This window comes from Trematomus bernacchii, unplaced genomic scaffold (genome assembly GCF_902827165.1).
Source record: "Trematomus bernacchii unplaced genomic scaffold, fTreBer1.1, whole genome shotgun sequence".
Classification (NCBI taxonomy): domain Eukaryota; kingdom Metazoa; phylum Chordata; class Actinopteri; order Perciformes; family Nototheniidae; genus Trematomus; species Trematomus bernacchii.
The window spans coordinates 267,390-339,478 of record NW_022987662.1 but is presented as its reverse complement, the minus strand read 5'-3'; the positions used below and the strand labels follow the sequence as shown (position 1 = coordinate 339,478).

Here is a 72,089-nt window from a genome sequence, read left to right as displayed (position 1 = left end):
CCTCAGAGTTTGATGCATAGAAAATGAAATCTACAGACGACCAGACTGAGGAACAAAGAATGAGCTGGCTTTTTTAAAGTGAAAAAGGTCCAGCCCCTCCTTTTCATCTCATAAATATGGGTAGTACCCCTGTGGCTTGACTTCAGACTGTGTGTTGTCAAGCATGATTCACATGTGACACATGTGTAGCCAAAAGACAAAATGAAGTCTGATGCATGTAGTCAGAACGCGGTCAAACTGAAGTCTAACTTGTACTTGTTTACCCCTAGGACAGGGATTTGTCATAAAGTGTTTTCGACTTCGGCATCTTTTATATTCACATATTTTTGCAAGTGTGTGTTTGTGTGTGTGTGTGTGTGTGTGTGTGTGTGTGTGTGTGTGTGTGTGTGTGTGAATAAAAACACGGTGTTCTGAAAAGCCGACATCTCTGCTCAAACGCCACCTGGTCGCTCATTCTGCGGCGGGAAAAGGTCAGCGAGAGGAGAAGCATCATTAGCCGAGCAGCGACTTCCCTCAGTTGAGACGTGAATAAACCCAGAGACACTGACGGAGGACAGGTGGAGAAGTGATGGATACAGGAAGAGGAGAATATAATGACGGCGGTGTGACATTAGAGCCACGCTCAGCTGTTTTATTCTCTCTGGCTTTCAGACGTGCACATATTCCCCCGTCTGCATTGATTTTCTGGCTATTAGAATGGCCATTTTGACAGTGAGAGGTTATCAAAAACACCCAAATGGCCCCCCTGGAGACCCCTGCTGTGTCCCTGTTGCATATTAAAATCAACTATGAATTATTTTTGGGTGCTTCAGTTTCAGGTACATAGAAAATAGAATAGGGAGGGATGAAACCCTCTTTGATGGTCACACATGCAGAGCACACAGCACACAGCACGCAGTGACATGTGTTCTCTGCTTTTAACCCATCCTAGTACCAGGAGTCTAGTACTAGGAGCAGTGGTGTTGTTGTCTCTCTCTCTTGCTTTTCATAGCATACCTATGTCAAGTCAAAACCTTTGCAGTGAAAAAGGCACGTGATCCTCCACCGCCTCAATGGATGTGCAAAAATAAAAAATTCTAGAGATTCTCATTTCTAAAAAGCTGGTTTTTAATGATATATTGAATCACTAGGTTTTTGTAATCTCAACAAAGTAGCCAAACCCAATAACAAAGGATCTTTAACTATTAAACACAATTTGAAGCCGCACATGACACATTTTTCTTTTAAAAAGCAGACTTGATATGTTTAAATTCAGGTAAATATTTGTATTTTATCATCTCGAACACGTTTTAATGTTGAGGAAACTGAATAATGTCCTCATGCTGTCTGTCTGAATAAAACAGTTTAACCATTTCACTGAAACACTTTGTTTTAGCACCTGTCTTTTTAACAACTCTTTTGAAATAAGCCCAATTTTCTCAACAAAAATGGCAGAAAAAGTGAGATCTTCACGACATTTCCTCAACAATTGATACGAGTAATTATTTCTATATCGACTTTGCAGTTTCTCTTAGAGTTTTAGATAATTTCAGCTAATTGTTTTGTTTGTGTTTTAATGGCCTAAAACGTTGCTGTTATGGGTCACTCTTATCAACCTTGGGACAGAAGGCAACCACAAACAAAGTGAGCAACAAGCTGGTGAACATATCGGACCATTTAGCAGCTAAAGAGCCGGATATTTCCCTCAGGAGTTTGTAGAAACTGCAACAGGGCGATAATATACAGTATATCAGAGCATTGGAGGAAAAACACAACTCCAGATGAATGCTAATGTTGTCTCTGTGTGTAAAATAGAAAAAAGTGTGTGCATTTCCTGTGAAATGGAAATATGTCAATGTTTTGTTTACAGCTTGTTTCACCGCACACAAGAGGCCCACATATGTATTGACGCAGCTTAAAGCGACGTGCAGAGAAAGAGCAATGGAAGAAGCTAAAATGGGTTCAAATAGGACTGAGAAAAAGCAAACATACAAATATAGAAAAAATAAAATGCTAAGAAGTGATTCTTAAAAGCCACTTGTCATCAAGATCGTAGGAGATCTTTGATACATTTTATCAGGCGTACATCACTAATCCAAGTTTAATGAAAAGGAGACAGACACTAGACGCGGATCAACAGATCAGTTAAAGCAAACGTCTCTCATTGTTTTATGCTAATGTTGAATTATCCGGCTTAAATATTAGCTTGTGTGGTATTAGCCCGCTAACAGCAGCGCATTTCATTTTGATCCTTACAATTCAACCCCTCTTAAATCTCAGCACTGATTAACCTGACATTTGTCTACACTGCTATTCAAACACTACCCTAAAAACAGGATTTACAATTAATTAATATCGCAATTAGCAACAATACGCTGATGGGATGGCTGACCTTTAGCGCTTAAGGCGGGAAAAGGTCCTGTACACTGAGTCAAAATTGCAATTAGAACATTTATTGAAGAGATCAAGCCAGAATCTGCCATGAATCTCTATAATATTCATAGTTTTAAGCCTTTAATATGGTGTTTTTCACAACTTTTATATCACTTTTGTAGACCTTTACATTACATTACATGTCATTTGCTTTTATCCAAAGCGACTTACATACATTCAGTACTGTGGACAATCCCCACAGGAGCAATTTGGAGTGAAGTGTCTTGCCCAGGGACACAACGACATGCTGACTGCAGTGGGATTTGAACTTGCTACCCCCTGATTCCAAGTCCAGCACAGTATCCACTGAGCCACAGCCTCCCTTTAACACTTCAAAACTACACACACAAAAGAATATCAGCAAACACCACCACAATGTACATCAATTCTGCTGCAGAGAACAGAGCAAAGTCAGCAACCTGCACACAGTTTTTCAAAGGTTGATATGGACTCTCAGCATTGTTAACACTAACCTTCTCAACACCAGTACGAAGTGTTGACTGTTACACGAATCCTCCTGCAGTTGCCCCCACTGAAACACCATAAATGTACTTATGCATAATTGACGATGGAGAGGTTTAAATAATTCAATCATCTTGGAGTGAAAGTGATTTGTTGCAGAGCCAGTGAGGTGAGCAGGCATGTGGTGATAAAGTATGAAACTATTCTCTAACTATTTCATGATGTTTTTCTTCCTGTTAGGTCAGGGTATAACTGCACCAAATCTGATTTTCTACTGTTGACAACATGCTTTCCCCCATGCCCTGCAGCAGAAATGTATTCACTAAGGAACCACTCAGTTTGCCATCTCTAGAAACTAGAGATGGCAAATCCGGATCCTTTTACGGACTCAAGCTCTTCTGAGTGAGTCATTGAATAAATAAATTCAAATTTTAGAGCCACTAGTGAGGGCGGCAGTCCACTGTTTGTGTATTTTGAATTTTGAATTTGTCACTTGAGATTTGCATTTCACAAGCATATTACATTTTTATAAATGTTTACATGGACTGCCCCCCCCCCCCCCCCCTCCCTTAGGGGAATTCATCCACAAAAAACACACTGGACGCTGCACTAGGTCAGAAACCAGAGGAGACTGTGAAGTCCACCACAGACTGACCACTTTCGGTCAAAATGTACTATCAATTAAGGGCAGCTCTTTGTGGAATAGCCTCCCAACTGAGATACGGGATTGTCCCACTTTGAACAGTTTTAAAGGTCAACTCAAAGAATGGTTGAGAAACAAACAGACGTGCAATCACCGCTAAATGCACTTTAATACAGGGGTATCTCATCTCAGCATAACGTTAGGTAAAATGCTAACTCACTTCCGGGTCTTAGGACTCGTTCCTGCACCACTCTATCCCTCAACTGAAATCCCAGCCTCCCTGAGTCAACTACTTCCGGACGTGTTAAGGGTTTACCGAGACTCTCCAACCCTGGCTGCCTGCTCAGTGTATCTAAGCCTCTTCCGTCCATCTACCCCATCATTTCCCCCACGGCACGGAGAGTTACAGAGTACTGGACCACCAAGTGGAGTCCATTGAAACTGAGAGACTGTCATGACTGCTCCAAGTCTTAAAGTCAATCCCTACAGCTGCTCGACTGTGATCGGATCATTTCGTTTCCTGGCAGAACATTTAAACCAGTGTGTCAGAACAAGTGTTGGGCTCTTTCTAGACTTCATGTCTCATTTGAATCACTAATCGGTTCTGATGAGTTGCTTTATCTTACATACACAGAGTGATGGAATGGATGCTTAATGTACAGATGGACATTGTCCCTCAATACTAATACAATTTTAGAAGCAGTGATACCAATACTTTAGTAACAGCAGTGATTGTACACTGTTAAGATGGTGATTTTAAAGGCCCCTTAACTCTTGATTTTTTGCTTATTTTTAAGGTTTTCATATCATTTCGTAGTGTTTGTTATGTCTTTGATTTTAAACATTCAGATTGTGTTGATGTATGCATGTTCAAGCACTAAAATGCTCTTATATCTCTATCATTTGTCAGTGTAATACCTCCAATAGATGGCAACTAGCATGCTTCCAGTTGTGAAGCGAAAACTTGTAAAAAAACACTATTTTTAAGCTCAGCAGTCTAAATATGGTTAGCAAAAGGAAACGTGTGTAGAATCTCCTGATAAAAACCTTCAAAACTGAGCTTGATTACTAAATGAGAGACACTAAAATGATAAAGGGTTGGATGATTATATGTGTTTGCTTTCAGAAATAAATGGCACTGATGTTTATTCGAATACATTAACTTGAACTGAGATCTTGCAGATATCGGCATTTCTTTTGATTCTATTTATTTGAAAGAAAAACCTCTATGTCGCAGCTTTGAAAATATGCATTAGTTTGTAAAGTGTAAAAGTTGCTGCCATGGCACACACATTAACACACACACAGATATTCTATACATGTACAGTTTGAACACACACATTCTTGCTGCAGTGAATGACTCCACGCTTTTTCTTTCCAGACCCCATTAGTGAACTGCTGAGCCCTCTCCTTTGAATCTATGAGGCTGGCAGCGAGTTTAAAATCTCTCACACACACACACACACACACACACACACACACACACACACACACACACTTACACACTCACTAACTCATGACACACACGCACAGAGGCTAAGCGGGCAGGCGAGTGGGAGCCAGCAGGAGGGAAATGTCAGGACAATGTCAGGGTGTTAGCTCGGCATGGCACGGCTCGCCTTCCAATGTCTCTGAATGTCACCACTCTGGAGACCTTGAGCCCACACACACACACACACGCACACACACACACACACACACAACACACACACACACACAACACACACACACACACACACACACACACACACACACACACACGCACACACACACACACACACACACACGCACACACACACACACACACACACACACACACACACACACACACACACACACACACACACACGGATATGTGTTGCACTCAAGCAAGCAGCACAGGGAAAAAATGTTGAAAAAACACCTCTCACTCCTTTGATAAGGTCGTATCTGAAAGTCACTCATTGGTAATTAAAAATAACACCGAAACTCAGGTGATTTGTAGATGTGAGGAGTATTCGAGCACTAGCAGATTGAATGATATAATTCATTGTACTGCACACTTAACTAGAAATGATTTTACACAATTTCATGTAACAAAATATGTAATGTTGTCGTCTAAGAACAACATTGGAGTTTGCTAGTTTTGCGTTTTATTAGTTTAGTTTTGTATGGCTGCATTGGCTTTTACTGAATGTAATACTATTGATTTTGTCCCTACTCTGTTGTCTGCTCACCACAAGAAGCAACAGAGAGAAATCAAATCACTGAAACATTTTCTTGGCTAAAAACAATATATTCATCACGGAAATTGGCACAGCTGAAAGCATATTGTATTGGATTACATAAACGTTCATCTTTTACGTCTAAACAAACAATAACTCTTGAAGGAACAAAGTACAGATCATTCAATTTAGTTCATTGCTGAAATATTGGAAGCAACTTAGCAGAATAAAACGGTGAAAGATATGATTGAGGTGATTACGTAAGTGTCATCCGCTAAAGTAGACTAATGGCGCATTTCCACTACAGCGCGGAGCGCGGTTTAAGCGTGCCGTGCCGTGCCCGGCCCGTTTTTGGTTGAGTTTCCACTTGGCGTAGTACCGGCTAGCGGGTACTATTTTTCTGGCCCCATAAAATCGAGGTTCTTTCCGGGCCAACAACCAGGCTGAGTCTGGCTGAGTATGCTAAACTAGAGAGAGAGAGAATCGCTGGCAAGGGGGCTACAACTACAACAAGATGGACATATTTGACCGTGATTTAATTGTAATACACGTTTCAAAATGATGCCGAAGTAACAACATACTGATACCGGTTAGTAAAAACCATGAATTAATGCTTTGTCAAGTCTGCAGACAGACGGCAGGCGAAAAACCTTTTAAAATGCGTGTTGTCTAAATGGAGATTGGCTAAGCTAACGCAGTATATGCTCCGACCGTCCACACTCACAACAACGGCCTACAGACATAAATAAAGCAGCGACTGTATTCGCCATGACACAGACAGTCTGTGGTGTGTACTTGTTTAACTTGTGTCTAGTTTCTGAACATATATGAGGAGCTGTGAGCTCTGAGTGCTAACAGCTAACGGCTGATGTTGGTTTTGTGTTTCGCATTGAAGATGACGTCACGGCTCTGCCTACACTGCGTTACTATAGTTACTGCCCCAGCTACTAAACTGTAATGGAAACACAGCATAAAGTGAGCCAGTCCTAACAAGGCCTAACGAGGCCTAACTATACCGTACTAAGCTGAGCGAGGCCCTGCAGTGGAAATGTGCCATAACTCACTTCATGTCACAAGAAAATATATTTGAAAAGGTTTGCTGTAATTAATGTGCTTATGATCATGCTTTTATCAAAAAAACATTATTTGACAATATATCCCTAAAAAGCCACCAGGATTTATTTTAAAAGTATAGTTTTCATAAGAATAAAATAGATGAGTATACATCAACGACCCTACTGCCAATAAAACAAACACACTCATTGAGAAGAAGTCAAAATGAGGTTATAAATATGCATAACTCAACATTTGAGATGTTTTAAGGCGAGACACGGCAGGCAAAAACATCGTTTTTCCTGCACTGGTCAATTTTGAGATTTTGTGCTATTTTGATTCCATAACATGTTTTCTTTCAGGCTTTTGGAAGGAAAACATACAAAATACACATTTAAGTGTTTATTTTACTATAGTTTGTCTATTTGTGTCTGTAGATTTCTCCTAAATTCACCAAAAGTTAGCATTCTAACGTAACATAAAGTACCGCGACCGCTGTTTGCACCATGTCATCAGAGGTATCGTTGGAAAGCTCCGTGTCTCCTGCACAATCTCATCGGATCCAAATATGGTCATTTCCTTTGTATCAGCAACCAATCGTGAAAGTGCAAAGGGGTCTAAACCAAGAAACGAAATCTCATTGGCTGGTGTCAATTTCTGACAACGTGATTCGTTCAGATGCGTCACGTGGTGTGCTAAAGCACTTCCTGGTTAGCTTTCCGCTAGAAACTTAAATCTGAAAATGGCAAAATAACGGCGAAAAAAACGTTCACAGAGAAGACGACAACAATTGTCACTTGCACAAAGCAAGGTTATACAAAAAACAAATGACCCCGAACATGAAATACCTTCAGGGAGTGCGTCGATGCGCAAGCTGTCATCCAGATAACAGGAGGGTTTAGCTAGCGTCACACTGCAAATCTTTAAAGGTCGTTTTCTCAAAATGAGTTTTTTCTCTTACTCTGAGTTCGAAATTTCCACTTCAGTAGCAGTTACATACACCAAACCTTCCAGTTATATTCCTATCAATATTATGAAGGCTTTTTACAGAAGGGTTTGGTCATATATAATTCATAGCCTGAATTATATAACATTTTATACCTAAAAACATGGTGAAAATTGATATTTTAGGGCTGTTGACAGTATTTTCTGATTTATGGAGTGATACAAAGAGATATCCAAAATCCCTTCTGTAAAAGCCTTAGATACTAATATGACTACAAAATGAAACAATAATTTTGATCCTGGCTTTATCCAAAGTTCAGATTTCGGTTCCTGAAATGTGTTAAAATATGCCCATATTTCAAGAGATAATGGCTCATTTGCATATTTAAACATGCTATTTCAGAAAACTTGTAATACAAAAAACAATTGCCTTATTGTAAGTAATTAACTGGAGAAATATCTAGCTGATATCTTTAAGTTAAAAAAATTACCTTATTCACCTGGGTGTCTCGCCTTAAGGACATCACACACACAGACTGAACCCTCAAACCTGTGTGTGTGTGATATCCTTAAAACTGTTTGTATGATTCACCACCAGTCCCTACAAATGTTATTCGTGGATGAAAAACTAATATTTTGCATCGTATCAATCTCCCCAGTGTTAAGAAAAACATAAAGTATTGAAGAGGTGCCGCGCTGCTGTTGTTGCTGTTGTTGCTGTTCTTTATTCAATGTCTGCCACCTGAATCATTCATGAAAACAAAAAACATGTCACTGAGACTTATGACCTATCTGTCTCACACACACACACACACACACACACACACACACACACACACACACACACACACACACACACACACACACACACACACACACACACACGGATATGTGTTGCACTCAAGCAAGCAGCACAGGGAACATTTTTTGAAAAAACACCTCTCACTCCTTTGATAAGGCCGTATCTGAAAGTCACTCATTGGTAATTAAAAATAACACCAGAACTCAGGTGATTTGTAGATGTGAGGAGTATTCGAGCACTAGCAGATTGAATGATATAATGTCTTATAATTCATTGTACTGCACACTTAACTAGAAATGATTTTACACAATTTCATGTAACAAAATATGAAATGTTGTCGTCTAAGAACAACATTGGAGTTTGCTAGTTTTGCGTTTTATTAGTTTAGTTTTGTATGGTTGCATTGGCTTTTACTGAATGTAATACTATTGATTGTGTCCCTACTCTGCTCACCACAAGAAGCAACAGAGAGAAATCAAAATCAATGAAACATTTTCTTGGCTAAAAACAATATATTCATCACGGAAATTGGCACAGCTGAAAGCATATTGTATTGGATTACATAAACGTTCATCTTTTACGTCTAAACAAACAATAACTCTTGAAGGAACAAAGTACAGATCATTCAATTTAGTTCATTGCTGAAATATTGGAAGCAACTTAGCAGAATAAAACGGTAAAAGATATGATTGAGGTGATTACGTAAGTGTCATCCGCTAAAGTAGACTAATGGCGCATTTCCACTACAGCGCGGAGCGCGGTTTAAGCGTGCCGTGCCGTGCCCGGCCCGTTTTTGGTTGAGTTTCCACTTGGCGTAGTACCGGCTAGCGGGTACTATTTTTCTGGCCCCATAAAATCGAGGTTCTTTCCGGGCCAACAACCAGGCTGAGTCTGGCTGAGTATGCTAAACTAGAGAGAGAGAATCGCTGGCAAGGGGGCTACAACTACAACAAAATCAACATATTTGACCGTGATTTAATTGTAATACACGTTTCAAAATGATGCCGAAGTAACAACATACTGATACCGGTTAGTAAAAACCATGAATTAATGCTTTGACAAGTCTGCAGACAGACGGCAGGCGAAAAACCTTTTAAAATGCATGTTGTCTAAATGGAGATCGGCTAAGCTAACGTTGTATACAGTATGCTCCGACCGTCCACACTCACAACAACGGCCTACAGACATAAATAAAGCAGCGACTGTATTCGCCATGACACAGGCAGTCTGTGGTTTGTACTTGTTTAACTTGTGTCTAGTTTCTGAACAGATATGAGGAGCTGTGAGCTCTGAGTGCTAACAGCTAACGGCTGATGTTGGTGTTGTGTTTCGCATTGAAGATGACGTCACGGCTCCGCCTACACTGCGTTACTATAGTTACTGCCCCAGTTCCTAAACTGTAATGGGAACGCAGCATAAAGTGAGCCTGGCTTAACAAGGCCTAACGAGGCCTAACTATACCGTACTAAGCTGAGCGAGGCCCTGCAGTGGAAATGCGCCATAACTCACTTCATGTCACAAGAAAATATATTTGAAAAGGTTTGCTGTAATGAATGTGCTTATGATCATGCTTTTATCAAAAAAACAAATATATCCCTAAAAATCCACCAGGATTTATTTTAAAAGTATAGTTTTCATAAGAATAAAATAGATGAGTATACATCAACGACCCTACTGCCAATAAAACAAACACACTCATTGAGATGAAGTCAAACTGAGGTTATAAATATGCACAACTCAACATTTGAGATGCTTTAAGGACATCACACACACAGGCTGCACCCTCAAACCTGTGTGTGTTATGTCCTTAAAACTGTTTGTATGATTCACCACCAGTCCCTACAAATGTTATTCGTGGATGAAAAACAAATATTTTGCATCGTATCAATCTCCCCAGTGTTAAGAAAAACATAAAGTATTGAAGAGGTGCTGCGCTGCTGTTGTTGCTGTTCTTTATTCAATGTCTGCCACCTGAATCATTCATGAAAACAAAGAAAATGTCACTGAGACTTATGACCTATCTGTCTCACACACACACACACACACACACACACACACACACACACACACACACACACACACACACACACACACACACACACACACACACACACACACACACACACACACACACACACACACACACACACACACACACACACACATGCAGACACACCATGTATACATTACTTCAGGGGACATTACATTGACTTACATGCATGAGAAGAAGATTGGAAGGTTGCGAGTTCAAATCCCGCCTGGAACACCACCACTAGTGTGCCCTTGAGTAAGGCACTTAGCCCTCAGTTAGAATGTCCCTGTAATTGGTAATTGTAAGACGCTTTGGATAAAGGCGTCAGCTAAATGTAATGTAATGTAATGTAGGTCCCCACAAGGATAGTAATGCTAGGCCACACACACCTACACAAGAGGCCTTTACGACGAAGCCGGTTCAACATAACCTCGATATGTTTGAGTTACCCGGCCCGGTTTACCTAATCCAAAACAAACGCGCTCTCGCTAAGCGGTCCTACGACGCTGGTTATCAACTCGTTAACTCAAGCCAGCTTTGCCCTATCTAGTTATGTGCGCGTTCACATAAAAGGGGCGGGGTTAGCAACATTTGACCAATCACAAACATGGAGAAGCGCCCTGACAGCGCAGCGTCATACTTCCTGAATGAAAAGTCAACTATAATTAGACAAATATGAAGACTTTAAACTTTAAACATCCATGACTTAAACACTTTATCCAGGATAAAAGCCACATAGCTGCACCTGCAAGGTGAATACAGCTGGTAAAAGAAAAAGTGTTTGAATGCGTACATTAACAGGTTTATGATATCACTGCCCCGTATAAGACACGAGTGGATCTGACTTTAATTACATTTGACTCGAGTGTTTCGTCAACTTAATGTGTTGCTTAAAATAATACTTCTGCATACAGTATGTGACACTGTGAGTGTTGCACGGCCAGATACGGCTCAGCTGACTCAGATAAGGAAATATATGATACATTATGATGTGATATGATATGAATGATAATGGGACACATCGACGTCTGCACTCACAGTGCCGCGGACTGTACGTAATGTTACTCTGATCCGGTTACTTATGTTGTGGCAGATATTTAAGTAAGCTTTCTTAACGCTAATGTTATAATAGTCAGATTGCTCTGAAGATGGGAGGGGATATTCTATTAATTTTCACGTTCACACAGTCAGTTGATTTTTGCCGGCCGTCTTTCCTGCAACGGCTGTTTTTCTGTATTTCCTTTCTCTTGTAATACGACTTGATCGCTTTAAACTCCGCACACGGAGCTCTGATTGGTCAGCAGGCGGTGCTTTCACTGAGTTGATCTCTTATCCTGGAACCTAACCTGCTCCGGACCAGGCTAGCCGTTCAGCATAAGTTACCATGGAAATCTAGCCTGCTAAAAAGAGAACCAGCGTCGTAGGACCGGAAACCCAGAGTTTTCCCTGAAGTTAGCTCGTTAAGAGAAAATCCGGCTTCGTAGTACAGGCCTCTGGCCTCTGGTGCTGTGGGACGCACAACAAATGCTGTGAAAGATAAATGAGGAAGATAAACTGGTGTTTGCCTCTCTGTCGCTTTCAAAGCAATTCAAAAGGGCTAAACTATGGGGGCTTCATTGATCACAATGACCCCCCAGAGACTAAACAGACTCCAACACACACACACACACACACACACACACACACACACACACACACACACACACACACACACACACACACACACACACACACACACACACACACACACACACACACACACACACACACACACTTACTGAGGTGATAACAAACAATGATTCAGGGTTTCACACAACGAGCAAATGAAGATAACTTATCCTTACAATCTACACCCACACACATTTGTGCTGCATTACCTGTGGATACGTCTATAGGGATACTGGGCATTGCATTTGTATTTAAAACAACATTGTATTTGTATTTAAAACAACATTTTAAACAGGACTTGTATTTGTAATTGAGTATTTGTATACTGTTGTGTTATTACTTTTACTGAAATACAACAACAGAATACTTCTAAGGGTACTTCTTGAGCTACTGAATACACAATAGGATAAGATATAATACGACACGATACAAAACAATAATAATAGGTAAGATAACGTAATCCAAAGTCATTACAAAGTCCGATATGCTTGGAAATTGGCATTTGTGTTACAGAAGCAAAGGAGACCATTCAATAACGTGACGCATCAGTGAAACTAAAAAAGCAAGATATTATTGATACGTAAAAAGTAAAAATATAGTAAGTAGATAATGTGCTCTAACATTGTAATAGGGGTCCTCACAAAGATGAAAGTAAAGGAGTACACACACACACTGTCACACACTTCTCCAGCAAAGACAACCCCACACTATTTAGTGCAACAATTATGACACATACTGTTCACACACTCATTCAGATGTACACATTTGCCCCAGAAAGTAATGTAAAACACACACACGCAACAGAATGGGTCACAATATATCTTTCTCTGACACACACACACACACACACACCACACACACACACACACACGCACGCACGCACGCACGCACGCACACACACACAACACACACACACACACACACACACACACACACACACACACACACACACACACACACACACACACACACACACACACACACACACACACACACACACACACACACACACACACACACACACTGTGGCCATTGAAGCAGTCTTCCATGCAGATTGGTCAGGTAATGGAGCGAGGCTGTTAAGTCCGGGGATGAGATGATGATTGCAGGCAGCCCAAAAACAAATTAAAGCATTAAAGCCTCGGGCTCATTTCTATATTAATGCGGCCGTGATGAGTTTCTACATGAATAGAAGACAGATGATAATCTCTGCAGGGTTTCTTAAAGTTCAACCAAACCTGACCGGAATAGAGATTTCAAGGCTGTTAGATCCACAGACATACGTTTGATACGGTGCTTCAACACATTGTGGGGAAGTTAATGCAGCTTTAACTAAAAGCATCTGATGCACAACATGCGAGGCACGATAATGAGGTTACACACTAAGAGAGGTTAGACTGAGTACCAATGTAACGATACCGACTATAAAACTATCTTTGCGGTAAGTTTAATTTCCTTAATTCCTTTAATTGCAACTTATGAATTACAAGATAGACTTTAGTTAAATTGTCCTCTTCGACCTATACTTTTTCACTGAGTTAACAGGTAATGTTAACAATCACATACAGGAAGTCAGTTTTAGATTTTAAGTACTGTAAAAGCCTGCGGACATATACGAGGAATCAAATACAATCAAACTATTTATTTTCCACAAAAAACACTAAATTCTAGACAAATTGAGTCAAGCATTCCTGAGAAAAACATTTACACAGTCAATATGCTTTCATTTATTCTCTAAATGTGCATGTTTCTTTAAATAAAAAAAAGGCAGCTATCATAAGCATACTAACATTATTTATGTATCTTATACACACTACTCTGCTTTCATGCTATCATTTGCTACAGCGCCTTTAAGCACACAGAGCAATTAAGTATATAGTGGAATTAGCAGCACGATCGTTTAATTATTGAAGAATAGTTTTGAATCCAATCCTGAATTACAGAAAGACTCACAGCCCTAATATTACAAATTGAATAACTTTAAAGGGTTGGCACATACCCCCGTGTCTTTCAGCACCTCCTGCTATTTTGCTGAAATCATCAAACCACCATTTAATTAATGTCTGTGCAGGATGATGAGGCGGACAATTGTAGCCTACAGTATATTAAAGGTCCCATGTCATGCTTTTCCGGTTATTACCCGTCCCCTTGTGTGTTATGAAGGTTTTTATGCATGTAAACGGTCTGCAGAGTCAAAAACCCTTAAAGTACACCCTGTAGGGAGTAAAACTCTAACACAGTCTATGCTGCTCCAAAACGCCTCGTTGGAGATTTCTCATTTTCCATTGTTTGCTTCCTGGGTTTTGTGACGTGGGAATACCCAGAGGCCACACCCTCTGCCAGCATTTCACGAAACAAAGCTTCACAAACCTTTCAGCGATTCATGCCGGATATGTACAGCGTAGGGCACTGAAGAACGATGCTGTTCCTACTTTGTTTGGACCAGCGGGAGATTCGGGTACACAACCTGTAAGTATTCATTGTTGTTTGTGTATTTATGATGTTTAAAACAAACAAGGTATCTACCACGACTGTTTAAATGGGTAAACGTTTTTCGGGCTGCTAAGTTGGGATCGCGGAGAAATGCTCTCCGCGGACCCATTCTCACAGCGCTATAAACCTTTTTCTTACTCAATATCAAGCCACACTTATTGTTTTTACTTCGGCTGTGAGTGTTTGTGTGTGCTCAGGATGAGTTTCGCTTGTTCTCGCTGTATCGCCGACCCGGAAGCCTGTCCGCTCCTCGCAGCAGATCGCAGCAACGAGCCTCTCAACGTCCCAACCAATCAGAGCACACTGGGCTCACAGGGAGGGGGGGGGGCAGGAGCTCCAACAAGCCGTTTAGGACAGAGAGTGAATACCCGGTGAATACACATACTTTACAGAGATGCTGTATGAGAAACCAATGTGAGTTTGGAAAATTGCACAATTTAAATCTATTTTAGTATACCTCAACAATGGAATTATGATCAGTAGAAATGGCCATGACATGGGACCTTTAAATAATAAGAAAAAGCAACAGCAACATTGCAATTACAGTCTGTACAGAATGACATTTGTATGCATAATACATTCTCAGTATCAGGACAGCGGAGGTGATCCTACGATGCAAATCACATTTCAATACAGGCTGTAAATGAGGTCTTGGTCAGTATGTATAATAAAGTATTCTGCTTGTGTCTGCAAATTGGTGTTGTGCTGGTTGTGATTGTGTATTTTTAGCAGGTAAACACAGGAGTCAATTCCTTAAACTGTAACAGTGTCCTTGCATTTAATGCCATCATTACTGCCTGCACTCATGTACCTGCTTATGCAGAATGTATTCACTAGGAATATATATTTACATCTGTCAGCACACCACCAGCTTACAATATGTGTTTTTTTAGCACTGTTACTTTAGATGTACACCATTAAACCCAGGGTCACGCTTATGCAAACATGAACAATTGCATGTAGGAGTGGTTTGCTTTCTGCTGGTCTGTCGCTCTACTTTGGCATGAATACTAAAAGGTTATGCATGGGTATGTGCTGGGTTATAATTTAGTCCAGACAACCATACACACATTCACACACTCTCCCAGTTCTCGTGATTTACATTAAAAACAGTCTCCACTCCAATTAACCACCTCTGGAAAGTTCAGCCTCCTCCTGCTGCTATTGATTGAACAGTCAGTTAACTAGCAGCGTGGGGAGGAAGAAAGGGAGGTGGGCGTCCCTTCTTCTCTCGCTGTAAGTGCCTTAAGAAGAAATAGTAAGTGATTGCAGAATTCATTAGCAGTGCAAGCTGAGAAAAACCCTTTACAGTAGCTTTCATTTCATCTCAAATATTGACCGCTCGGTGAGTGCATTTGTGAGCGAGAAGGCCATGTTGTTTTTCCCTTAATGAAAGACTAAGATACAGAAAAGGTGTATAACAAATCAAAATGGTGAGAAAATAAGGTTGTATTGTAACTTTGTTTCATGGCTTTCATACATTTCACTACGCAATTATCGTGGCTTGAAGAATTCATAGTAGGCTAACCGTTTTAAGCAGATATTAACACAGTAAAAGCAAAACCTGTGCTTGTTCGTGTTTCCGTATCTTGATATTTAAAGGTTCTCAGGACACATTTTTTAGCATATTTAGGGATTGCTGTCACATAGCTCTCAACATAACAACAGGAAAGCAGTCGGCTAGCAGGAAATGGTGTTCAAAGATAACGTTGCTAACAGTGGACGGTACCAACAGCTAACGTTGCTAACAGCTAACAGGTCTTACAGCTAAAGTTGCTAACAGCTGGCGGTAAGTTACAACTGACAAAAAATGGGAAAATCGTGTTGGTGAACACGAATCAATAGATTAAATGTTGTGAATATAACACGAAATGCCGTGAGACTGGGTTGGTGGAGCCTCGCAGCCGCGAAACCGTGCCGCGCCACACTAATTGCGCACACACACACACACACACACACACACACACACACACACACACACACACACACACACACACACACACACACACACACACACACACACACACACACACACACAATGTAATATATATTTACAAAGTAAGGTGAGGTGTTATTAATAAGTAACAAAGAATGAAATACCTTAAAGAAATATCAAAATCAACTAAAATCAACCTGAACAATATTTACATTGTCTGCATGAACATACGCACAACAACGTATACATTTAAAAGCCTAATATCTAAATGTGACTGCTTCAAAATTGTACATTTAAATGAGTTTCTTCTCCTTTTTACAGTGATGCAAAGGTATTAATAATATTGAAGGTGCTGTGTTTATGAAGCGTGTTTTCCTAAAGACTGCTTGAATATGCAGCAGCAGCTCCAAAGTAGAAAGCCCCTCATTTTGCACTCCAAGATACGGACACAACCAGTAATTTGGCCGCATTAATTAGATACAGAGGGGACGAGGAGCTGTGTGTGTGCATGTTTTGTGTTACAGAAGATAGAAAGAAAGGGTATAGCAGCTGCAGAGGCTGGACGTTTAGTGTGAGTCAGAGATTTATCTGGCTTTAATTACTAATATTGGCCTGGAGCTGTCAACATCAGACATCACTCGGCGAGAGAAGAAGTAAAACATAAAAAATGTGGAAAAATATGAAGGAAACGGAAAAAAATCAAGGAAAGAAGACTTATTTTAAAGGGGACCTATCACGCAAAATGCACTTTTGTACGTCTTTTATACATGAATATGTGTCCCCGGTGTTCCAGGGAACTCACCAAGTGTCAGAAAACACAACCCTCTCTATTTTCCTCCATACCCAAATCTCTAAAAAAGGGGCTGCAACGGATCTGATAAAAACTGATCCAGATTTGAACACTGTCCTGACGTCAGGACAGTGGCGCTACGGCTATTGGACCAACTCCACCAATCAGGAGGAGACAGCCACGGCCATTGCCGTTCGAAAGCGCTGGAGACGTTGTAGTACATATGCCAGGCCTCTAGATGGTGCTGTTGCTCACAGAATGTCAAATTGAGCAAAATGAGGCATGGCTAAAATGCATGATCTGTTTGGTATTTTGAAAAAAAAAAAGTATAAATATGCCTTATATAGGTATGGTCCTACACTATATTATTCAAATATAGCATGATAGGTCCACTTTAAGCTTTATTTTGCTTCATCAAGCGAAATAATTTAGATTGAATGTAGAGAAACGTATCTTTACATTATAAATAACAATAAAAGGCAAGTGTTATTTGGCAGTTGTGGTGCAAAACAGTAAAAGATAAAAAAAAGGGGTTTCCAGGGTTAGTTTGAAACAACTAAATATGTTTCCCATCCTCTTTCCCCTCTTCTTATCCTCCATCTTCTCTGTCTCCGAGTGTAATTGAAGTCAGGCTTTAAGAGGGGTTTATTTCTCTACCCACATCCAATCGACCGCAACACAATTTCCTTCCCCTCCTTTTTCCTGAAACCTCCTTTTATAAGGAGGGAAGACAAGTCACAAATAAATCACTCATCAAGTCAAGAACTACACACACATGCTCTCTGACGCTATATCAGATTCAGATTTCACATCCTTCAGTCTGCCTCTGATTGGCATGCAGCACTGCGTCAGTAATTACTGTCTGAGAGACGGAATAAATGGAGGGATGTCAGCGAGAGAGAGGCTTTGAGGCAGCTATCCGTCTCGACTAAGGAGTTTGTTAAGAGGGCGAACAGATGGAGAGAGATGAGGGACAATATCCATGTACCATGCACACACACTTGTCTCACATCAGAAATCAGACATCATTTATTCCTCCCTCAGTGGGGAAATGTGCAATCTTACAGCAAAGCCACAGAGCAGACGAAAGGCAAATACAATGAGTACAGGAGCTTATCAAAGAGGCTCTATTATGCTTTTCCTATAGTGTGTTATATAGGTTTGTGTGCATGTAAATGGTTTGCAAAGGCTAAAATCCCAAAGTGCCTGAAACGCCTCAATTGGACTTTTTTATTTACTTTCATAACATAGTGACATCACTATATAACTCTTGCTCTTCTATTGGCTAGTGCTCCCACACTTTGTACATGATAAGGGACTAAGGGGCGGGACATCTCTAAGCGGTTGACCAATCACAACAGAGCCGGCCAGCTAACCAATCAGTGCAGACTGGGCTCTGGTTTCAGACAGAGGGTGAAATCATATGATGAATCATAACTCAAAATGGCCTTACGATAACTTTAAAATTCCACCTAGTTCAGTGGTTTTGGTTCAAGAAACCAGTGAACTATTTATCCCCCCCACCCGTTCCCTAATTTATTTCCTGATGGCTTGACAGGATGTCTGTGTTATATTATTTTAGAGGCTGCAGAGTCTCCACAGTCATTTGTTTTACGCACAGATGCAGACACACTCCCACAGAGTTTTATTAGGAGGCTCAGCAGAGCATCTCCTCCACACACATTCATCCAAGTGACAGTAATGTCGCAATAAAAAAAATACAGGACGAGGGCACAGACCACCGGATGACCACCACACACACACACACACACACACACACACACACACACACACACACACACACACACACACACACACACACACACACACACACACACACACACACCACACACACACACACACACACACACACACACACACACACACACACACACACACACCTCTGAGATTAATATAGTTAAGTTATGTTTGCTGTACATCAGGAAATATTTTGTGATGAAGTGTTGTAATAAAGCTTTTTGCTACTCTTCCCTCTCCCCCCTGATTCAGTTAGTGATTTCTTACATTTCCCATGATGCCTTTGTCCCCCCCCCCCCCCCCCCCCCCCCCCACCCCCCGCACAAGGGTTATGAAGCTCTGGTTAACATTATGTTTATGATCATGATTTCCACCACAACCAAACAAGTTATACAGACATGCTAGCTGCTCTGGGAGGCTGTGCTTTGACACTTTCTGCAGCATGCTAACTCAAAAGTGACATGCAGGTTTTAAAGTTAGATGATAAGTTAGTTTATGTGTTTATTGAACAAGAACCATGAATAAAAGCACTTAAAGAGTACAGAGGGTGAAAACAGGTGCTGCAGCACAGGCAGTATGAGCAAAATAAAGAGCTTTTTGAACATTGAAGCATGGAGACATTACATTACATGTCATTTGTTAGACGCTTTTATCCAAAGCGACTTACATACATTCAGTACTGTGGACAATCCCCACAGGAGCAATTTGGGCTGAAGTGTCTTGCCCAGGGACACAACGACATGCTGACTGCAGTGGGACTCAAATTTGCTACCCCCTGATTCGAAGTCCAGCAATCTATCCACTGAGCCACAGCCGCCCAGACATGTCACAGTAGAGACACTAAATACAAATATGAACCTGAAAATGAGCAGAATACGTCCTCTTACCGGACCTGATGATAGCCCTTAAAAAAAAGCTAAAACAGAATTACCAACGTTTTTACAATTGATCCTGATGAATGCCTGAATGCAATGTAATAAAAATCCAATAGCTTTCAAAACATTTCATCCAAAAAGCACAAATGTCCACCTCGGCATTTAAAAAAGAAATGATGGGATCACTCCGGCGGCCATATTTACAAAATTGCATCCATATTTCTACTGTGAACGTTCAATTATGAGTGTTTAATATCATTGCAAAATGTCAGCTGTTGAAACAAGCTCTTACAGCTGGATGTTTATTGGTTATTTGTCTCCGCAGGGCTGTTAATGTTAAACTCATTACATGTGTCTGTTTTTACAATGCGATTTACACGCCAAAACTGACCTTTTAGAAGCAATGCTGGCGGCGTTATAATTTACACTTCATGGATTCACTTTATGTCCCATATCTCTCTGCTCCATCTCTCTTTCAGGCATGGCTGTCTTGTTTGGGATGATTATTGATGGGAAACTGTTGAGTGAGCACAAAAACAAACTCTGCAATCAACCTGAAAGTGAGGATGTGAGAGCGAACACAGACATAACACAAACCCTGATTTTACTTTTGCTTCAGTTGTGATTGTGATTGCATGCGATACAAACTTCAATAATCACAAATGTGCTTTGAATCATTAACAAGCAGAAATAAACCCTGAACCCAAAGCTGTGAAGTTTCAACTTGAGCGGACTTTAATGGTGTTTTCACAACATAACCTAAAACGAACTCTGGTTCATTTGCTCAATTAGTTTGGACGAGTGTGAAAGCTGTCATTTGAACTCCAATGCGGACTAAAAAAACACTTCAAAGCATACTTTATGATTGTTTATATGTGATATTAGTATGATTTTGAAAGCTATACTACAGTACATTCAATCCATCTGTCATCGGTAGGGATCTGTCATTAAGCGATGTATGTGAAAAACAATTTAAAGGTCCCATGTCATGATTTTCTGGTTATTACCCGTCCCCTTGTGTGTTATGAAGGTTTTTCTGCATGTAAACGGTCTGCAGAGTCAAAAACCCTCAAAGTACACCCTGTAGGGAGTAAAACTCTAACACAGTCTATGCTGCCTCAAAACGCCTCGTTGGAGATTTCTCATTTTCTTCCTGGGTACTGTGACGTGTGAATACCCAGAGGCCACACCCTCTACCAGCATTTCACGAAACAAAGCTTCACAAACCTTTCAGCGATTCATGCCGGATATGTACAGCGTAGGGCACTGAAGAACGATGCTGTTCCTACTTTGTTTGGACCAGCGGGAGATTCGGGTACACAACCTGTAAGTATTCATTGTTGTTTGTGTATTTATGATGTTTAAAACAAACAAGGTATACCACGACTGTTTAAATTATTAAACGTTTTTCGGGCTACTAAGTTGGGATCGCGGTGAAATGCTCCTCCCAGACCCATGCTCACAGCGTTATAAACCTTTTTCTTACTCAATATCAAGCCACACTTATTGTTTTTACTTCGGCTGTGAGTGTTTGTGTGTGCTCAGGATGAGTTCCGCTTGTTCTCGCTGTATCGCCGAGAGGCTCGTTGCTGCGAGGAGCGGCGATCGCAGCAACGAGCCTCTCAACGTCCCGACCAATCAGAGCACACTGGGCTCACAGGGAGGGGGGGGCAGGAGCTCCAACAAGCCATTTAGGACAGAGAGTGAATACCTGGTGAATACACATACTATAGAGAGATGCTGTATGAGAAACCAATGTGAGTTTGGAAAATTGCACAATCTATTTTAGTAGACCTCAACAATGGAATTATGATCAGTAGAAATAGCCATGACATGGGACCTTTAAATAATTTGGTAATCATGAATGTGCATCAGCTTTTAAAAGCAGTTGTTTCACTAAGTTGAAAATTCTATTCTGATTGGTCACTTTTTACATTTAAGAGGTTGTTAATTCTCACTAACAGACCATTGCTGAGTCATATCGTTCATCAGATATAAGACGGGTCAATGTAACGTCAGCTGTGGACAACAACCATTCGTTTTCTCCATAAACTTTGCAGAAAGGTTTGGATTCATAGAGGCTAAACGGTCTCCATAAGAAAAGGAAAAGAGCACGAGACAAGGAAAGAGGTTTAAAGACAGAGCGCTTGACGTCAGGGAATTTAACAGTACAGAAGACAAACAGGAAGTAAACACTAACAGGAACCACAGAAGAAGACAGACAGGAAGTAAACACTAACAGGAACACAGTGGGTGTTTCTCAATCGCGAGTAAAGCTGCTTCAGAGCCACTATTTCAAGCATACTACGTCATCGAGTGCCGCCGAAGTACTGTTCCAATCTCCAGTATACTTGGAAATCTACCGAGCCCGGCATACTCCGTTTGGAGAAATATCGAGGCTGCACATGAGTAGACTCCGCGGTCTTAAAATCCCCACAATGCTTTGCGCACGGACCAATTTCCCAAAATCTGTGGCGGAAGATGTAAGGCGGGGCCTCTCATATGACGCACACCTGCACACTTGCTAGCGTGTTCTACTCTTTGTTTTCCGAATGCCAGGAAGTATTCTTGACTCGCTTCTGAAGCAAGATGCTCGGCAGACATGTGCTACCAAGCAAGCGTACTCGACATTGAGAAACACCCAGTATGGGCTCTGGCATGGATGTATATATGTGTACAGACGTCTCTTTCCCCATGTTAGTCAATGGGAAAAAGTCTTTCTGGGCCCAGTGACGTCACGGACTGATACGGAAATTGTAGTACCGCCGTTTGGACACTACGAATATTTTCCTCAGAGTCCGGCGCACTTCCTGGGGGCTTGGGCTCTGGCTGTGTTTTAAGACTGGTTAATGGACAGGAAAATGCAAACACACTTGGACAGTTACAGAAATCTTCGATAAGCGGTGCCGTAATTTTTTGTTACGTACAGTTTTGGCAGCGGGTCAGACTATTTCTTTCTTAGCAGAAGCAATACTACCAAGTTTTTTTTAAATAGCAATTAAAAAAAATGATTGTTGGTTTATTTAGTAGGTAGCTGCGTCCGAATCCTGATTGCTATGTTGGTGTTCTTTCTTCATTATTGACCGCCTCGATGCACATTATCCCTTATTTAAAACTGTGGGGTGTTGTGCTTGTTTCCTACTCCGTGCACTTTAGCAGCTCATTAGGTCCATTAAGAACCCACAGTAATCTTCACTTTATTACTGCTTTGCAATATTTTCAGTTTTATCGCCCTCTCTCTACCTATTGGTCATAATTCATAACATGGAGTTCGATAAGAGCAATAATTGGTTATTCCAGAGAGAAAATAAATAGACTCATGAGAAACAAATTTGCTTTCAGTTCAGCAAATTAAATGTTCCCCACGTGTGATCATGTTTTGCTGATGATACTGGAAGTCAAAACTGTCCAAACAACATGCTCTCTGTCTTCAGGGTTTGGATGATTACTTAAAAAATATATCAACCTACCTGTAAAAAAATGTAATCTCTCACGAACTGCATAATATGAGTTTTTGCTTTGCTGATTTTAATCAAAGATGATCAATATTTCGATCCCAGGAGTGTTTCTCTGTGTGTGGTAGGAACAACGGGGACACTCATCAATGAGTGTTGAGTGTAAAGTGCTAAATGAAAATAGCTGAAGTCGCTTGATGAATGATAAGGTTTCTAAAGCAACCGCCATTACAGCTTCATCTATCATGGTGTACTGGTGTGCTCTTGGAGGGTTCATTAGTCCCTATAACACACACACACACACACACACACACACACACACACACACACACACACACACACACACACACACACACACACACACACACACACACACACACACACACACACACTGAAGAAATGGTTGATAGCTTCAGAAATGCTGCACTCTGGAGAGCAGAGGACAGGCCGTCTTATGACTTAATGGTTTGAAACACTTTATTCTGAATGATTGAACATGCGGGGGTGATACTTTACAGTGTGTGTGTGTGTGTGTGTGTGTGTGTGTGTGTGTGTGTGTGTGTGTGTGTGTGTGTGTGTTATGCCACATGTCCTGATTCCTCCACCATCACCACACACATCTCTTTCCAACATTTCTTGCTCAACCAAGAAGATGAAATTCTGACATTGAGAGTGCAAAGCCAGGAAGGGACGTCAAGCAACAGCCACGTGTTGTCAAGTGTGTGTGTGTGTGTGTGTGTGTGTGTGTGTGTGTGTGTGTGTGTGTGTGTGTGTGTGTGTGTGTGTGTGTGTGTGTGTGTGTGTGTGTGTGTGTGTGTGTGTGTGTGTGTGTGTGTGTGTGTGTGTGTGTGTGTTGCAGCCTGTCTGTAGCTTCTTGCTCGGCCCAGCAGCTCGTTGTTTACTTGGTCTTTCTTCAGCGCTCTCATGACATGACAGTTAGTAACAAGCAAGAAGACCGGCTGGATGAAGCTACACTGACAACGTGACAGGAAATACAAACATCAACGAGACAACTGTCCTCGCACGAATAACACTCACACTTACAAGAAATAAAAAAGGCTTTACGAACTTTATTTGTGAAGTTTGCATGCTTATAAAGCCAGATCATTGAAGTACGTTTAGTATCCGAATGTTGTCTAGATCAAAGAAGAAAAAAGCCTCATTCATATTCCTCAGGTGCCATGGTGTCACAGTGGCTCCAATGTTCGTCCGATTTAGATTAATGAATGCTGTCAAATAATTCAACCCTGTCTCCTACAAATTAAATTCCTATGCAAATATCCCGCGGTACATATTTACATTCTGTGACAAAGATCAGTGGTGTGAAAAGGGTCTTTGGATGGATGTGTAAAGAGTTGATGCCATTCTTGTGCAAAGAATGAGCAGCGGATCTCCCGTGGAAAATACATTTTCTACAACAATTATAACAGAATGTATTATTGAGCTTTTATTTAGAAACTCCGTTTGGAGGGAACTTTGGGATTTAAGCCTTTGCAGACCATTTACATGCACAGAAACCTATAACACACACTGCAGGAAAGAGTATGCAAAATAGGCCCCCTACCCTTTAAGTTTAAGATATGTAACAGAGAATCAAAAGTTAAACATGTCTTATGTCAACCCTGACAACTGTATGTGTTGCATTAGTTTAATGTTACAGTGGTACAGTCTTGATGTGTATGCTTATGATGTTCTGTCCAGAGCTTAAAATGCATTACAAATTTACATAATAAAAACATTCAATGGGATATAATAACATTTCTAGTGGTCAACTTTAATTGTAAACATTTCAGATAACTACATTACCTTCTAAGACAGATATGTTGTCCTTTTTAGTTCATGGTATATGCAAATAAAACAACAATACACAGTATTTAGTCTGGCACAGCTTTACTAAATGCTTATACTTTACAAACCTGGGTAATTTGCAGTATGCAAAATAAGCCAGCTGTCTCAGTCGATATTCACATTCCTCTCAGCTTAGGTGTTTGTTTTAACCCATCCAAGTGGGTTTTGTATGGTGGCCTTTCTCTACGGGCTGTAGATGTCCTGCATGGTTTTGAAGGGATGTCTAACTGAATATTAAGCTGTTATGTCGTCAACATATTTCAGACTTCAAATGCCCTCTTTACTTCTCTGTACTGCTGCTCTTTTAAGGAACGACCCCCTGCTGTTACTACAGAACACTCCAGCTGCGAGACCAAAATGTAAAAATGCCAAATGCAAATGAAAGGCTTATAAACGGCAAGTGTCCTACAACATTTAAAAAAAGGACACCAAGTGGAAATATCACAGGGAAGGATAATGATGTAATATCCTGCAATCTTATCTTCAGGAAACACTAAAACTGCAGGGATGTCTCGTCTCAAGTCGCTGTGCATTAGCCTGCTCTGAGCAGTGTTTGTAAAAAGAATATGTTGTTTACTAAAATTGTTAAGGCATAAAAGAATAACTCCTAAAGGTGTAAACAAAGGGGTACAGGTTTCTTTTATCACCTGGTGTTTGAATCCACTGGGATGAGCTTTTGAAGTTCTTCTTCATCGTCATGTCACTCAGGTTTTGTTTCATAATGAGGTGTTAGCTTCAGACGGTAGCAGCGTATTTATTAGCTTCTTGACATCTGGCGTCTAAACAATCCGCTTCACACTTGCTCCTATTCCTGACCTCTCATCGCTTCACATATGTGCCTTTTCTCAAAGTTTTGTTAGGGTGTCATAACCCAGTTAATATCTTTTATGAGTCAACATAATATCTAATACATTCTGCTCTGCTTTAAGAGCCCTCGGGCCACAGAGGCTGCTCTCCTCAGAGAGACTTATGACCTTCTTTTGCAGGAGCTCATGCTCGGGATATATATTTTTCACTGCAGCCTTGAATATTCTAAGACAAATTATTTTATTATAGAGCTTCAAGGCTCATGTTGGAAGGACTTTAATTCAGTTTGTACTCTTGGAAAGTCACCTTAAGAGTTCAACACAACATTCTGACTGCATTTTGGCATTTTTTACAGAATCTAAAGTTGTTTTTATATCCTATCTGTGTAAATAAAACCACTCAAATGACAACAATTTCATTATTCTTTGCCGAGCGGTTTCCCACAATCAATGATATACGAAACATTTTGGACTCTTTACAGATAATGCGATAATTAGGCTTACATTGGAAGATGTCAAGGAGTCAAGTACTACATCCAAACCAAGTCCTAAAAGTTATTATCAAACACTAAACAAGTCAATAATGAAATGGAAACAGCAGCAAAGTTAAGCCTACTTTATTTCTCTCCACTAATCTGTTTCCGACATGTCAAAGTAAGACAATGTCGATTTCGTTGTTGATTTTAAAGACTGTTTTTGGATACAAAGATGTAATAATCATGCTGATTGTTTGCATGTGTTTAACTGATTTCTAATTAATAACTACAATAGTATATCGTTTGTTTCATAAGAATAAATGCATCTACAGTTAAAAGGTGATATTGTTATGGACCTGCTGTTAGGTCCACACAGGTTTGAGTTGTATTGCAAAGACATGGCAGTATGTAGTGTAGAAGTGCATATCTAAATTAGTTTTCGCTAAAATCTAAGACTTGAGAAAACAAAAGGCGTACTTTGTGTTAGAGAAATACTGTCTGGGTGTTTCTCAATCTCGAGTACGCTTGCTTGGTAGCACATGTCTGCCGAGGATCTTGCTTCAGAAGCGAGTCAAGAATACTTCCTGACATTTGGAAAACGAAGAGTGGAACAGGCTAGCAAGTGTGCAGGTGTGCGTCATATGAGAGGCCCCGCCTTACATTTTTCGCCACAGATTTTGGAAATTGGTCCGTGCGCAAAGCATTGTGGGGATTTTAAGACCGTGGAGTCTACTCATGTGCAGCCTCGATATTTCTCCAAACGGAGTACGCCGGGCTCGGTAGATTTCCAAGTATGCTGGAGATTGGAACAGTACTTCGGCGGCACTCGATGACGTAGTATGCTTGAAATAGTGGTTCTGAAGCAGCTTTACTCGCGATTGAGAAACGGCCTCTGTCTTCATCTCTTATCTTGGGACCCTCTTGCAAGGTACTGACCCCAAAGTGGAAGGAGCAAACCGGCAATGAAACACTGTGTGAACTGTTGAAAATGTCAAAACATGTCTTTGAGGACAGATCTTTCGTGACAGTTAAGAACTTAAATCTGATTCCCCTCTACATCGCCCCGTCAGTACGACCGGAGCCTCTCTCTTTTGCTTTCACTGAGTTTTAAAGCTGCGCATTATACGCCATAACTTGCTCCAAATCTGATCTCTGTAGAAATGTCAGACAGGAGGAGTATGAGCAACTGATCCCTGATCAGATGAGGCTGACATCCTGTCTGAGCGGCTGCATTACAATACTTCCCCCTCTGGAATCTTTCCCATGGTGTCCTAATCTCTGCTCGCCTTTCTCCTCCTCTTCATCACACAAAATGAAATCTAAGAAAGGCCAAGTCCTATGAATACTGATTATCCAAATGGCAGAGAAGAGGGCCAAAGTATAGTCACACATTTGAAAGCATTAAGTATATGCGTCACACATTTTCAACACATCTGTCGCCAGGAGCAACAAGTGCACTCCTATTTCCCCTGTCATCAGACGTAGACAGTGCCTGCAGGGAAATGGCTCCTGATGAACCCTTTCTTGAAATGGAAATGTGCTCTGATAAATGGTTTTCAATGGATTTCCCATCATGTCTGGGTAAAGACCCTCGCTGATCTGCAGTCTGTCACGACACAGTTCATCTGCACGCTCCCGCCCACTCACACACTTCATGCTTCATCAGAGAAGTACTTCCTGCAGACAGAAACTCACAGAGCACACACTGACTGAGGAATGAAGAGGGGGGCTATCAAAGGGCAGAAATCTGTTCAGCCTTTAAAGGGAGACGCGTCTTGAAGCTGCATTAAAGGTAATGTATAAGAGCACATGACCCCACTGAGAGTAGACATGCTACCTGGACCAGTCTGTCTGCTGACAACAATTCAGAGATCCAAAGATTCAGAGGCTTTAGTGTGAAATGCACTGAAGCTACGGCGTAGATTTGGCAATGAAAATCTAAAGACCCAGGCTCCTTCAACAATGCAACATATAGTAGTATAGTAGTATATAATCAAGAGGTAAAAGGAAAGAGAATTGTGCAAGTAACCATAACCCCACATACATAACATTTATTTACCTTTGACTTCAAACTTCTTTCATAAATGAATTAATAACATTAATAACTTGTGATTATATAATACAAGTAAGGTTAAATGTTGGCTTAGGACAGAACATTTCAAAGAGAGTAATTGATCATAAAGTAAATATTGTATAATATGATAAACAAATAGTTCTTAAAGAGTTTTATTGCATTTGAATCTAATGCACCTGCACATGATAGTTTTTGCCTATTTGATGAAAATGTACTTTTACATTACATTACATTACGCCTGCAGCTAGTCCAGAACGCAGCTGCACGTCTACTCACTGGCCACAAAAAGCGTGACCACATCACCCCAATTCTGGCCTCACTGCACTGGCTTCCAATTCGGTTCCGAATTGATTTTAAACTCCTTTTATTTGTTTTTAAAGCCCTAAATGGGCTGGCTCCGGCCTATATAGCAGAACTCCTCCAGCGCTACACCCCAGCCAGACCTTTAAGGTCTGCTGAGCAGCTGCTGCTGGTAGTGCCCAAGACCAGGCTCAAAACCAGAGGGCACCGAGCCTTCGCAGCAGCTGGCCCTAGGCTCTGGAACACTCTGCCCCTCCATGTGAGGTCGGCCCAGACCCTAGGTTTTTTTTAATCTACTCTTAAGACACACTTCTTCTCCCTGGCCTTTTAGTCAGAGCGGAGCACGACTCCTGACTTTAACCCTGTGTTTTCTTTTTAAATATCTGTTGTAATTTATTGTCTTTTATTGTGATTATAGAAATGTGTTTTTATGTGATTGTAGTTATTACATGTACAGCACTTTGGCCCGACCAAAAATCGCCTTTAAATGTGCTTTATAAATAAACCTTGATTTGATTTGATTTGATTTGATTACATTGCATTTAGCTGACGCTTTTATCCAAAGCGACTTACAATAAGTTAATTCGACCAGGAAGATACAAACTTGAAGAACACAGAATCATAAGTACATCAGGTTTCATAGAGCCAACACATTTCAAGTACTTGAAACATGTTGAGACATGTTTATTGCTTTTTCTAGCTGGTATCTTAACTGTTTATTGCACTTATTGAAAGTCCTTTGAAGTTGAAAATGTGCCACATAAATAACGTGATCCTGCAAACTCAAAGTTTGAAGGTGGTAATTTCAACGGCTTCAATATGACATGCACACGTCATTGTACCTCGGTCCTCTTGTGTATTCTCAACATACAGCTACACAGCAATGCATCCTATTCTCCCCAGCTGTTAGGCATTGTTTTATAAAAGCTGCTGCGTCCCTGTGGAGCAGTTTCTCCTCTGAAGACCAAAAGCTTGGCGTGTTTATTTTCTCCAGACTCTCTATCAACAACTCTGCGAGGAAGAAGAGTCTTGATCTTTGGTGAAGAAAGTTCTCTGTATTTCTCCGAGCTGCAACCCATTGAGTCAGTATCCCTCAGGTCGTCTGCCTCGCCCGGGGCGATGGTGGGAGGACGGCCGTAAAAAAGCATCAGACGGCAGCCCTGTGGAATTAATCAATGTGAGGGAGTGAGAGCGAGGCTGATCGGAGAGAGAGGAAGAAAGAGCGGGACGGAGAGATCAGAAGAAACACTGTCAGGGAACTGATGAAGGCGAAAGAGAGAGGAACTGGGTGTCTGGCGTTGTGGCAGATTTTGTGTTTTCACTAGAAATGTCATCAGATATCGTCCGCCCACTGTGCTCCACCTCTGGTATAGATGTGATGGAGTTTAATTCAATACCTCTGTGCTGCATTATTGATTAGAAGCAGCTGGGTGTCTATGGAAAGCTTTTAACCTCAATGTATCCCAATGACACATGTACAGTGATATAAAAGGCTTAGGGATTTGGAAGATATAAGAAATTGCGAGTGTTTAGACTGATATTACAATTGGAATATGATCCACAGTATTCGAGAGATTGATAATATTGCATTGTTAATCTAATTATAATTTAAAGGGGTCCTACTCTGCTAATTTTCAGGTTCATATTTGTATTTAGTGTCTCTACTGTGACATGTCTCCATGCTTTAATGTTCAAAAAGCTCTTTTTTTTTTTCTCATACTGCCTGTGCTGCAGCACCTCTTTTCACCCTCTGTCTGAAACCAGAGCCCAGTCTGCTCTGATTGGTTAGCTGGCCTGCTCTGTTGTGATTGGTCAACCGCTTACAGATGTCCCGCCCCTTAGCCTATCATGTACAATGTGTTGGAGTGCTAACCAATAGAAGTGCGAGTGTTAAATAGTAATGTCACTATGTTCTGGAAGTCATCAAAGTAGGAAACACAAGGGATTTTATCCATTTCAGACCATTTACATGCACAAAAACCTCTATAACACACTACAGGAAAGGGATACCCCTAAATTATAATAGTTTAAAAAAAAACTCTCAAAAGTTTTGCTTCTCAGAAAAATACATTTTAATGATGATGCATAGGTTAATTTTCTGCTAAAAACACTCAATTTAGTCTTAGTCTTTGGTGTCCAAATGCTATCACATCAAAAATAAACAGAGAGTTATAAAAATTACATATTTCCTACTTTGTAAGGAAATACAGATGAATTGCAGACTGTTGCTGCATCATGTTTCACATTCTGACTGATCCTGCAGAGTGTTATTTTAGGCTAACAACGGCCTAAAGTTCCCACGTTCTCTCCACTCCTCTAGTGTCAGAGGAGATGTGACTTTCCCTGCTCGGTGGTTAATGAGCCACACCTAATCTGACACCAGGTGTTTTGTTCCTCAGCTATCAGAGAGGAACAAAAGCCTGCAGGACACCAGCATCAGCGAGCGTAGATGAAAACAAAAGCAACGACCCAAACACAGAACATTTCCCAAACTTCAATAAAACAATGTGACATTTACCACACGTTGTTTCAACCACCTCAAAGTCTAAGTATGTTTTCTTTTTGTTCTGAGGTGACAGTACAATTGTGCATATCGATAGACACAAAAGAGTCTGTTTTATGTCTCATGCCACCATATCTCTGTGATTGCTGTAATCTTTCATCATTTTGTATCACTTATTCTGTCGCTCAAACCAAAATGAGAGAAACACGGTGTTTTCTATAAACCCTACCAACAGGAAATTGGTATTTAAATTAATCCATTTTACATAACTTTGACATGTCTCCATGCTTTAATGCAGTGGTTCCCAACCGGGAATTCTTACATGAATACAGAAAATAATAATGTTTCTTTTCAAATATGACTGATAAAAGTGACTGTTCAGAGGGGAGGGGTCTTCTCCTAAAAAAATACATTATTGGCTTCCTAAATAAGTAGTGAGTCTGAACATAATGTTTTTACCTGACAACAAGTGTACATTTCAAGTTTAAATACATTTGTATTGAATGTGAGTTATACAAGTGACTTTAATTTAGGAGCAGTTGGGTTAAACACGATAACAAAGGGTTTAATACACGAAAATATTTAGGCGAATTATAACAGATGAGTGAGGGGGTACTTTATAGAATGGCGACCAGCTCAAGGGCATCATCCAGGTGGGCAAGTTGGTCTCGTAAGTAGACTGCAACTTAGGGAGAAGGCCATCAAAGGGTTAAAATAGATTGCCTTATGGTGGAATATAGGTTAATATAGTGTATATTTAGGTGATGAATGGAGAGAGTCTACTGGTCAAATGTAAGTAAATGATGTGCTTACTATGAGGTGCTCTCCATGGAGGATGGAAAATGACATATATATATAAAAACAACAACAAAATGAAATGATTAAATACGGATAAGGGAAAAAATAATATAATAATTGTTAGTATAAATAAATTACAGATTATAAGATTAGTTTTTCGTGAATAGTATATTGTAGTATATCTGTAATGGTATGTTGAAGGTGCTCTTCCGAGAGTATCCTCAATTAACCTTCAAATAGCACAGCAGCAATGGATCACTGAAGGACAAAAAAGAGCAGGCTGCAGAGAGAGGAAGAGCCTGTGTGATTCAACCTTCACAAGTAACGAACATTAAGGTAAGACGGGTTTGCCATCAGGATATCAAACATTATTCACAATTGTAAATGTATTATCTCTGCCCAGGTGTTGTAGTCATTGTTGTTGTCAGTCCCCTCAGGAGAGAAAGCTTCATGTTGTCTCCGTCCATAGAGTCAGGTGTCAGCAAACACAACCAGCAAAATGTGGTATAAAAGCACAAAAGAAAAAAATACAAATAAATTCATCTAAAACTAGATACATTAAAAACATGTGCTAATAACAATAATAACATTCAGATCAGAATCAGAATACCTTTATTAGTGCCACAGAGGGGAAATGTACATTGTTACAGCAGAAAATAGCCAACGACAGCTTAATGTTACCTAAAGCATGCATACAAAAGTAGTAAAGGTCCCATGTCATGCTTTTCCGGTTATTACCCGTCCCCTTGTGTGTTATGAAGGTTTTTATGCATGTAAAACTCTAACACAGATAAGACCTGTCTATGCTGCCCCAGAACGCCTCGTTGGAGATTTTTCTTTTTCTTCCGGGTACCAAGTGACGTAAGGGGCTAAGTGACGTAATGGCTACGCGGATTGGTCCACACACACTCACTCAGCCTTATTTTTTTCAGCTGCAGCTCCGAGGATTTCTCAGCCTGAGACAGCGGGACACGGCGAGGGCTTCCCTCCTGCCTGGGCTCGGTCTGAGCACACACACAGACTCACAGCCAGGCTGCGGGTGTGTGTGTGTGTGTGCTCGGGCTGAGTTCGGGCTGGGTTTCACTGTGTCTCGCTGTCTCGCAGACCCCACGCAGCAACCAGGAAGCGACACCAGTAAGCCAGCTCACACTGTCCGCTCCAGCAGCGAGCCCCGCAACGTCCCGCCAACACGGCCCCCAGACCCCACGCAGCATTCTCATCTGTTTGTCCTTACTGGTGTCATTTTCTGGTTGCTAACGCCGTTGTAACACATAATCACTGATGTTCCGCTGTAATGGTGGTAGACTCATCAGAACAGAGTGGGTGAGCTGACCAATCAGAGCACACTGGGCTCACAGGGAGGGGGGGGCAGGAGCTCCAACAAGCCGTTTAGGACAGAGAGTGAATACACATACTATACAGAGATGCTGTATGAGAAACCAATGTGCGTTTGGAAAATTGCACAATATAAATGTATTCTAGTAGACCTCAACAATGGAATTATGATCAGTAGAAATTGCCATGGCATGGGACCTTTAAAGATTAAAAAAAAAGGAAATTATAATAAAAGAAAAAGTTACACAGCCTGTCAGACAACTGAAAAACGCCATCATGTGCTTCTTGGTATTGAATATCTTCCTACTCCGTGGAAATGTTACTCACTGCAGTTTATTTAGACTAGGTTTATGAAGAAAACGTGTTATTACCGGGAACATGAGTGAAGAATAGTCACATGGGATTAATTGAGTCGGGGTGATCAACGCAAAAATGTCATAATTGAAAACTGTTCTTCAAGTTCTCCGTAGCCGTTCTTCTGACTGTTTCCAAAGATTTGAGGGACAGAAATTGAACCTCATGCAGGATTACGGGGCTGAACGCACTGCCATTTGTTGAGATGACGATATTCCCTCATGGACCTGGAAGATAAACAGGGACAATACTCTTGTTATATAACCAACAATCACTGTAAACAGAGATCTCTTAAAAGATTACTAATAAGTTACACAAAAGTTCAATGTGATGTTCAGAGAGATATTTATACTCCTCAACTTTCCCAGTGGTGGGTTTATTTATTTAAAATATATAATCAGTAACATTTCCTTATTCAAATCCAATACCTGTGCTTTCACACAAGTGAAAAGCTAGCATTAGGCTATAAAGGACCTACATCACAGTCACATGATTTAACATCACAGCCAATGAGGAGATGAGTTTCTCCGTGATCAGCGTGATGACGTTATTATGAATTCAGCCACTCGTTAGAACCGCCTGTTTAAAGACACTCTTTGAGCTTTATATTATTTAATAGTTAAACATTTATTTTCTTGCTGTTTTTGTGTATATTGAAGGTATTATTATTTAGTGTCGTTATTGAAGTGAGTTAAAGGCATTTTGAAGGCATGTTTGGGCGCTGGGTGTAATTGTATATATTGGATACAGGCGGTGGAGGGAGTAGAGCACTAGTAGGCACATGGGCTGCGGTCCAATTGTCAGTTTAGTTTAGGAACCTTCCTAACGGAGTGAAATGACCCGGAAGAACCTCAGTGGCCGCCATGATAAGAGCTGTTGGGATTCTCTAGATCAGCGGTTTTCAAAGTGTGAGGCGCGCCTCCCCTGGGGGGCGCCAGAGAGCTTCAGGGGAGGCGCAGCATGAGAAAAAAAACAACGAGAAAAAGACGAGTAAAGTGACACTTGCACACTTTTGGCTGTCTGTGGAGACCGAGTTCCCCCCACCTCGCCAAAAAGGCTGTAAAAGTGCTCATTCCCTTCACCTCCACCTACCTGTGTGAGTGCGGGTTTTCCGCATTGACTTTGATCAAAAGCAAGTACCGGTCAAGGCTGCAGCCAGAGGAGGATCTGCGTGTATTCCTGTGCGCATCAAAGACGCAGACTCATTGTTCCCACTAAAGTAGGGGTGAGTGTAATAAGGAGGCAAAGTTGACGTTCAGTGTGTTGCCGGGATACAGGATGTATCCACGATGTTGAAAATGTTTAAAAAATATGTGTTGAGAATACGGTGTGCGAAAAATATACGGGTCGTGCTGCAGCTAGATTTGCCTGTTCTCTGCAAGAAGGTGTCGGCGACTGACATGCAAGGAAGAACGGCTGTCCACAAGCTGTTCCAACTTTAACAACTTTATTAACTTCCAGGGTAGTGAATTGAACATGCAATTGTAATTGGGTGTGTGGTATATTTTCATGCACGCACACGCATGTTCCACAACACACAAACTGAACAACACTCAATAGTCCGATCGCTACCAGTGTCCTTGCGATCTTGTTATAACAACAAAGTGCACGTTACTGATGCAATATGGTTGAGACCATTCGGGCTTATTCTAGAGGGGTGCAAGGAATAGTCCAAGTAGTGGGGGAGTTTTATACAATATGTTTAAAACATAAAGATAAAAAGGTTTTAAAAAGTTATTGTTTAATGTTTTAAGGAGGTGACGCTACTCAGCCAATCAAATGGGTGCAGTCAGTGAGTCAGCACGATAGATTCAAACACACACACAGAGACGAGACAAGAGGAGAGAAACAGTCTTCATGTTCTCTTACTGGACCTCTTTGAAATGCAATTGAATACCCCTGCATTATAGCAACAACAACAATAATAATAATAATAATAATAGCAATAATAATTGGGAGGGGGGGCGCGGCTGTTCTTATGTTCTCTGAGGGGAGGCTCACCTTCCCACACTTTGAAAACCCCTGCTCTAGATGATAGGAAAGGAGGTTTGAAACTTCCTTTATAACCTCCTTTAGCTTAGGAAACACTGGACCTTCCTTTACGAAAGGAAAGGAGAACATGCTGTGCTAGCGGCCACAACATTTACCGTGACTCAACATTGTGACGGAGAAATTATATCATGAAAGTTACGGTGCTTATTAAGCATTTTACTTGCCAAAGGGCTTTGTTTTGAATGTCCAACACTATGATAATCAAAAGGAGAAATATGAACGCTACCTTTTTACTGAAATGATCAAATAAAGTCAACATTTCATAGTGTTTACTGAGCTGTGTGGGGTTTTATTAAACTTTAAACATGTTTTAATGGTGGTATGCACAGTGGGAGATGTTAAGGACTAACACGTTTATAGTAAATACATTGTATTTATTTTAATATCTTTTCATACAATCATCATACGTATTGGGATTCATGTGGATTAATACGTTTGGACCGGAGGGGGACGAGCATAAGTTTCACTTCACTTTTTTATTTCAATTCCAACCTTGGTCATGAAGAATATGTTTCTCTGTTGTCCACGTTCATAAAGCATAAAACAACAGCATCAGAGCACGGTGCAAAGTCTCTAGATGCGTTTACAGTAGTCCGTCGTTCTTATTATACATCCATGTAGTCCGCTGTATAGAAAACTGTAGTTTCCCCACAGCAGCAGATGCACATTTATGACGTCCGCTGGCGCATCATAAATACGTCGATAGTGAAAGTGCAGTCGGATTCTCAAAGCACCGCAATCTCTTCTCCTAAGTCCTTTTGAATTCTCCTATCCACTATTCCTTGACCCCGTGACGTTAGACACAGAGGTCGAGGAATAGTAGAATAGAATACAGCTGATTTTTGACTGCAACCCTCGTTTTTTACCAGGGTGATACAAGCCACAAGGAAAGCCATAAAAAAGGGCTGAAGGAAAGGAATCAATAGGAAAGCTGTTCATTGTACTTTTGTTAATGACATTGGACCATGAAAATAAATGCACAAACGGAGATTCTTGTCTGAACTTGTATCAGTTCGTAAGATTCAGTAACTGGTGCCTCAGCTGCAGTGTTATTTTAAGTTAATTATCTGTTTTATTTCTACATGGTTTTGGCCGCTTCAGACACATATAAGCCTCAAAATTCAGAAGTGTGGTATTTATTGGATATAAGTATGTCTAACGTTAACATTTCTTAAAATGTTGTTAATCACATTATTTCAGGCGTCAAACCAAATACACATTTGACTTTAAGACGAAGGAACAGGAAGTGTAATTTCAGTGTTTTAGGATTTGTTCCTGTGGTCGCTCGCTGCCATCAGTGTGTGAATAAGAAGTAAAACATATAAGGCTGCTGTTATTTTGCAGCTTAAAGAATGAAGATATTGAAGTAACTGTTATTGTATATATTGATTGTTGTGTTTTATCTTAATGTGTGCATATGTGTAAATGTGTTGATTGTATATATAGAGGATATACATATTTATACATATTTGTATATTTGTATTATTGTATTTTGTAATCGGGATTGTTGGAAACGTTATTTCGATCTCTCTGTCTGTACAAACACACAGAAACATTGACATTAAAGTTGACTTTGAAAGAGAAAGTTGATTGCAGTGTTGTAGTCAAGTCACCAATTCACAAGTCCAAGTCACTCTCGAGTCACCACTCTTCGAGTCCGAGTCCAAATCCGAGTCACCAAGGGAGAGTCGTAGTCGAGTCCGAGTCCAAGTCCGAGTCACCCAAGGAGTGTCCGAGTCGAGTCCGAGTCATCATTACCTGTGTTCGAGTCCGAGTCCAAGTCTGAGTCACCCAAGGAGTGTCCGAGTCGAGTCCGAGTCATCATTACCTGTGTTCGAGTCCGAGTCCAAGTCCGAGTCACAAGTCTTCATGTATTAATCTTCGTGGATATATGTGTTGAAATGTAGCTGCTCCTCTACATTGCTTTTATCCTGTCATGTTATATTAATCTGTCTATTGAACTGCTGTGAAGCGAGTTTGACTACAATTCTTGTAATAGGTGCTATACAAATATAAAGCTTATTACTAATATTAATATTATTATTATTATTATATATAAATAAACTATGTTTAAAATTAGTTACCTTTTAGAGAAGTGATTATATTTGTATGCCAATATTTTTCTATGGTAAAGTTTTCGTTTTGCACTTTTATTTTGATAGTAATAAGATCGGGACTCTTATTTTGAAGGAACTTTTACCGGTTAAATCGGTTTACTGATGAAGATTAAGCCCCAGAAAGCACATGGCTACTTAGCATGCAAAATGACTTCATTCTGCATGTTAAGTAGCCATGTGCTTTCGTGTTATCGGCTGAATCTTTATTTATTGATTAGATCACGTTACTCTGATGATAGTGTTCAAGACAGCCTATATGTCTGAACTCGATCCTTAGAGTAATGTGTTACGGAGCCTTCTCTTCAATATTGTTTCCACATAGAGCATTTTGCGCTGCTCTTTTCCAATGTGGAAGCAGAATGTGTGAAAGCATACAGCACGATGCGGGGTGTGTCTCTAGACATCTTTAGACTGGAATAGCGGGGCCCAGTACGTGAACTCGCCTCGCAGCCGGTGCACACGCCAGGATAGAGGACATCAGACTCCATAGAAAACTTGCTCGAGTCCGAGTCCAAGTCGGAGCGTCAATGTACAAGTCGAGTCCGAGTCATCGTGGGGGGAAAGATTCACGAGTCCGAGTCCGAGTCCAAGTCAGCGTACGCGATGATTCACGAGTCCGAGTCCAAGTCATCGTGCGCGAGAATTCACGAGTCCAAGTCCGAGTCGCGTCAATCAGTGCGCGAGTCCGAGTCGAGTCACGAGTCCTGAAAATCGGCACTCGAGTCTGACTCGAGGACTCGAGTACTCCATCTCTGGTTGATTGTTCTATTGGTATTTACACAGATTCGATTCAATCACTATATTTAATTTCACTTTTCAAGGGGTATTCCACGCATCCTTTGTTTGTATCAGACCTAAACGCAGTTCTTGAGCAAAACGTTTAAATCTGTTAAACTGTCACTGGAAACATAGAATGTAAGTTTTATCGGTTTATTTTAACAATGTGATCGCATGATTCCTTCAGGTATTATTGCAGATCTGCTGTAAGCTAGCTAGCAAACCTTGTCCTTTCAGATATACTGACAAAACACTTAACAATATGAAACAGACTCTGCCACCAACAAAGACAGTTTGCCAACTTTATAATGTTGACAAAGGTCATTATACTGTTCTATATCTTTATAATATCTACACTTTTTAATGTCCGCGTTTCAGTTTTGTTTTAAGCTTCTTGCAGTGTTTGTTTCTTGCAGCGTTTCATTAATGTAGGGCTTTTAGTAAACGCTGCGCATGTTTCCTCAAGTTGGTAAATATGTTCTAAATGCTGTGCATGTGTTGTCAAGTTGGTGAAGATGTATCTTCATTTGCATGTGTTTTGGAACATTTGTGTTTTTATATTGCATTGTATTTGAAGCTTCAGCGCCTTTCTCCTAATGTAAATGTTTTGGGCCGTTGTAGCAGGTTAGCGCCTGTTAGCCACTCTGTGCTAGACATAAATGGGAGGCACAGATTTCATCAAGTGATACATACATATATTACCTATGATTTGATTGCATGTACGAGAGTTTGGATATATTTGGAGGATATGGGTTCAATACTCACATTTCTTCTGTATCTTGGCTTTCATCATCTCGCCTCTGATCCTGCAGAGATGAACACAATCCAACAGTTATAGATCAAGTTAAAATAAGTGTTTGTTCTTTGAGTTAGTCAGCTTCACAGTCCTGAGTGATCCAATGCTTTACATCACATCGTATCTTCTCTGCAAACACTACGACTGACTGTCCACAGCTCTCAGCTGCATGAGAGAATTAACTAGGCATTAGTCCAGGAACAAAAAAAACTTCATAGGAAAAACAAACAGACTACCTTTTTAACTGTAAAATCCCATTTGTCTGTTAATGAGTTGCAGCTGTCTGAAATGTGGCTTTGCATTGTCAGCTTGTATTATCTTGCTTGATAATAATGAAAGTAAAGAACCGCAAGATGAACAAAAGGAGAGACTGCAGATAAATGGTAACATCACTGATTTGTTGTGCTAAGCTAGGCTACGCCTGGAAGGTGGAACTGGAGAGATTCCCCAGTGTGAGGAACACATCCACCTCCCTGTGTTTAATACAATCCTGCTGAACCAGCAGAGAGTCGACCCCTTACTGACCAGAGAGTCTCCAGTCTGCAGTCTGGACTCTCCAGAAGATCACTCAGCAGCTTCACGACTGAATCCTGCAGCTTGTTGTCACTCAGGTTCAGATCTCTCAGATGGGAGGGGTTGGACTTCAGAGCTGAGATCAGAGCAGCACAGCTGATCTCTGACAAACTACAGTACCACAGTCTGAATAAAGAACACATGATGCAAGTTTAGAAAACAATGTTCCTTATTGAAATAATGAAAGTTCTAATAATCTGATTATAGCTGGAGAAGTAGAGAATGTAGAAGTTTATAAAGTGGACACTCCCGACAGGTTAAAAACAATAAGTTACAGAAAGAGAACATAGCTCTCATTAATATTAAAGACAACGTGGTTCACCTTCAATAAAAAGTGGTGACTTCACATCTGAAACTCTGCTCCTTCTACACTAACTCGTGATGTGCAGCCAGACAAATACAAACCCACAGAAACTGATTCAACTCAAGATCACAGAGTTTACAAAGATCACAAATATGTCAGGAAGAATTTTAAAGAAATGTGATCAAAATAAATAGAGAATATTTATTTTAGGAATAGTGGAGACATAGATCACAGCATCTTCAGTTTAAACTATTCAGTCAGCATGAGCATCATGTAGCTTAATACAAATGTTAGAAACAGCAAAAACTTAAAATATTTGTTAGTGTTTGATAGTTTTAATAGAAATATTTAATTATTGTAATCATTTGTTTATAATATCATTTATAAAAAAAAAACATGATGGAGAATATAAGATGAATTTCAGGTTTTTGAGAGGTTCAGAGTGAATTATGCAGAGTATGATTTTTCTTTAACATTGCTCTGCCACGGTCAATGAACTAAACCACAGAAGAAGAAAATAGACTTTAGCATTAAGATGCTCAGTGAGGATCAGGATCATATCAGCCTGATGTCTGCAGCTCAGAGTCAACACAACTCTCACACATTCATCTCAGCACAGAAGTAAAAGATGGAGAACTGACCCGAGAGTCTCCAGTTTGCAGTCTGGACTCTCCAGAAGATCACTCAGCAGCTTCCCTCCTGAATCCTTCAGATCGTTGAGACTCAGGTTCAGCTCTCTCAGATGGGAATGGTTGGACTTCAGAGCTGAGATCAGAGCAGCCCAGCTGATCTCTGACAACCTGCAGTCCATCAGTCTGAATAAAGAAAACATGATGCAAGTTTAGAAAACAATGTTCCTTATTGAAATAATTAAAGTTCTAATAATCTGATTATAGCTGGAGAAGTAGAGAATGTAGAAGTTTATAAAGTGGACACTCCCGACAGGTTAAAAACTGTAAGTTACAGAAAGTGAACATAGATCTGATTAATATTAAAGACAACGTGCTTCACCTTCAATAAAAAGTGGTGACTTCACATCTGAAGCTCTGCTCCTTCTACAATAACTCGTGATGTGCAGCCAGACAAATACGAACCCTCAGAAACTGATTCAACTCAAGATCACAGAGTTTACAAAGATCACAAATATGTCAGGATGAATTTTGAAGAAATTTGATAAAAATAAATAGAGAATATTTATTTTAGGAATAGTGGAGACATAGATCACAGCATCTTCAGTTTAAACTATTCAGTCAGTATGAGCATCTTGTAGCTTAATACAAATGTTAGAAACAGCAAAAACTGAAGATATTTGTTAGTGTTTGATAGTTTTAATATACATATTTAAATATTGTATTAATGTGTTTATAATGTCATTTATTTAAAAACACATGATGGAGAATATAAGATGAACTTCAGGTTTTTGAGAGGTTCAGAGTGAATTATGCAGAGTATGATTTTTCTTTAACATTGCTCTGCCACGGTCAATGAACTAAACCACAGAAGAAGAACATAGACTTCAGCATTAAGATGCTCAGTGAGGATCAGGATCATATTAGCCTGATGTCTGCAGCTCAGAGTCAACACAACTCTCACATATTAATCTCAGCACAGAAGTAAAAGATGGAGAACTGACCTGAGAGTCTCCAGTCTGCAGTCTGGACTCTCCAGAAGATCACTCAGCAGCTTCCCTCCTGAATCCTGCAGAGCGTTGGAACTCAGGTTCAGAACTCTCAGATGGGAATGGTTGAACTTCAGAGCTGAGATCAGAGTAGCCCAGCTGATCTCTGACAACCTGCAGTCCATCAGTCTGAATAAAGAAAACATGATGCAAGTTTAGAAAACAATGTTCCTTATTGAAATAATTAAAGTTCTAATAATCTGATTATAGCTGGAGAAGTAGAGAATGTAGAAGTTTATAAAGTGGACACTCCCGACAGGTTAAAAACTGTAAGTTACAGAAAGTGAACATAGATCTGATTAATATTAAAGACAACGTGCTTCACCTTCAATAAAAAGTGGTGACTTCACATCTGAAACTCTGCTCCTTCTACAATAACTCGTGATGTGCAGCCAGACAAATACAAACCCACAGAAACTGATTTAACTCAAGATCACAGAGTTTACAAAGATCACAAATATGTCAGGATGAATTTTAAAGAAATGTGATCGAAATAAATAGAGAATATTTATTTTAGGAATAGTAGAGACATAGATCAAAGCATCTTCAGTTTAAACTATTCAGTCAGCATGAGCATCTTGTAGCTTAATACAAATGTTAGAAACAGCAAAAAATGAAAATATTTGTTAGTGTTTGATAGTTTTAATAGAAATATTTAATTATTGTATTCATGTGTTTATTTAAAAAAAAACATGATGGAGAATATAAGATGAATTTCAGGTTTTTGAGAGGTTCAGAGTGAATTATGCAGAGTATGATCTTTCTTTAACATTGCTCTGCCACGGTCAATGAACTAAACCACAGAAGAAGAAAATAGACTTCAGCATTAAGATGCTCAGTGAGGATCAGGATCATATCAGCCTGATGTCTGCAGCTCAGAGTCAACACAACTCTCACATATTCATCTCAGCACAGAAGAAAAAGATGGAGAACTGACCTGAGAGTCTCCAGTCTGCAGTCTGGACTCTCCAGAAGATCACTCAGCAGCTTCCCTCCTGAATCCTTCAGAGCGTTTTGACTCAGGTCCAGATCTCTCAGATGGGAATGGTTGGACTTCAGAGCTGAGATCACAAGAGCACAGCTGATCTCTGACATACTGCAGCGCTCCAGTCTGAATAAAGAACACATGATGCAAGTTTAGAAAACAATGTTCCTTATTGAAATAATGAAAGTTCTAATAATCTGATTATAGCTGGAGAAGTAGAGAATGTAGAAGTTTATAAAGTGGACACTCCCGACAGGTTAAAAACAGTAAGTTACAGAAAGAGAACATAGCTCTCATTAATATTAAAGACAACGTGCTTCACCTTCAATAAAAAGTGGTGACTTCACATCTGAAACTCTGCTCCTTCTACACTAACTCGTGATGTGCAGCCAGACAAATACTAACCCACATAAACTTATTCAACCCAAGATCACAGAGTTTACAAAGATCACAAATATGTCAGGAAGAATTTAGAAGAAATGGGATCAAAATAAATAGAGAATATTTATTTTAGGAATAGTGGAGACATAGATCAAAGCATCTTCAGTTTAAACTATTCAGTCAGTATGAGCATCTTGTAGCTTAATACAAATGTTAGAAACAGCAAAAACTGAAAATATTTGTTACCGTTTGATAGTTTTAATAGAAATATTTAGATATTGTATTCATGTGTTCATAATGTCATTTATTTAAAACAACATGATGGAGAATATAAGATGAATTTCAGGTTTTTGAGAGGTTCAGAGTGAAATATGCAGAGTATGGTTTTTCTTTAACATTGCTCTGCCACGGTCAATGAACTAAACCACAGAAGAAGAAAATAGACTTTAGCATTAAGATGCTCAGTGAGGATCAGGATCATATCAGCCTGATGTCTGCAGCTCAGAGTCAACACAACTCTCACATATTAATCTCAGCACAGAAGTAAAAGATGGAGAACTGACCCGAGAGTCTCCAGTCTGCAGTCTGGACTCTCCAGAAGATCACTCAGCAGCTTCCCTCCTGAATCCTTCAGATCGTTGCCATTCAGGTTCAGATCTCTCAGATGGGAAGGGTTGGACTTCAGAGCTGAGATCAGAGCAGCACAGCTGATCTCTGACAACCAGCAGCACCTCAGTCTGAATAAAGAACACATGATGCAAGTTTAGAAAACAATGTTCCTTATTGAAATAATTAAAGTTCTAATAATCTGATTATAGCTGGAGAAGTAGAGAATGTAGAAGTTTATAAAGTGGACACTCCCGACAGGTTAAAAACAGTAAGTTACAGAAAGTGAACATAGCTCTCATTAATATTAAAGACAACGTGCTTCACCTTCAATAAAAAGTGGTGACTTCACATCTGAAACTCTGCTCCTTCTACACTAACTCGTGATGTGCAGCCAGACAAATACAAACCCACAGAAACTGATTCAATTCAAGATCACAGAGTTTACAAAGATCACAAATATGTCAGGATGCATTTCAAAGAAATGTGATCAAAATAAATAGAGAATATTTATTTTAGGAATAGTGGAGACATAGATCACAGCATCTTCAGTTTAAACTATGCAGTCAGTATGAGCATCTTGTAGCTTAACCTGTTAAGCACCTAGCCTGTTTTTCATGTTTCAGGCTCGAAAATGACATGCCCAAAACAAATGACTACAACTTAACTTCTAAAAGGGTTATATGAATAATTTCTTTTATCAAAGCAAGGTTACATCTGTGAGTTGGATGTAGAAGTGTCAGAATCAATATAAATGTTTTTTATTTTAAAGAAAATTCAGATTTTACATAGTAAAAAACTGTAAATTATAGTGTCCGTCCAAAAATTATTTTTTACAGATAGTGAAAACTACCCTTGGATGATGGGTTAGTAGACTAAAAGCTTTAGGAATCCAAAGTACAACATATAATAAGTACCCTGTATCAAGATTGATGCAAAACAAGTGACATTTGACCTTTTTAGAGAGGTTTAGCCAAAACCACCCCACCTCTGAGGTGATTTGGGTGAAAATGTTTTTTTTTCTATATCTCTGGCCCCCCTTGCTCGATTTTTATCGTTGACACACCTTTCTGACCGTTAGAGCCAATAGAATCGAAGGGGGAGGCCCACATACACACTCATTGTAAAGAGAAAAGGTGAGGGCTGCGCGTCTGGAATTCGAAAGCAGATTGGAAGAATCTCTCCTTCTGGAATTTGGAAACTAAAAAGCAGTTTTATTGCTTATGGATTATCAGAAATAATTTCAAAGAAGGCACAGATACATAGGATGAACCTATGGATTAACTGCAGCATCGTTTTTTTATCGTTTTAATGCCATTGAAGACCAGTTTTGACCAAGGTAAGCCATGTTAGCGTTTCTAGCTACTTAGCTCCACATGTTATGATGTACGCTTTCGTTTATAGCGTCGTAAATGTTTATCACTCAGTGTTGAGGAGGACACCACTAGATTCAGGGTCTCCAGGACACCAAAAACGAGTGGTTGGTTGTGCATCTAGGATAAGTAATAAGGAAGTTATGAGTGAGTTTAAGTGCCGTTTTAGGTTAAATTTTTTCGCTCGTGGGTAATTCAGAGGCTGAGTGCTAGCATTGTGGGTTTTTTTTGAAAAAAAAAATTAAAAAGATCAGTTAGCTGAGTTTCTTCCCGTTACATGGATATAAAACATTCATAGTTTTATTCAATATTAAGATTCCTTAGACGTTGTTTCCTGCAAATGACGCGTTTATCCGCCCGGTACCGGGCGGGCCGTGCATAACAGGTTAATACAAATGTTAGAAACAGCAAAAACTGAAATTATTTGTTAGTGTTTGATAGTTTTAATAGAAATATTTATTATTGTATTCATGTGTTTATAATGTCATTTATTTAAAACAACATGATGGAGAATATAAGATGAATTTCGGTTTTTGAGAGGTTCAGAGTGAATTATGCAGAGTATGATTTTTCTTTAACATTGCTCTGCCACGGTCAATGAACTAAACCACAGAAGAAGAAAATAGACTTTAGCATTAAGATGCTCAGTGAGGATCAGGATCATATCAGCCTGATGTCTGCAGCTCAGAGTCAACACAACTCTCACATATTAATCTCAGCACAGAAGTAAAAGATGGAGAACTGACTTGAGAGTCTCCAGTTTGCATTCTGGACTCTCCAGAAGATCACTCAGCAGCTTCACGACTGAATCCTGCAGCTCGTTGCGACTCAGGTTCAGATCTCTCAGATGGGAAGGGTTGGACTTCAGAGCTGAGATCAGAGCAGCCCAGCTGATCTCTGACAACATACAGACCTCCAGTCTGAATAAAGAACACATAATGCAAGTTTAGAAAACAATGTTCCTTATTGAAATAATTAAAGTTCTAATAATCTGATTATAGCTGGAGAAGTAGAGAATGTAGAAGTTTATAAAGTGGACAATCCCGACAGGTTAAAAACAGTAAGTTACAGAAAGAGAACAGAGCTCTCATTAATATTAAAGACAACGTGCTTCACCTTCAATAAAAAGTGGTGACTTCACATCTTAAACTCTGCTCCTTCTACAATAACTTGTGATGTGCAGCCAGACAAATACAAACCCACAGAAACTGATTCAACTCAAGATCACAGAGTTTACAAAGAAGCAGCACCAGAGTCTGAATAAATAACACACAATGGGTGTTTCTCAATCGCGAGTAAAGCTGCTGCAGAGCCACTATTTCAAGCATACTACGTCATCGAGTGCCGCCGAAGGTCTGTTCCAATGTCCAGCATACTTGGAATTCTACCGAGCCCGGCGTACTTCGTTAATGGCGCATTTCCACTACACGGTCGGCCTCGGCCACACTCGGTACGGCTCTGTACGGCTTGGCCGCGTTGGGCCTTAACAGGGCCGACTCACTTCATGCTGCGCTTCCATTACAGTTTAGGAACTGGGGTAGTTACTATAGTAACGCAGTGTAGGCGGAGCCGTGACGTCATCTTCAATGAGAAATCCAGAAACACAACACAGCCGTTAGCTGTTAGCACTCAGAGCTCACAGCTCCTTATATATGTTCAGAAACTCGACAAAAGTTAAACAAGTACACACCACAGACTGCCTGTGTCATGGTGAATACAGTCGCTGCTTTATTTATGTCTGTATAGGCCGTTGTTGTGAGTGTGGACGGTCGGGGCATATACTGCGTTAGCTTAGCCAATCTCCATCTAGAAAAACACGAATTTTAAAAGGTTTTTCGCCTGCCGTCTGTCTGCAAACTTGACAAAGCATTAATTCATGGTTTTTACTAACCGGTATCAGTATGTTGTTACTTCGGCATCATTTTGAAACGTGTATTACAATTAAATCACGGTCAAATATGTCCATCTTGTTGTAGTTCTAGCCCTCTTGCCAGCGCTCCTCTCTCTAGTTTAGCATACTCAGCCCGACTCAGCCCTGTTTGTTGGCCCCGATAGAACCACAATTTTCTAGGGCCAGAAAAGAGGTGAAAAAGTGGCCCCGCGCCGTGCCGCGCCGGTAATTGGCCTAGTGGAAGCACAACCAAAAAAGGGGACGGCACGACACGGCACGCTTAAAGCGAGCTCCGCGCTGCAGTGGAACTGCGCCATAAGAGAAATTTCGAGGCTGCACATGTGTAGACTCCGCGGTCTTAAAATCCCCACAATGCTTTGCGCACGGACAAATTTCCCCAAATCTGTGGCGGAAAATGTAAGGCGGGGCCTCTCATATGACGCACACCTGCACACTTGCTAGCCTGTTCCACTCTTTGTTTTCCGAATGCCAGGAAGTATTCTTGCCTCGCTTCTGAAGCAAGATGCTCGGCAGACATGTGCTACCAAGCAAGCGTACTCGCGATTGAGAAACACCCAATGTAAATTCAGTGAACAATGGTCCTGCTTGAGGTAGTTCAAAGTTTCATCATCTTTTCAGACCTGGAGAGGGTTCAGAGGCCAATGTCAAAAATGATGTAGATACTTTTTAGATAAATGTAATAGTAGATAACTACAAATTCATTGATAATGCATCAAAACAACCTCCTTCATCTCCCTCACAGCTCATCCGTACTGACAGCATCTTCACTGAGTCATGGAGCACAGTGAGAGTCTGTGGAAGCTCAAACACTGTCCATCACTCATCTACTTTCTCTGCTTTCTGTTATTCTTGTCAAATATTCAGCAATTTAGAAAGAAATGTGAACTTATTAAAATATCTTTGTACTCAGGCAAATTATGGCGAATTATAAATATATCAATTATAAATACTGTACAAAACCACATGAACTACAGCCAGTGATCTGACCTCAGAGCCTTCAGTGTACAGTTTGGACTCTTCAGTGCAGAACTCAGCTGCTCCACCTCTGAATCCTGCAGATCGTCTCTAAGCTCCAGCTCTCTCAGATTGGAGGCCACGACTTCCCAGTCTAAGAATCCACTGTCAGGAATTCTGTTATAACACATAATACAGAATTTGTTTATATCAAAAAAAGGGGAAACAATATATTTACTTCATGCATTTGAGGAATAACATTTTGAATATCATGATCTGATTACCACTGGATGGTTGAGTGTGATCTGATCCCATGTCTGTCACCTCTTTGCTACTTTCTAGACTAGAGTCAACATAAATCAGATATTACTCTGTGTCTAATTTAACGATAAAGAAACTGCAATCATTTCATAATAACTTTACTCCATTTAATGACATATGTACAATTATTCTGTATGTTGTGATCACATGTTGCTGTGATAAAACATCCTTCATATGTTTTTGACAGGGAAAATGAAGATAAGAAAAAACTGTACAATTTTGAAATTAGAATAATTGTATTAATTCAATTTTAATCTCACAGAATGTGAAACAGCAAAAAGTTGTATAGTGTTTATTTGAAAAACTAAAATCCTTATCTACACTAATCTATACATTTAATCACATCTGGACTCACACAGCCGTCCTGCAGTTCCTCTCAGCTGGAATCAGTCTCCGTCGTCCCTCCTGTGATGTTTTGTACTTCTCCAACTCATCCAGAACCTCCTCTGACATCTCCAGCCTGTAGGCCAGAGCTGACCAGCGTTCCACAAAGAGTCTCTTCTCTGATCTGTTCTCTGACTTCAGGAACTCTGTGATCTCCTGAAGTACTGAGTGGTCATTAATTTCTGTCAGACAGTGGAAGATGTTGAGGCTCCTGTCGGGAGAGATTTTATCACTTCTCATCTCCTTCAGGTTGCTGATGGCTCTCTGGATGATTTCTGGATGTTTGTCTGTGCGACCCAGCAGGCCTCCTAAGAGTCTCTGGTTGGACTCCAGAGAGAGGCCGTGGAGGAAGCGGACAAACAGGTCCAGGTGGCCATTTTCACTTTCGAGTGATTTCATCATGGCGCTCTTTAGGAAGACATCCAGGGATGGGTAATCCTGATCATTGCTAAACCTGTTGTTATAGTCTCCCTGCAGGAAGTCCTTCAGTACCTCTGTGTTCCTGTTGGTGTAACAGTGCAGCATGTAGACTGCAGCCAGAAACTCCTGAATGCTCAGATGAACAAAGCAGTAGACTGTTTTCTTGAAGATCACTCTCTCTCTTTTGAAGATCTCTGTACAAACTCCTGAGTGCACCAAGGCCTTGGTGACGTCAAGACCACAGCGCTCCAGGTCTTCTTGGTAGAACATGATGTCTCCTTTCTCCAGATGTTCAAACGCCAGCCTCCCCAGCTTCAGAAGAAGCTCCCTGTCAGCCTCCGTCAGCTGCTGTGGACTCGTCTCATGTCCCTCATCATACTTCTGCTTCTTCCTCTTGGTCTGGACCAGCAGGAAGTGTGAGTACATGTCAGTGAGGGTCTTGGGCAGCTCTCCTCTCTGGTCTGTAGTCAACATGTGGTCCAGAACTGCAGCAGTGATCCAGCAGAAGACTGGGATCTGACACATGATGTGGAGGCTACTGGAGCTCTTGATGTGAGAGATGATTCTGCTGGACCATTGTTCATCACTCGATCTCCTCCTGAAGTACATCTCCTTCTGGGCGTCAGTGAAGCCTCGTACTTCTGTTACTCTGTCCACACACTCAGGAGGGATCCGATTGGCCGCTGCAGGTCTGGAAGTTATCCAGACGAGAGCCGAGGGAAGCAGCTTCCCCCTGATGAGGTTTGTCAGCAGCACGTTGACTGAGGACTGCTGAGAGACATCAGACACAACCTCATTGTTTCTGAAATCCAGAGAAAGTCTGCTTTCATCCAGGCCGTCAAAGATGAGCAGCACTTTACAGACAGCCAGCTGCTCTGCTGTGACCTTCTGTAAGGTTGGATGGAAAACATGGAGCAGCCTGAGAAGACTGTACTGCTCATCTTTGATCAGGTTCAGCTCCCTGAAGGAAAGCGGGATCACCAGACTGACATCTTGGTTTTCCAAACCCTTGGCCCAGTCCAGAGTGAACTTCTGCACTGAGAAGGTTTTTCCAACTCCAGCGACTCCGTTGGTCAGGACCGCTCTGATGTGTGTCTGTTGGTCAGGTGAGACTTTAAAGATGTCCTGGCACTTGATTGGAGTGTAATGGAGGGTATTTTTCTTGTAAGCTGCCTCAAGCTGCGTCACCTCATGTTGGGTATTAACCTCTTCACTCTGGCCTTGTGTGATGTAGAGCTCAGTGAAGATCCTGTTGAGGCTGGTTTCACTTTTATCAGTTCCTTCAGTCACTTGTTCACATCTCCCCCTCAGACTGACCCTATGTTCATTTGAAACCTCCTGTAGACCACGTTCCGCTGCAGGAGAAGGAAACGTGAGAATAATGAAAATGTTTTAAATGAACTTATATTATGTACAACACAACAGGAAGAATCCTGTTTTCAGGCATGAAGACACCAGGGGACAGATGTTAAAGGGCCCATGTCATGGCCATTTCCACTGATCATAATTACATTGTTGAGGTATACTAAAATAGATTTATACTGTGCAATTTTCCAAACTCACATTGGTTTCGCATACAGCATCTCTGTAAAGTATGTGTATTCAGCAGTATTCACTCTCTCCACTAAACGACTCGTTGGAGCTCTTGCCCCCCCCCTCCCTGTGAGCCTAGTGTGCTCCGATTGGTCAGCTCGGCCACTCTGTTCTGATTAGTCAACCACCAGAGAGGCTCCGCCCATGTCTAACTGCTTTTTTCGGCTCGCTCTCGGAACATCAGTCTTATAATGGCGTCGGTACAGCCGTATATTTTATACGCTAACTAACCGAACTGTACCTACAACTGTTGTTATAGAAGAGTGTGACGGCCCCAGGGCCTTTGTGCAGGTGTGTTGCAGGTCTTACGATGGGGTGGAGCTGAAGAGGCTAATCAGCGCGATCACGGACACCTGGCCGGAGCCGAGGTGCTTTTAAGCCCAGCTGCCCGGAGTCACACGGCGGCCCCTGTCTCTCTCCAAAGCGGCTGCAGAAGGACGAACTCGGCGATCCTCTCCCCTCGACCACCTATCTCTGCATTTACCACAATAAATGTGCCGTGGTTTTGTAAACTCGTGTATGTCTCCTTGTCTTTCCGTTGTGGCCTACGAGCCGGTCATAACAAAGAGTAAGTTATTTTTACCTGTAATAAACTACTACTGTTTGATGAGAAATCAAATCATGGTTTGCTATATATGAATGATATGTTATAGGCAGGGGTGCACATAACTGGTACGCAGGTACGCATGCGCGGCAACAATCTGAAATGCGTACCGTAACTTGTGTCACAAAGCACATTTGCGTACCGACGTACTTGTGAAGCTTTTCCAGAAGGCGGTTAGATCACCGGACGACAGAGTCGGTCTCCGTGTGCACAGACAGGGCTGCTGTTAATGTCGGTCTGTACAGCAGCCCTGCGCTAAAACAGCTGATCACAACGTTCACACGTACCGCGGTCACGAAGCTCTGTACTCCACCCCCCCCCGTTGACAATCGTGAAGCGCTGTACTCCACTACCCCCCCCCCGTTGACAATCGCGAAGCGCTGTACTCCACTACCACCCCCCCCCCCCCATTGACAATCACCAGAAGTTGGAGTACCAAGCACTGACTCCAGGTACTCATCTGAGTACCTCACTGAGAAAGTTGTGTGCACCCCTGGTTATAGGAGCAAATAATTCAGGGAAGAAAGGATAGGCCTACTAAGTATTTCCATTAAACTTTATTTTTAGAAATGTACAAAATGAACATAAATATACATATATACACGGTATATCATCAATTCCTCCCCGTTGTCGGCATCTTGCCTATTGCAGCCGGGGCTTTTTAGGACGATGCATCAGTGTGGTAGTCCCGTCATGTATTGTCCGGCAGGATCTGGCTGGACGAAATCAAATGCAAATCACAAAATATTAGAGAAACTTAGTTGTTTTAGATTCGTTAGTAGTAGTTGTGGTAGGAGTGTGGATCTATCTAATCCATCTATCTAATGAACACAGTAAGCTTGCCAGCTAATATGCTAACCTAGCTTTGTTTACTTTGGTAGCTAACACGATATGAACGCTAGCTCGGAGGAACGGCAACTATAATGTAGTGTAATAAAACTACTATGAACAAAAGCTAGTGGTTCATATTAGGCTAGCAATAACGTGTTTATAATTGCAATCTTATACGGGTAGTCTGCTACGTTCGGTCATTCATTGTAACTGGCATGAATACATTGTTTTGCGCTAGCATGTATAGCTAGCCTCGTTAGCTATACATGCAGTATGTACATGTACTGTCACAATGTACGGTAAATCACCCGGAGTATACTGTATGAGTATTCCGTGTGTGACTGCAGACATTCTCCTGCTATGACAAACATGTAAGGCCATCTGCTGACATTGTAGTTGATATATTTAAACGCTAGCAACGTCGTTAGCTCAGTAAGCTGGGCTTGTTTAGTGTAATAAAACCACTATGAACAAAAGCTAGTGATTCATATTAGGCTAGCAAGAACGTGTTTACAATTGCAATCTTATACGGGTAGTCTGCTACATTCATTGTAGCTGGCATAACAAACAAAAAATTCCCGAGCAAACCCATGTCTAGCTCCGTTGGTTAGCTCGGTAGCATACACGCTACGCCAGCTATAATGTAATTACGTTTCGCGACTGACCGCACGGCAAATCACCCGGAGTATACTGTCTATGAGTATTTCGTGTGTGAATGCAGACATTCTCCTGCTATGAGATACATGTATGCAGTGGCGACTGGTCATTAGGGGCAGGTGGGGCACAGCCCCACCTAGTGTCTGCAGAAAGTATTACACATAATGAAAACAAAAAATGCAAAAAGATGCAAAAAAAGAAATAAAAAAATATATAAAATATATTTTAAGGTCATGTTTAATCATCTGATTCGTCTGTACATTGCTGTTTTAGTCTGTGTTCTTCTAATTAGTGTCTACAGTGCCGTTTTGAGCCATGTGGGACAAAACCTGATTCTGCCCCTCCCTCTCACTGTTTAAGTGAACGGTGACTGTAAAAACTACACTGCGCATGCTCAGAGTATTTTTCAATGGAATGTGTGTGGCAAAAAAAAAAAGGCCAAAGGGGCACAGAGCTGCCATCCCCACCATACGTCAGCTCACATTATTCAGAACTGATTGGCTGTAAATATGTCACGTGTGCAGTGCTGCGAAACGTCACGTGTAGTGTGAAGAGAAGACGAGAGAGCAGCATATAGCTAACATCACCAGCGATTAAAAATAAGTAAAAAACGGAAAGAAAATGAATGAAGTTGACCATTTACTGGAGCACACATTTGAGACACTTAGTCTCGGAGAGAAACTGGAGGTAAAGCGCCTCGGTGCCCACCATCCACCGGATTTCCAAATGGTCCAGACTGCGGGCAAAGTGAACCGCGGGTTTAATGCTGAGTGGTTTGCTAAAAAGAAATGGCTAACGGCGAGCATCCAGAAGAATTCCCTCTTTTGCTTTCCTTGCCTGCTTTTTGGTGAAGATCAAGGTACTTGGTCGAGGACAGGTTACAAGGACTTAAAGCATCTTTCGGAGAGGACAATGAAGCATGAGAGCAGCAACAGTCACTTGGAAAATGCCGTAAAATTGGGATTACTGGGAAGGGTGAATGTTGCAGCTCAGATTGACAGCGCCTACAGACGCGGCATTGATGATCATAATAGAAAGGTGGAAGAAAACAGGTACGTGTTGGGTCGGATCATCACCTGTATTAAACTGTGTGGGAAATGTGAGACAGCACTGCGGGGCCACGACGAGTCGGCGGACTCTCTGAATCCAGGGATATTCAGGTCAATTTTCGAGACAATGTGTGAGGGCGATTCCAGGCTTCGACGGCACTACGAAGCTCAGCCCGTTTTCAAAGGGACATCAAGCACCATACAGAATGAACTCTTGGACTGCATGTATGATGTGTACAGGGAGGAAATATCCAAGCAAGTGGACAACACATCATTTGTTGCCGTTCAGGCCGACGAGACAACCGATGTCTCATGTAAATCGCAAATGGTGATTGTGCTGCGATACATTATGCCTGACCTCACAGTTACAGAGCGTTTTTGGAGTTTGTGGAAGTAAAGGACAAAACTGGTGTAGGTCTCTCTAACAGCATCAAGGCTGTTCTTGAACCCTGAAGCTGAAAGAAAAGCTAATCGCTCAGACCTATGACGGGGCGGCCGTCATGAGCGGTAACGTGCGCGGGGTACAGACGGTCATGAAGGAGACGTACCCAAACGCTCAGTTTGTTCACTGCTACGCCCACCAACTGAACCTGACCCTGCAGCAACTGTGTTCAGCAAGGATGAGCATCCTGAAGGTGTTTTTTGCAGATCTAACTGCTTTTTCCACTTTTTTCTCCGGTGCTCCAAAACGTGTTGCAGCTCTTGCAGAGGCAACACAGAGACGCATACCACGGCCACCGGCTGTGAGATGGAACTTTAAAAGCAGAACTGTGAACGCGGTTTGGGAGACCCGAGAAGCACTTCTTCAGTGTATGGACCATATACGCACACAACCAGGATGGGATGCGGTCACCATAAGTGAGGCATATGGCCTGTCAAAGAAACTGCGGGACCGAGCATTTATGCAGCTCCTGGAGTTTTTTTCGTTGCTTATGCCAGAAGTGGATGTTTTATACAACACTCTGCAAAAACGAACCATCGATGCACCTGGGATCAACAGCGCGCTCTGCCGCTTCAAGGAAAATGTCCAGAAAATGAGGCAGCAAACTGATGCATTGGCCGCCACCACTCATGATGGAACAGACGAGCCAGGCCGACGAGTCAGCAGCACAGCGCCGGTAATGAAGGAGGCATGTGACACAGTCATCTCACAGGTGGAACAGAGGTTCTCACAGAGTGACCATTTGATCGCTGCAAAGCTCGTTGACAGCTCATTCTTCCCACAGCATGTCCTGTCATTTCCTACACCTGAGCTTGACTGCGCAGTGAAATTGTGGCCTGCTTTGGGAAACAAGGAGAAGTTGAAGTCTGAGCTGACCACGCTCTACCGCCACAGTGAACTTCACACTGGAAACACTGCCCTGTCTCTGTTGAAATCCATTCACGAGAACAACTTGGAGGATACGTTTGCTGAGACTGTTATTTTGGTCAAAATAATAGTAACAACTCCGATGACGACATCCGAGTCAGAGAGGAACTTTTCCACCCTCAAAAGGATAAAGACTTTCACTCGCAACACCATGGGACAGCTGCGACTTAACGCATTGGCCATGCTTTCAATTGAAAGCCAGTTGATCCAGCAACTACAGGACTTCATCCCCAAAGTGATAGAAACATTCTGTCAGAGGAAGGACCGCCGTGCCGCTTTTCTTTTCAAGTGAGCCTTCAGCTTTGGTAAGTTCATTTATGTCATATATTTTGTTGATCTTCTGTGTTTTGCCTCTGCTGGATCGATTGATATTGTGACCTCGGTGATGAGTGTCTGTGTTTTCCTTATATTTACAGTCTATGGTGTTTTAAATGCCTAAAGCATTATGGTGGTTGTTGTTGTTGTTGAGAATTGCTTTGTGATGGTGCCCTTTACTTATGTATTATAGGTGCATTACAATATGACATCCCCACGCTGTGTACCGTACATTTACGTACACAGTGTACGTAAAATGGTAATGCGCTGACAGTGTTGCCCCTTGTGGGTCTTCAGTATGTAATTGGACAAAAAAGCAGAGAGAGCAAAAAAAAAAAAAGAAGTCTCTCTCTCCCCAAAACACTCTCTGTCCCCCCCAAGATCTCACCCCCCACCTCTCTCTGCACACCCTTCCTCCCCCCCTCTCTCTCTCCCCCCTATCTCTCTATCTCTCTCCTCCCCCCTCTCTGTGTCCCCCCCCCCTCTCTCTCCCCCCCCACCTCTCTCTCTCTCCCCCCCACCTCTCTCTGCCCCCCCAGTTCAGTTTGTACAATCATAGAAACGCCCAATGCATGTATGTAAGGCCATCTGCTGATATTAGAGTCGATATATGGAAACGCTAGCAACTTAGTTAGCACAGTTAGCACTGTGTCAATGGCTTAGCAGTCCGACACAGTTTACACATTTAAACAGGTTTGATAAATACACAAATAACAATGCAAACTTACAGGTTGTGTACCCGAATCTTCCCCTGCTCCAAACGGTCCAAACAAACTAGGAATAGCATCGTCCTTCAGTTTCAAATGCTGTGCATATCCGGCCTCAAACTGGGCAATGTTTTGGAAGCTTTCGTCTGTGAAATGCCGCGCACACAGTAACGTTCTTCTAACCTCTGAAGGAACAGTGTTAAAAAGACATTTCAACCACTGACTTCGTCGTGGTTCTTCCGTCGGTAGGACAAACAGCTCAGATTTCTCCTCACATTTCAGGAAACAGGTCCTTGGCATTGGCATGACTGGATCGATTGTGAACTGAACCAGAGCTTCCAACAGTAAATGTTAGGCTGGCAGAGGGTGCGGCCAGCGCCGCTGGGTGTGGCCATAGCTCTTCGGGATTGGTCCATTTCGTTCCGGGTACCGCATGACATCATGCCGTACCCGGAACTAAATGGAAGACTCAAATGGGCAGTGACGTATCTCCAACGAGGCGTTTTGGGGAGGTATTTTCTGTGTTAGAGTTTTACTCGCTACAGGGTGTACTTTGAGGGTTTTGACTCTGCACACCGTTTACATGCATAAAAACCTTCATAACACACAAGGGGACGGGTAATAACCGGAAAACCATGACATTGGAGCTTTAAGACTTACTTTGTACTGTTCTGGTCTGACTGGCTGTCTGCAGTCCAGCTCTGGTTCTGGATCTTTCTCCACACTGGGGACATGAGGAGTCTCCTGATGGAGGTTGCTGCTCCCAGTATGAGGTGATGCACTGTCTGCAGAAGCAGTGTCCACAGCTGGTAGAGACTGGATCCTTCAGGACGTCCTGACACAGAGCACAGCTGGACAGCTGCTCCTCCACAGGAACATGACTTTTCCTCTTCCCTCTGTGGAGATGAACACATCCTTTATAGCACATTACAGTGACTGATTGTTTCACTTCTTTATGACATTATTGTAAGAAATGGATTATTCAATGTTACATTTAATATGAATGTAAAATGTACAGCAGCATGAACTAGAGAATGCAATTCCTGAAGAAATTGCTAGTGGGAATGCTTTGTGCTGAAAAGCTGAGGCTAAACTGCTATGCTGAAATGTAATGTGTAAGAAGAAAGTGAAGAATTTAGATTGAAATGATACATGAACACTGGGGGATTGCATGTGTGATGAGTGAAGAAAAGAAAGTAAAAAGGCTTGGAAAAGCAGCAGAATATTTGAACTGCAAACTTTTGAACTAAATTGATGGTGAATGATCTGTCGCCATGGCAACAGCATTTGATGACACCCCATAATACGCTTAGATGCGTTGATGGCTGCATCGTTACCAAACCTGTGAAAGTTTTGGGCCGTTTGAAGCATTTTCACTGAAGTTATGAGAAAACCATGTTTCATGGCGAGCATTGTGTTGCCATGGCAACGGCATTTGAAGAAATCTCAAAACTGTCTTGTAGATGTCTTCACGGCTGGACTGTTAGCACACATGTGCATTTTGAGCACTTTTTGAACATTTTCATAGGAGTTAAAGGGACATCGTGTTTTATGGCGAGGGATGCGTTTCCATGGAAACGGCATATGGTGAGATTTCAGATTTGGCGTTTTTATCGTTTTAATGCCATTGAAGGCCACTTTGGAGAGACTACAGAGCCAAGGTAAAAATGTTAGCGTTTTTAGCTACCTAGCGTCACCTGTTTTGATGTCCGTTTTTGCTTATAACGTCGCAAATACGTATAATTCAGTGGTAATGTCGATGTCAATAGATTCTGTGTCACCTCACGATGTGAATCGATGTGTTGGATGTGGTGAAAAGATAAATAATAAGGTTTTGTGAGTGATTTTCGGTGCAGTAAGGTGTTAGCATTTTTCGCTCGTTGCTAATTCAGAGGCTCAGTGTTAGCATTGTGGGTTTTCTTTTGAAAAAAAAAAAAAAAATGATCAGTTAGATGAGTTTCTTCCCGTTACATGGATATAAAACATTCATAGTTTTATTAAATGAACATGCCCTCAGACACTGTTTCCTGCAAGATGTTGCGGCAGTGCCCCGGTACCGGGGTCTCTCGGGCTTAACAGGTTAAAGGGACATCGTGTTTTATGGCGAGGGATGCGTTTCCATGGAAACGGCATATGGTGAGATTTCAGATTTGGCGTAGAGCTGTTGAGGCATGGACCCGGTGATATACAAGTGAAGATTGGGGGACGATTGGACCGTGTCCATTGGACTTACAGTGACATCGTGTTTCATGGCGAGTGGTCTGTTGCCATGGCAACGGCATTTGATGACACCCCATAATACGCTTAGATGCGTTGATGGCTGCATCGTTACCAAACCTGTGAAGTTTTGGGCCGTTTGAAGCATTTTCACTGAAGTTATGAGAAAACCGTGTTTCATGGCGAGGATTGTGTTGCCATGGCAACGGCATTTGAAGAAATCTCAAAACTGTCTTGTAGATGTCTTCACGGCTGGACTGTTAGCACACATGTGAATTTTGAGCACTTTTTGAACATTTTCATAGGAGTTAACCTGTTAAGCCCTGAGCCTGTTTTTCAGGTCTCAGGCTCGAAAATGACATTCCCAGAACAAATGACCATATCTTCCCTTCTAAAAGGGTTAAATTAATAATCTTTTTTCTCAAAGTAATGATAAACCTGTGAGTTGGATGTAGAAAAGTCAGAATCAATATAGATGTTTTTTATTTAAAAAAAAATTCAGATTTTACATAGTAAAAAACTGTAAATTATCGTGTCCGTCCAAAAATAATTTTTTACTTATAGTGAAAACCACCCTTGGTTGATGGTAAGGTAGACTAAAAGCTTTAGGAATCCAAAGTACAACATATAATAAGTACCCTGTATCAAGATTGATGCAAAACAAGTGACATTTGACCTTTTTAGAGAGATTTAGCAAAAAGAAACCACTTCTGGGGTCATTTGGGTGGATTTTCAAAATCTCTGGCCCCCCTTGCTCAATTTTGATGGTTGACACCTCTTTCTGACCGTTAGAGCCAATAGGATCGAAAGGGGGAGTCCCCCACACACACACGTTGTGAAGAGAAAAGGTGGGGGCTTCGCGCATGTAATTTTCAATCAGAGTGAACCTATCTCTAGCTTTGACATCTGGAAACAGAAAAGCAGTTTTCATGCTTATGGATTATCAGAAATCATTTCAAAGGGACACAGACACATTAGATTAACCTATGGATTAACTTCAGCAGCGTTTTTATCGTTTTAATGCCATTGAAGACCACTTTGGAGAGACTACAGAGCCAAGGTAAAAATGTTAGCATTTTTAGCTACCTAGCGTCACCTGTTTTGATGTCCGTTTTTGCTTATAACGTCGCAAATACGTATAATTCAGTGGTAATGTCGGTGTCAATAGATTCTGTGTCACCTCACGATGTGAATCGATGTGTTGGATGTGGTGAAAAGATCAATAATAAGGTTTTGTGAGTGATTTTCGGTGCAGTAAGGTGTTAGCATTTTTCGCTCGTTGCTAATTCAGAGGCTCAGTGTTAGCATTGTGGGTTTTCTTTTGAAAAAAAAAAAAAAATGATCAGTTAGATGAGTTTCTTCCCGTTACATGGATATAAAACATTCATAGTTTTATTAAATGAACATACCCTCAGACACTGTTTCCTGCAAGATGTTGCGGCAGTGCCTCGGTACCGGGGTCTCTCGGGCTTAACAGGTTAACCTGTTTCACACCATCCCCCCGGTACCGGGCGGATAAACGCGTCATTTGCAGGAAACAACGTCTAAGGAATCTTAATATTGAATAAAACTATGAATGTGTTATATCCATGTAACGGGAAAGAAACTCAGCTAACTGATCTTTTTAATTTTTTTTTTCAAAAAAAACCCACAATGCTAGCACTCAGCCTCTGAATTAGCCTCGATCGAAAAAACGGAACCTACAAAGGCACTTAAACTCACTCATAACTCCCTTATTACTTATCCTAGATGCACAGCCAACCACTCGTTTTTGGTGTCCTGGAGACACTGAATCTGTGTAAAAAACCTCAATACTCAGTGATAAACATTCGCGACGCTATAAACGAAAGCGTACATCATCACATGTGGAGCTAAGTAGCTAAAAAACGTAAATATAGCTTACCTTGGTCAAAAGTGGTCTTCAATGGCATTAAAACGATAAAAAAACGATGCTGCAGTTAATCCATAGGTTCATCCTATGTGTCTGTGCCTTCTTTGAAATTATTTCTGATAATCCATAAGCAATACAACTGCGTTTTAGTTTCCAAACTCCAGAAGGAGACATTCCTCCACTTTGGTTTCGTTTTCCACACGCGAAGCGCCCACATTTTTTCTTTACAACGTGTGTGTGAGTGGGCCTCCCCCTTCGATTCTATTGGCTCTAACGGTCACAAGGGTATGTCAACCAACCAAATCGACCAAGGGGGGCCAGAGATAGGTCAAATCCACCCAAATGACCCCAAAAGTGGGGGTTTTTGGCTAAATCTCTCTAAAAAGGTCAAATTTCACTTGTTTTGCATCAATCTTGATACAGGGTACTTATTATATGTTGTACTTTGGATTCCTAAAGCTTTTAGTCTACTAACCCATCATCCAAGGGTAGTTTTCACTATCTGTAAAAAATAATTTTTGGACGGACACTATAATTTACAGTTTTTTACTATGTAAAATCTGAATTTTCTTTAAAATAAAAAACATTTATATTGATTCTGACACTTCTACATCCAACTCACAGGTTTATCCTTACTTTGAGAACAAAGATTATTAATTTAACCCTTTTAGAAGGGAAGATATGGTCATTTGTTCTGGGAATGTCATTTTCGAGCCTGAGACCTGAAAAACAGGCTCAGAGTGGAACAGGTTAAAGGGACATCGTGTTTTATGGCGAGGGATGCGTTTCCATGGAAACGGCATATGGTGAGATTTCAGATTTGGTGTAGAGCTGTTGAGGCATGGACCGGTGATATACAAGTGAAGATTGGGGGACGATTGGACCGTGTCCATTGGACTTACAGCGACATCGTGTTTCATGGCGAGTGGTCTGTCGCCCTGGCAACGGCATTTGATGACACCCCATAATACGCTTAGATGCGTTGATGGCTGCATCGTTACCAAACCTGTGAAGTTTTGGGCCGTTTGGAAACAACAAAATGTTTAACACACATCACTAGTTCTTGTAACGGGCAGCTTTTGATTTCAGCCCGTTTACGTTATTAAAGATTTTTGGACTTGCTCTGAACTTTCAGTTTTTAAGTCGTGTTTCAGGGTTTCGGTTGTTAGAATTCATTTGTGAGAGGGAAACGTTTGACATGTTCGAAGTTGATTTACTTGACCTAACACAAAGTCCTACATCTCGAATGTGAGAATGATTTCACAATAGTAGATTACTGACTGTTGCTGATGATGCCAAGGAGCACAGCCAGAGCTCAGTTACACCTCTTTACTTTCCTCTTCCGGGTTTCTTTACTCTAATTTACTTTGTTTCATGACTGTACTCCACAGTGATGCTTTACTGTGTTTATATACTGTGATCTGCTACTCAGATCAAACCAGACTCCTCTTCAGGTCAGTTTACAGCAGAAACAGATTCTTACTTTGTGTCAGAGGGTCCAGGTGTATTACTCAAATCTGGAGGTTTTCTGGACACTGAAGATGTGTCCTCCTCCTCATCTCTCATGGTCTCCATTGTGAGAGATGAACTAGTAACCCTGGAGACAAATACATAAACACACACACTTTATAATACAAGCATTTCAATCAAATCTATCATAATGATACATTTTGGTTTAAATTTGTGCTGTCAAAAAAAAACATGAATGGATGCAAATAATCTGCAAACCTTAATGTGTCAAAAAAATTACAAAAAATTAATCATATTACCAAGTTTCCCCCAAACTTCCTTCGTAATTCCAGCGGGAATTTTAACATGAATTGCATGGCAGTGAAAGTCAAGGAAAGTGAGGAACACTAACAAGCTACATGTACATTTAATCAAGTAATAATAATAATAGATTACATTTGTATAGCGCCTTTCAAGGGACCCAAGGCCGCTTTACATGGTGAACAAACAAACAAACAAACAAACAACTAAAAGTGGCAAATAATAAAGTAAAAACATAATGTTTAATAAATAGCAGTAGGAGTGGAAGCAGGGGGGCTGTGATGGGTTAGGGGTAGGGCTGCACTATATTGGAAAAAACTGACATTGCGATTTTTTCCCCCCTGCGATATATATTGCGATATGAAAAAATACAGGAATTGAAGAAAAGACCGTTTTTTTTTTCTGCAAACCATCCTTTCTTGAACTTTAATGCTATACAATTGGTATTTTTTTAACTATATTCAACCGGATGAAGGATTTTAGTCACGGACGTCTGGATCTTAAGTTATCAGAGCAACAAGCTTTTTAAATAAATAATTTAATTTCTTTTTTTTTTAAATTGCACGTCCTGTGATGTGAATATCGCGCATGCGCATAGCGCGATTATCGTCACAACACGATATATCGTGCAGCGCTAGTTAGGGGTCAAAGGCCATGGTGAACAGGTGAGTTTTTAATGATGACTTAGAACCAAGTACTGTACTTAAGTACAATTTTGAGGGACCTGTACTTTATTTCAATATTCCGCTACTTTGTACTTCTACTACACTACACTACACTACACTACAATTCAGACGTAAATGATGTACTTTTACTACACTACATGTGTTTAATACCTTTAGTTACTTTACAGATTTTGATTAATGATGTGAAATATAATCAGCTCTTAAATCAGACTTTAGTTCCACCTGGAGTAAATTCACAAGCTACCCTGCAGTATACAAAGCCATAAAACTAGCTGCATCACTGATAACACTTTAATGATCAATCATTATAAAAATATATCATATATATTATTCTGAAATGGACCAATCTGCACTATGACTACTTTTACTTTTGGTACTTTAAGTATATTTTGATGCTAATACTTTCTACTTTTAGTAACATTTTGTATTCAGGACTTTTACTTAACAGTAAGTAACAGAGTATTCCTACACTCTGGTAGTTCTAAAATATCTGTGTACTTCTACTTTTACTCAAGTACAAGATCTGAGTACTTCTTCCACCTCCAGAAATCAGTAAGAGCTGTAACTACCTCGGTGTAAAAGCACATTTAATCCATGACAAATGTTGTGCACTCGTTCTTTAGGTCTGGTGAAACGGAGGGGTGGCATTATGCTGAATCCAGGAAATGGACAGGTCACTACGTTAGGAGCAGATAGTGCTCCAATATGCTCAGACGTCATGCCAATAATTCAGAAATCATCATAACTTAGCTGAGATGTTATAATAAAGCGAAAACACCCCTTATTTCTCTCAGCAGTTTTTCATGGACCGCTTTATGAGACTACAACACACGTTTTGTTTGTTATATATCTCTCCAAAATACAAGTTAAAATGCCTACTAATATTTTAAACTTCTGATTTAGGCTATGAAGATTAATCACAGTTTATGATCGTGATTTACGCGATTACTTTTTTGTTTTAAATCAACTAACACCACTAGTGTAAACAACAACAAATACGTCGTCTGTATAGTTATGTAACCATGATGGCGCAGTTCTAACAAGGACGTGAAGGGGGAAGTTAAGGCCTACAACATTTCAATATGCCACATCGGACGTTGCTTTTTATCGAGACTGTGTTTTTCTGAGATAAAGTAAAACAGAGTAAACATGAATTGTTTAGACAAAAACAGCGGAGCCTGGTTTTAACACTCACCCTGTTTTCTTTCTGCTGCTCTGTTGAAGTTTAAAACGGAGTCTGGCAGTCCGTCTGTTTTCTAACTTCCGCGTTTGATGTCCTTCCCTGTTGGTATGGAATCAGTTTTGTGCCATTAAGATAAAGCAACACTTTCTCAGAATCAAGCAAAACTAAGAGTTTAAGAGAAAGAAAAACTGAGTCAAGCAAAATACATTTAATTTCAAAAGTACAACTATAAGTTCCAAACAAATAATGTAAACTATAAGTCTTTTTTCTTTGTTTTACATTTTTTTTTTTTGCAGTTCTCTTTGTTTCTTTCTCAATGATCAGACTTTTGCTCTCGCTGCAGCTCTTCTCGTTTGTGCTCCGTCATTTTTTGTTTGCGATTCTGGCACAAACATCTTAGATGGGCGGGACTGTCAGGGGTGCGTCCCCATTGGCTACTCAGTTTTTGAGTGACAGCTCACTAGACCACGGATTGTACAGTGCAACTCATGCAGCAAACTTCGGAGTCCACTCAGCCACGTTTGTGTTGGTGCTTCCTGGTGAGGTTTCATGAAAATATCGGACTCATCTTATGGATTGCTGTGCATTACACTTGTGTTGTGAAGTTTATACTTTATTCAAATGTTTTATATTTTAATACCTGAACACACTGCTGCTGTAACAAAATAATTTCCCAATTTGGGATCGATAAAGTGTCTGTCTGTCTGTCTATTTATTTTATAGATAAAAAAACACATCTATGTATTTTCAAGCTAAAGCTAGTGTTACATTTCCCTATGTTATGGAAATAAACAAACAAAATAAGAAAAAAAAATAGTCAGTCAGTGAATCTGATTTACATGAATGGATGAGAGTCTGAAGAATATGCAGAGATCATAACATATTTATATGCAGTGATGTGGTTGCTTGTATAAGACCAGTCTATCGTTGACGGTGGATAAAGAGCCATAGCCAGCCAGCTTCACGTTCTACATGATTCTTATTCAAGTCTTATTCATGAGGCGGAGGGAACAAATGCATACTTAAAAGACGAGGTGAGGGAGGAGATCTGGACCCGCCTGTGAAAAACACACCGGGGGGGTACGGAGGCTTTATGTAGTGCAGTGTACTTTGGAAAGTGTGGTGCACACATAGAAAGGCATAGATAAAACACACAGATAGAGTCTCCACATGTGCAGGGACGGAAATACAGTATATAAAAACATGAATTCACTGCTGTCTTGCTTGCTGAAGAAAAACATGTTAACGCCCGTACATACAGAGCTGTTAAAGTTACACACTTCATCAAACAATGGGTGTCAGCAGCAGAAGAAGGAATAATAATCTATTGTTGAGATCAGAGCTTGTAGGGAACCAAAGGAAGGAGTGCTGGTTTCAATTCTTTTTACTTCCTTTGTACTATATATCTCCCAAAAAGAGATAAAGCAATATTGCTAACCCTCTTTCATTCCCTCTGCCAAGCTTTTATTATGCTGTATGTCATTTCATAAAGCCTTCCTTACAAGCATATACTGTATGGTCCTCGTTTGTACACACCAATAAATGTTTTTTATCGGTTCAATGATTAGATACACAAACAAGTCCCACACAGACACACAGGAAATAAAATACAACTTCCAACAAAGTCCTGTTTTCATTTCATATATGGAGGCAAGATATAGGGCCAGTAATAAAGCTGTGCTGTTGGACCAGGAGAAGATTATTACAGCGCTGAACATATCGCAAGTTATCTATGTATCCCAGGAGGGTGAGGATATGTTTTTTCAACGTGTAGCAGAAAAGAAAAACACATGGAACTGAGCGTAAGGCTTGCCAGAGGCTGTGATTGTGGAAATGTAAAATCAAATATGATATGTAAGGCAGTTAGCAGTGGGAAAAAACAGGCCTTGAGCCAAAGCGTGTTTTCTCATTGGAAGAAAGTTTAAAAGCAGATGTTTTTATTTTGGGTGTGGCCTTTCCTGACTCGTTGTGCAAGCCTTAACAGCACAGTAACATGATCACAGATAACTTTGTATTTGTTTCATTGGACACTTAAAGGTGGGGTAGGTAAGTTTGAGAAACCGGCTCGAGATACACTTTTTGTTACATTCCATGGAATGCTCTTAACATCCCGATAGCAATGAATATCTGAAGTGCTTTGACAAAAAATCCATATAAAAATGTCATCTGTGGAAGCCGTAATACTGTAAAAAGCACGACCAATCATCTGAGCCGGCCCGGCTAAAATAACTGGATGGCCTACCTGCCTGTCAGCCTTCCATCTGTGCACAAACTTATCTCGTGCCCTCATTGGTCATGTGCGCGTTCGTGTGTATTGGAGGAGGGGCTCTGTAAGGAAGTGGCAGATTTTTTCCGGCTGTGTATTTTCAAATTCTAGCACACTCGAGCTGGTTTCTCCAAAATTACCTACCCCACCTTTAACGTTCATGTTCACCTGTTGCATGTTAGACTGAAGCAGTATTGTGGCAAAAATCACATCTAAACTAATGCTATCGTTTCCAACAACAGCCCAATAAGATGAGGATAGCAAAGTGTACACGTAGATGCAAGCATTAGAGGAGGAGATTAATATAAATCACATTTTGTTGGTCAATCTGAGCTCAGTTAATTGTGCTGCAGCACTCCATTCAACAATGTTGTCTTTTGCAACATCAAAGACACTGCTTTTACCAAATGGATAACAAATTAAGTAGCAGAAAAAGCTGCAACCACGTACGTGCACAAGTCCAAGTGTTCATGCATTCACACACAACCTCACCTTCATCTGCTGGGAAAAAACGTTGGTGTGGGGAGAGGTCTTTGAAAGGACCGAGCTAAAGAGCCGCTCGTCTCAGTTAAAAAAGGTTTATCATCCAGGCAGTGGAAACAAAGTGTCGTCAATGTTTTAAACAAAAAAGTACATCACTTTTAAATGTAAATTGATCCTATATAGAGCCAGAAATAGCTTTGCAGTTAGTTTATGATTGCATCTCATCCACTTCATTCTCTCTAGATATAAAAGGGATTTTTCTTTAACCAAAAGGTCCTGATAAAAAAAGTAGCTGAACTGCTGTCAAAGAAAGCAGAACAAAAGACAAAGAGGATAACCTCAAGCGCTGATTAAAATGTTCCCTCCACCTCTGGATTTAAAACCACTTCTTTGCTTCATTAGAGCTATTATCTGCTACAACAATCATTAATGTCGGGAGGGAGAGCATCGCTGGAGAAATAATATTCTCCTGGGTTTACTTTAACAAGCAGGAAAACAGTTTGTGGTTTAGAGATAGTGGAAACCACAAGAGGAGACAAAAAATAAGTCTCTTTTTACATTACTTTTCATGGTTCATACATACAGAATTTAACTATAAATTCAAATCTATTTTCAAAGATATTAAGTTCATTTTAGAAAATATATTATATTTTCGTACTTAAATTGAAATACATATTTTACAATATGTTAATTAGTTGAGGGTTGTCTTCCTGGGAACTTGTATTTGAGTACATATTCTCAGGACATTTATATTCCAACAGCGTTATTATTTTGAGCTTTTAATCTATGGCTCTTTATCGTGTTATTTATGTGTTATACTGTGTATTTGTTGTGAATGTTATCTCGATCTTGTGAGTCTGTATGAGTTAAATTGGCGGAAAATGAGTTATCCCACTGGGAATTTATAACGCTTTTTAGTCTAATGCACCTTTGTTTTTTGCTTTTCTTATTGAATATTCAGTTAAAGTGCTGATGTTTTGAAAGGTATCTTATTGTAATAGATCCAACTCTCACAAATGTAGATAAAACAGTTTGACAATGGTGCCTGGTTGTCGGTCTAAACCACATGTGTCAAACTCAAGGCCCGGGGGCCAAATCAGGCCCTTGGTGGATTTAATTTCGGCCCGCAGGATAATTTTAAATTACTATTAGATCTGGCCTGCCGGTATATTGCACGCACACCTTCACTCAATCCTGAGGGTTTCCTCCGCTCAGAGCCTGACCCCAAACATTGATGAACTTGCACCCGAGATGAGATGCCAAGTATCTGGCTTGAACTAGCATCACAGAGCAGCAAACTGAGTTTACATGGATGTTTCCTTCTGCACTTTCTTTCTCACGACAACAGGGCATGTTTGGTTTTCTCTTTGAGGGAAATGGTTTTTTTGAAGCTGTTGTTGGCCTGTGGGAAAATGTAATCATAAGAAATGACTCTGGAAAAGCTGCAGATAGAGCCATAAGAAATGAATGCAACTGATTATTTAATGTTTAATGTTGTTTTTATAGGCAATCATTTAAGCTTAGTTAGTTCCAGGTTTAATATGTGCAATAAGTTCATTTCAATAAGGTTTGCAATAAACATTGAACCAGTCCGGCCCTCGACTAGTACCCATTTTTTTATTTTGGCCCACTGTGTATTTGAGTTTGACACCCCTGGTCTAAACTGTAATAATAACGTAATATATTTAAAAATCAAACTTCATTCGGGGTTGCCTTATAGCTCACCTGGTAAACCCAGGTTTGAATCCGGCCTGGGACCATTTACGCATGTCACCCCCTCTTTTTCCCCCTTTTAAAACAGTCTCATTAATAAAAGGCACTGTTGGCCTAAATTATATCTTTTAAAAAAAGAAAATCCAACTTCATTACTAATTTATGGTGAGTATCTAAAATATATGGTAACATTTAAAGGAATGGGGAATTATTTTCATTCATTTATTAACTGTGAAAAATGAGCTTCTAGAGAAAGAATATTGGTTTTAACATTGAATGCAAGTGGCGTAGCTGAATTTGTTAACACTATCTACAATCAGGCAGTGTTTCATAATAGCAGCCTGCTGGCATCTCTGTTTAAAAGACAACATTTTAAAAGTGTTTCCCTTTAGTGTCTGCAGGAAGGTAAACTCTGCTTTATGTTCCCGTCTCAGCAGCTGCTTTCAGTAAGTCCATGGTGCTGCTGTTGACCTTTTACATGCTATCAAGTGGATGGCTCCTTTGATACTCCTGAGACAACAAAAACCACAGTACTTTTATTGATGGGCCAAACAAGTGGATCACCCCGCAGAGATAAGCCTTGTAATTGGTAGAAAATACAGCCTTTTGTACGAGGTGGGCGAGAGCGGAGCTGATTGAGTATGCGCGGCCAGAGCCAGCGTCTAATATTTGCTCTCCCCATTTAAATTCAGTGTTTTACATTCTGCTTGGCCAACGGAGTCCCACATCGCTGATTAATTACAGCAAACATGGGCCTACACTGCAACTGACTTGTGTGTCCATGTGTGTGTGTGTGTGTGTGTGAATTAAGAGAATATGACAAAATAATGTGCAACTCTGCAACATCTCCAGGCTAATTAGTGTTGGGATTTCGATTGTAAACGCTGACTGCAGCAGGCAAACACTTGTTTATCAGACCTACTTTCTTGCAGTAAATGCTGAGCAATACTAAGCTTATCCCTACGCAGCGTGTACCGCTTTGATCCTGATTATGAAACAGCAAGCCAGATTGAAAACTCTGATTCAAAATCTTTGTCCGTAGCTCCGGGGTGAAACTGGGCTAGAGCTGGTCAGAATTAAATAAAATGTTTGATTCTTTTTGGCCACGCCAGCGGTTATTTGAGGCTCCAGGTAACAAGTCTAACACTTTGCTCCAGACTTAAATATCCCAACAACTATTGGACGAATTGCAGTTTGATTCGGTTCAGACGTTTAATCCTTAGGCAATAAAAACGTTGCTAAAATTGGAACGAGGTGGTTTTCTATCGACATGCATGCGGTGTCCTTGACTTTTGAAAAGGATTCACTCTGTAGGCTTTTCAGTCTCCAGAAAAATTGGCTCCACAGTGAAGACCTTATCAGAAAGGACACGGAGACCTACCAATCACGTCTCTGTGGATTATGAGAGTCTCTCAGTATCCTGCAGGCTGAAACATGGAGACCATCTTCTGAAACGCAAATGTGTTTTATGCTGCATGTTAATCAGACAAAAAAATGACCTCCACAAGGCTTTCCTACTTTTGACTTCCTTATAACAGGTTTTTTGCACTATTTTGTACAGATTTTAAAGATTTTTCCTTTTAAAATCACTTTGAATTGCCTTGCTATTCTAACTTAATAAATAAATAAACCTTGCAATGCGTTATTCAGTACTCTCACTAAATCTGACTTTTACGTTTTCTTTTTTGTCATATTTGCAGATACTGTTTCGTGCCATTACGTCTCTTTTTTTATGTGCATGTATTTTGACATTGATTAAAAATTCCTCTACCTGAACTCTGCAGAAAGCTTTACTCCCATTCCCTTAAAGTCCTATTTGACCTTTTTTATGAAACACTTTGAATTGCCTTTATGTAATTGCCTTGCCACCAAAACTGACTTTACGTTTTCCATTTTCTTTTTCATATTCAGATACAATTTTGTCCTTGATTTTTATGTGCACAGGTTTTGACATCAATAAAGCACACCTTAACCCGAACAGACCCCAAACCTCGTAGCAGAAAGCTTTCCTTCTTTCTCCTTTCTTATAAAGTGTTAGTACTTTAACCTTTTTTTTTTAGCAATGAATACACTTGCGTTGACTGGAGGGCTATCTCTAAATCTGACTTCACATGTTTCATTTCTTCCATTTGAGACTACTGTGAGTATAACACTCCTCTATCACTATCCGAAAAGACTCAAAACTGATCTGCAGAAATCTTTCCTACCCCTTTCCTGTACTTCTTTATCTCAAAGTAGGGGAATAATCACATTGATCACACGCCACATCACGTGTACCCCTTTTATTTCATCATCACAACTAAGTGTGTGTTACTGGGTGTGTCTGAGGCTGCAGGCTCATGGGACAATGGCTCAATTTTCTAATTGAATAGTGATTCAATCCTCAAACTCAGCGAACTGAAGTGTAAAGCAATTAGCCGATTGATGGTGACCGGTGTGGGAGGAGCGGAGAAGAAGGAAGGGTGTGTTTGTGTGTGTGTGTTTGTGTGTGTGTGTGTGTATGTGTGTTCTTTAATCCCTGGGCAGCCACATCAATCACCATCAATCATCTAATTACTCTCTCAGCACACACACACACACACACACATTAGGAGCAGAGGGGACCCCTGGTGTGTGTCAGTGTGAAATTCCCTTGGCAGCAAGTAATTCAAAGTATAGGCATGGAGTCTCGGTGTGAAATCCCAGCAGTGTGTGGTGGATTACTGCTACTCAATTCTCACTGGCCCTCTGAGAGACAAGCAGAGTGCCTGTCAGTCAGACGGCCGTGTTCAGATTCACATAATTGTGAAACGCACCCTATGCCTCGCTGCGACACACACACACACACACACACACACACACACACACACACACGAAGAAGAAGAAGAAGAAATACCAGAGAGCGTGATAGAAGTAGAATCAACAGGACGACGAGCAGAAACACAAGCAGAGAGTGGCGTGGAGAAGCTGATTATCACAGGATTTAGTTACAACAACCATCTGCAGATAGATTCACAATAGGCGCTTTCACACCGGAGTACTTTTCCCAGGAATAGTTCCAATAGTTCCTGGGATTTTGCGTTCACACCAAAAAGATCTGGAACTAGAACTTGTTTTTGCG

At 40.8% G+C, this 72,089-nt stretch overlaps 1 protein-coding gene across 1 annotated transcript; it reads right to left on the bottom strand.

Moving 5' to 3' along the window:
* Window positions 1-33,982: 33,982 nt before the first annotated feature.
* Window positions 33,983-64,646, bottom strand: LOC117486956 (NACHT, LRR and PYD domains-containing protein 14-like). Its single transcript, XM_034135558.1, has 13 exons — window positions 64,540-64,646; window positions 62,372-62,485; window positions 57,441-57,676; window positions 49,207-51,010; window positions 48,564-48,707; window positions 46,411-46,584; window positions 44,249-44,422; window positions 43,257-43,430; window positions 42,275-42,448; window positions 41,283-41,456; window positions 40,290-40,463; window positions 39,734-39,774; window positions 33,983-34,249 (listed from the first exon to the last, which is right to left on the bottom strand). Exons 2-13 carry the CDS (start codon window positions 62,461-62,463, stop codon window positions 34,242-34,244), a joined length of 3,369 nt encoding a protein of 1,122 aa, XP_033991449.1. The 5' UTR covers window positions 62,464-62,485; window positions 64,540-64,646; the 3' UTR covers window positions 33,983-34,241.
* Between the last annotated feature and the right edge of the window lie 7,443 nt (window positions 64,647-72,089).

What these genes read in the sequence shown, in the direction of transcription:
- LOC117486956 (XM_034135558.1), bottom strand. Translation starts at nt 62,463, where the DNA reads ATGGAGACCATGAGAGATGAGGAGGAGGACACATCTTCAGTGTCCAGA. An exon ending in TGCAGACTGGAGACTCTCGG is followed by an intron (nt 43,431 to 44,248) that starts GTCAGTTCTCCA and finishes TTCTTTATTCAG; the next exon opens with ACTGGAGCGCTGCAGTATGT. An exon ending in TGCAGACTGGAGACTCTCTG is followed by an intron (nt 39,775 to 40,289) that starts GTCAGTAAGGGG and finishes TCATCTCTGCAG; the next exon opens with GATCAGAGGCGAGATGATGA.